Source organism: Lolium rigidum, chromosome 6, assembly GCF_022539505.1.
Source record: "Lolium rigidum isolate FL_2022 chromosome 6, APGP_CSIRO_Lrig_0.1, whole genome shotgun sequence".
Classification (NCBI taxonomy): Eukaryota; Viridiplantae; Streptophyta; class Magnoliopsida; order Poales; family Poaceae; genus Lolium; species Lolium rigidum.
Window position 1 is genome coordinate 114879031 of NC_061513.1, and position 70347 is coordinate 114949377.

General features: G+C 46.4%; 6 protein-coding genes across 7 annotated transcripts; 5 read left to right on the forward strand and 1 right to left on the reverse strand.

Moving 5' to 3' along the window:
* The first annotated feature begins 17122 nt into the window (after positions 1–17122).
* Positions 17123–17726, forward strand: LOC124663160 (mavicyanin-like). Its single transcript, XM_047200890.1, has 2 exons — positions 17123–17297; positions 17383–17726. The coding sequence occupies exons 1-2, from the start codon at positions 17123–17125 to the stop codon at positions 17724–17726; spliced, it is 519 nt and encodes a 172-aa protein (XP_047056846.1).
* Positions 17727–20053: 2327 nt separating this feature from the next.
* LOC124665160 (protein RETARDED ROOT GROWTH, mitochondrial-like) lies at positions 20054–22476 on the reverse strand. Its single transcript, XM_047202563.1, has 7 exons — positions 22175–22476; positions 21880–21991; positions 21586–21745; positions 21280–21428; positions 21039–21190; positions 20447–20561; positions 20054–20359 (listed from the first exon to the last, which is right to left on the reverse strand). Exons 1-7 carry the CDS (start codon positions 22474–22476, stop codon positions 20222–20224), a joined length of 1128 nt encoding a protein of 375 aa, XP_047058519.1. The 3' UTR covers positions 20054–20221.
* A 7050-nt stretch (positions 22477–29526) lies between these two features.
* On the forward strand, positions 29527–32615 carry LOC124660117 (glutathione S-transferase 1-like). Its single transcript, XM_047197908.1, has 3 exons — positions 29527–29737; positions 31379–31427; positions 31975–32615. The coding sequence occupies exons 1-3, from the start codon at positions 29588–29590 to the stop codon at positions 32412–32414; spliced, it is 639 nt and encodes a 212-aa protein (XP_047053864.1). The 5' UTR covers positions 29527–29587; the 3' UTR covers positions 32415–32615.
* A 696-nt stretch (positions 32616–33311) lies between these two features.
* LOC124660116 (glutathione S-transferase 1-like) lies at positions 33312–43348 on the forward strand. 2 transcript variants are annotated; one of them, XR_006989798.1, is made up of 4 exons: positions 33312–33488; positions 41169–41217; positions 42268–42802; positions 43264–43348. XR_006989798.1 is itself a non-coding variant. In XM_047197907.1 (3 exons), the coding sequence occupies exons 1-3, from the start codon at positions 33339–33341 to the stop codon at positions 42723–42725; spliced, it is 657 nt and encodes a 218-aa protein (XP_047053863.1). In that variant the 5' UTR covers positions 33312–33338; the 3' UTR covers positions 42726–42949. The 2 variants fall into 2 exon arrangements, 1 of the variants encoding a protein (XP_047053863.1); XM_047197907.1 differs by lacking the exon at positions 43264–43348 and having other exon boundaries at positions 42268–42949.
* A 520-nt stretch (positions 43349–43868) lies between these two features.
* LOC124667165 (PLASMODESMATA CALLOSE-BINDING PROTEIN 3-like) lies at positions 43869–44944 on the forward strand. Its single transcript, XM_047204484.1, has 2 exons — positions 43869–44331; positions 44426–44944. Exons 1-2 carry the CDS (start codon positions 44031–44033, stop codon positions 44716–44718), a joined length of 594 nt encoding a protein of 197 aa, XP_047060440.1. The 5' UTR covers positions 43869–44030; the 3' UTR covers positions 44719–44944.
* Positions 44945–65590: 20646 nt separating this feature from the next.
* Positions 65591–66988, forward strand: LOC124659617. Its single transcript, XM_047197449.1, has 3 exons — positions 65591–65893; positions 65999–66340; positions 66476–66988. Exons 1-3 carry the CDS (start codon positions 65591–65593, stop codon positions 66986–66988), a joined length of 1158 nt encoding a protein of 385 aa, XP_047053405.1.
* Positions 66989–70347: the final 3359 nt, after the last annotated feature.

Genomic DNA, 70347 nt, shown 5'->3' on the forward strand with positions numbered 1-70347 from the left:
AGGGAAGTGTTCCATACCTTTCTTGAGAGGAAATTGATATTTAATATTACCTTCCTTCATATCAATAGTAGCACCAACGGTTCGAAGAAAAGGTCTTCCCAATATAATGGGGCAAGATGCATTGCATTCAATATCCAAGACAACAAAATCAACGGGGACAAGGTTATTGTTAACCATAATATGAACATTATCAACTTTCCCCAAAGGTTTCTTTTTAGCATTATCAGCGAGATTAACATCCAAATAACAATTCTTCAATGGTGGCAAGTCAAGCATATCATAGACTTTTTTAGGCATAACGAAATACTTGCACCAAGATCACATAAGGCATTACAATCAAAGTCTTTGATTCTCATTTTAATGATGGGCTCCCAACCATCCTCTAGCTTTCTAGGAATAGAAGTTTCAAGTTTTAGTTTCTCTTCTCTAGCTTTTATGAGAGCATTTGTAATATGTTTTGTGAAAGCCAAATTTATAGCGCTAGCATTGGGACTCTTAGCAAGTTTTTGCAAGAACTTTATAACTTCAGAGATGTGGCAATCATCAAAATCTAAATCATTACAATCTAAAGCAATGGGATTATCATCCCCAAGGTTGGAAAAAATTTCAGCAGTTTTATCACAAGCAGTTTCAGCAATTTTAGCAGTTTCAGGTAATTTTGCGCGCTTTGCACTAGGAGTAGAAGCATTGCCAACACCAATTATTTTACCATTGATAGTAGGAGGTGCAGCAACATATGAGTCATTAGCATTGCTAGTGGTGGTAATCGTCCAAACTTTAGCTACATTTTCCTTTTTAGCTAGTTTTTCATTTTCTTCTCTATCCCACCTAGCACGCAGTTCAGCCATTAATCTTATATTCTCATTAATTCTAACTTGGATGGCATTTGCTGTAGTGACAATTTTATTTTCAATATCCCTATTAGGCATAACTTTCGATTTCAAAAGATCAACATCAGAGGCAAGACTATCAACTCTAGAAACAAGAATATCAATTTTATTGAGCTTTTCCTCAACAGATTTGTTAAAGGCGGTTTGTGTACTAATAAATTCTTTAAGCATGGCTTCAAGTCCAGGGGTGTATTCCTATTATTGTTGTAAGAATTCCCATAAGAATTAGCATAACCGTTACCATTATTATAAGGATATGGCCTATAGTTATTACTAGAATTGTTCAGATAAGCATTGTTGTTGAAATTATTATTTTTAATGAAGTTTACATCAACATGTTCTTCTTGGGCAACCAATGAAGCTAATGGAACATTATTAGGATCAACATTAGTCCTATCATTCGCAAGCATAGACATAATAGCATCAACTTTATCATTCAAGGAAGAGGATTCTTCGACGGAATTTACCTTCTTACCTTGTGGAGCTCTTTCCAGTGTGCCATTCAGAGTAATTAACCATCATATTATCAAGGAGCTTTGTTGCTTCACCAAGAGTGATGGACATAAAGGTACCTCCAGCAGCTGAATCCAATAAATTCCGCGAAGAAAAATTTAGTCCTGCATAGAAGGTTTGGATGATCATCCAAGTAGTCGATCCATGGGTTGGGCAATTTTTAACCGAGAGATTTCATTCTTTCCCAAGCTTGAGCAACATGTTCATTATCCAATTGCTTAAAATTCATTATGCTACTCCTCAAAGATATAATTTTAGCAGGGGGATAATATCTACCAATAAAAGCATCCTTGCATTTAGTCCATGAATCAATACTATTCTTAGGCGAGAGATAGCAACCAATCTTTAGCTCTTCCTCTTAATGAGAAAGGGAACAATTTTAATTTTATAATGTCACCATCTACATCTTTATACTTTTGCATTTCACATAGTTCAACAAAATTATTGAGATGGGCAGCGAGCATCATCGGAACTAACACTAGAAAATTGCTCTCGCATAACAAGATTAAGTAAAGCAGAGTTTAATTTCAAAGAATTCATCTGTAGTAGCAGGTGGAGCAATAGGTGTGCATAAGAAATCATTATTATTTGTGCTAGTGAAGTCACACAACTTAGTATTTTCAGGGTTGGCCATTTTAGCAGTAGTAAATAGAGCAAACTAGATAAAGTAAATGCAAGTAAACTAATTTTTTTGTGTTTTTGATATAGCAAACAAGACAGTAAATAAAGTAAATCTAGCAACTAATTTTTTTGTGTTTTGATATAATGCAGCAAACAAAGTAGTAAATAAAATAAAGCAAGACAAAAACAAAGTAAAGAGATTGAGAAGTGGAGACTCCCCTTGCAGCGTGTCTTGATCTCCACGGCAACGGCGCCGGAAAAAGAGCTTGATGGCGTGTATTTCACACGTTCGTTGGGCAACCCCAAGAGGAAGGTATGATGCGCACAGCGGCAAGTTTTCCCTCGAGAAAGAAACCAAGGTTTATCGAACCGGGAGGAGCCAAGAAGCACGTTGAAGGTTGATGGCGGCGGGATGTAGTGCGGCGCAACACCGGAGATTCGGCGCCAACGTGGAACTCGCACAACACAACCAAAGTACTTTGCCCCAACGAAACAGTGAGGTTGTCAATCTCACCGGCTTGCTGTAACAAAGGATTAACCGTATTGTGTGGAAGATGATTGTTTGCGAGAGAAAATAGTAAAAACAAGTATCGCGACAGATTTGTATTTCAGTATTAAAGAATGGACCGGGGTCCACAGTTCACTAGAGGTGTCTCTCCCATAAGATAAAAGCATGTTGGGTGAACAAATTACAGTCGGGCAATTGACAAATAGAGAGGGCATAACAATGCACATACATGACATGATAAGTATAGTGAGATTTAATTGGGCATTACGACAAAGTACATAGACCGCCATCCAACTGCATCTATGCCTAAAAAGTCCACCTTCGAGGTTATCATCCGAACCCCCTCCGGTATTAAGTTGCAAAGCAACGGACAATTGCATTAAGTATGGTGCGTAATGTAATCAGCAACTACATCCTCGGACATAGCGCCAATGTTTTATCCCTAGTGGCAACGAGCACAACACAACCTTAGAACTTTTCGTCATCGTCCCGGTGTCAATGCAGGCATGAACCCACTATCGAGCATAAGTACTCCCTCTTGGAGTTAAGAGTAAAAACTTGGCCGAGCCTCTACTAGTAACGGAGAGCATGCAAGATCATAAACAACACATGTGTAATAACTTGATAATTAACATGACATGGTATTCTCTATCCATCGGATCCCGACAAACACAACATATAGAATTACGGATAGATGATCTTGATCATGTTAGGCAGCTCACAAGATCCAACAATGAAGCACAATGAGGAGAAGACAACCATCTAGCTACTGCTATGGACCCATAGTCCAGGGGTGAACTACTCACTCATCACTCCGGAGGCGACCATGGCGGTGTAGAGTCCTCCGGGAGATGAATCCCCTGTCCGGTAGGGTGCCGGAGGAGATCTCCAGAATCCCCCGAGATGGGATCGGTGGCGGCGACGTCTCAGTAAGGTTTTCCGTATCGTGGTTTTTCGCCTCAGGGGTTTCGCGACGGAGGCTTTAAGTAGGCGGAAGGGCGAGTCGGGGGCCGGACGAGGGGGCCACACCATAGGGCGGCGCGGGCCCCCCGGGCCGCGCCGCCTTGTGGTGTCGCCACCTCGTGGCCCCACTTCGAATGTTCTCCGGTCTTCCGGAAGCTCCGTGGGAAAATAGGCCCACGGGTCTTCGTTTCGTCCAATTCCGAGAATATTTCGTTACTAGGATTTCGAAACCAAAAACAGCGAGAAAACAGAAGCGGCACTTCGGCATCTTGTTAATAGGTTAATTCCGAGAAAATGCACGAATATGACATAAAGTGTGCATAAAACATGTAGGTATCATCAATAATATGGCATAGAACATAAGAAATTATCGATACGTCGGAGACGTATCAGGCATCGTGGGCACCAACCAGGTGATCACCGCGGCTGAGATGAAGGCTTTCGACGACGTCTTCGCCGCTCCGATCCCGCTTGCCGTCCTCACGGCCATTGCCGCTCTGGTCGATAGGCAGCTTCCCGCTCCCCTGGGCTCCCCCATGCCGACCGATGCGCCGATCACGACTTAGTTGTGCTATGCATTCCCTGTCGATCTCGTCTTAATGGATTTAGGCCTTAAGATTGTTGTTTGGAATGTCCGTGGTCTCAACGCCCGCGCACGCAGAATCGCGATCCGCACACTCCTCGCCACCACCGATGCATCCATCGTGTGCTTCCAGGAGACGAAAATGGAGTTGATTCACAGGAAAATTGTACTCGAGAAGCTTGGCTCCGAGTTTGACGACTACGTCTACCTGCCAGCGGAGGGCACCCGTGGAGGTATCTTGCTCGCCTGGAGGAGTAGAGAGGTGACCGTCACCGATCCGGTGTTCACTGCGAACGCGCTGAGCGCCAAGGTCCGCACACCCACGACCATGGCCGCTCCCTGGTGGATCACCGTAGTATACGAACCACAGGACGATGCCGCCAAGATTGCATTCCTTCAGGAACTGCGTGACATCCGCGCCGAGTGCGCCGGGCCATGGATGCTCTGTGGGGACTTCAACCTCATCTACAAGGACGACGACAAGAGCAACGGGAACCTTGACAGGCGCATGATGGGGCGCTTTTGCCGGCTGCTGAACGATCTCGCTCTCAAAGAGGTTTACCTCAATGGGAGGAGATACACCTGGTCAAATGAGCAATCTCCGCCGACCCTTGTCCACCTCGACCGTGTGCTATGCACCGTCGACTGGGAGGAGCAGCACGGCCACTGCCACCTGTGTTGCATCGCATCCGTGGTCTCTGATTTTCAAAACTAAAACATATTCAAAACCGAACAATTTTCAAAATTTGAAGAGCTTTCAAATCTGAAAGAAAAAATGAAGATATAAGAGACAGAAAAGCAAGAAAAACAAAAACGGGTAAAAAATCGGAAAACTGAAGGAACCATAGAATCAAAGAAACCGCACTAGAAGCTTCTAAAAATGTCCCGAAAGCGGAAAAGAAAACCGACGATTCCTATTCGCCGCTTATTGCGGGAGCTAACTGGGGCTCCGCACAGGACGGTGAAGGTTGGGCCGGCCCATTAGCACATCACTCGGTTTTTGTTCAGATTTTTGGGTATGTTTTTGTCGGTTTTTTTTGGTTTTTTATTTCGTTTTTCGTTGGTTTTGCATGTCAAATTTTTTAAAAACTTTTTAAAGAAATTGAACATTTTTGAATTTAAACTTTTTTTCAAATTTGAACATTTTTTGTTTTGAACATTTTTTTGTACACGTTTGAATTTCAACATTTATTGAGTTTCAACTTTTTTGTTCAAAATTTGAACATTTTTAAATATGAAATTTGTCATTTTGGACCACTTTAAAAATTTTACATTTTTAGTACGAAATTTTTGAAATTTGAAATTTGTTCAATTTTGTAAATTGTTCATTTTTTAAAATCGTTCGATTTTGAAATTCATTCGGTTTAAATTCTGTTCTTGAGATTTGAAATTTTGAAAATTGTTTGTTTTTAAAAATCGGTTTAATTTTGAAATTTGTTCAGTTTGAATTTTGTTCCGTTTTCGGTTTTGTTTGGATTTTAAACCAAAGTATACTCATGCTGAGTTGTTGTCACTTGTTACGTAGACAAAGTAAATGGGCCTGGCCCACGGGAGGTTAGTTGGAGCAGAGCTCATGTTCGCTCCCGCGGTGAGTAGGAGCTGCCAAGAAAACGGGGAGTGCTGTACACCGACTTGGTCGGTGTGTACGGGCCACCGCACACCCCACCGATCAGGCCGGTTGGTTGGGTCACAGCTCATTAGTAGTAGGTACGTTTTTTTCTTTTTTTTTGCTGTTTCTTTTTTGTTAATATTTTTTTAATATCTAACTTTTAAAAAATATATTTCGGAGAACAAAATTTCAAAATCTGTTCAGATTCGAAATTTTGGAAATTTTAAAAATGTTCAGATTTTGATTTAATTTTTTTCGAAATTAAAATTTATGTTTTCCAAAAATTAACATTCTTAGTTATGAACATTTTTCGAATTCGAACATTTTTCCAAATTTGAACGCTTTATATATTTGAACGGATTTCAAATTTGAACGCTTTTATAATTTGAACATTTTTTGTATTTGAACATTTTTCAAATTTGAACGGATTTCAAATTTGAATAGTTTTTTGTATTTAAACGGTTTTAAAATTTGAACATTTTTAAATTTGAACATTTTTTAAATTTTGAACAGTTTTCAATTTTGAAAATTTTCTGAATTTGAAATATTTTCAAATTTAAACTAAAATAAAAAGAAACAAAAAAGAAACAAAACAAAAAAAAAGAAACAAAAAGGAACATAAAATAAAAAGGAAAGAAAAGAAAAAAGAAAAGAAAAGAAAGAGAAACGGAAAACAGGAAAAAGAGGCGAACTGGGCTGACCAGACCAGCCCATACCACGCGCGGGGGATGTGCGGCGCGCGGTAGCAACCGACCTGATCGGTGTATAGGATTTGCCCAAGAAAACCCCGCTGAAACCCAGCATACTGTTGATGTCGCTGAACGTTAAATAGGCCGGCCAGTAAGATTGCTGCGTGGGCGTGGGCGAGCGCGTTTCATGGACGTATTGAGTGATAAGGGCATCTCCAACCGGGCGACCCATCTCGCGCTCGCGCGTCCGGATGGGTCGAAACGGACAAAACCGTGTCCCAGCGCGCGGACCCATCCCTAAAACGGATGGCCGCAGCGTCCGGGACGACCCAAACCCGGTCCAAATCTTGGACGAGTTTGCGTGGCCGCGGACGCGAAAGGCTGGTCGCTCGCGTCCTCCCCTTGTCCGCCCCTGGCCCGCCTGTCTGCCTCCCAAAACACAAGCCCGTCGCACACATCTCCCCACCGCTCCGCCGCCACCTACGGACCGGCGATTTGGGAGCGCGTCGACGCCGGCCATCGTCGTCGAGACGCCGGCAAGCGGGGCGGAAGCATAGGTCAAGGTCCCGCGCTGCTTTCGCCGCGTCGTAGCAGAGTCGGAGGACGCCGCCGCCGGCGCTGTTGTCCTCTCACCGTCGTGACACCTCCCGTCGTTCGCAGCTGCGCCGTTTCCGCCGGAGGTGAGCTCTCCCGCACCGTGTTTCCGGACCGCAAGTCGGCTGAGACGGCCATGCCCGCAGGTCCCGCAGAAGCATTTGGATCGCGTCCGCTCGCGAGGTGTTCGTTCAAATGCTCGAACTAAAATGTGTCCCTTTTCAGATCATGGTGGACAGCGACGACGAATACTACTTCAAGAACTTCATCGACACGTCGTCAGAAGAGGAGTCCGACGACGATTTTTTCACGGATGCTGCGCTGCTCATCCACAAGCACATTGTCTCGCAAATCCCTGTGTACCGGGGGTCCTTGCCGGGGCGCGCGGCCGCCTTGGACCGTAAAAGAGAACGCGGCCACGACCAGCTCTACAACGACTACTTCCAACCCAATCCATTGTTCGTGTCGTCCTTGTTTCGCCGTCGTTTCCGGATGACCAGGCCGCTGTTCCGCCGGATAATGGATGGCGTCAAGATCTACGACGACTACTTCTGTGCGAAAGTGGATGCAATTGGCAAGGTAGGCCTCTCTTCGTACCAGAAATGCACGGCAGCGATTAGGAATCTCGCATATGGCGTTGCCGGTGATTTCGTAGATGAGTACACACGCATGAGTGAGTCAACCGGCTTGGAATCGATGTACGGGTTCTGCAGGAAGCGTTGAACGGTTCGTTCGGAGAACAAGCACCTCCGGCAACCTAATGCGGAGGACACGGCTCGTCCGTTGTCGATCAACGCTTCCGGGGATTTTCCTGGGATGCTTCGCAGCATAGACTCGCACGCACCGGGAGTAGAAGAACTGCCCCTTTGGTTGGCAGGGGCATACGGCGGCCATTCCGAGGGGTGCACAGTCATTCTTGAAGCTGTTGCTTCCCATGACACATGGATTTGGCACTCATTCTTCGGAATGGCTGGCTCGCACAATGACATCAATGTGCTGCAGCGCTCTCCGGTGTTTGATAGGCTAGCGTACGGTAAGTCCCCTGATGTGGATTTTGAGATCAATGGCCACCACTACACCAAGGGGTACTACCTTGCCGATGGTATCTATCCACCTTGGGCTACACTCGTGAAGACAATCCGAAACCCCAACTCAGAGCAGGAGGCAAGGTTTGCCAAAGAGCAGGAGGCAGCCCGGAAAGATGTCGAGCGGGCGTTTGGCATCCTCCAAGCTCGTTGGGCTATCGTCAGACACCCCGCGCGAGCCCGGGATGTGCAAACTCTATGGGAGGTGATGACCGCTTGTGTAATCATGCATAACATGATTGTTGAGGTAGAGCGGGATGATTCACTCTTTGATAATGACTCGGGAAGGCCAAGGAGAGTTGGTTACTCCTCAAGGTGCTCCAGCATCATTCCAGGATATTCTTCATGCGCACCATGAAATTCGAGATCTAGCTGTACACAACCAGCTTCAGGCTGATTTGGTCGAGCACATGTGGCATCATGTAGGCAACAATGCTGCAAACAACAATGAGGAAGGAAATCCTGAAGCCTAGAGCATTTGTATCGTTTTTTCATTTTATTTGAATAATACTTTATCCTTGATTACATGGACTATGTAATGTGTAATACATTTTGAGCATTTGAACTATTATATATATTTTATATAATATTTTTTTGCGCCTTTCTAGTGAATTTACAAGAAAAACATACCATAGGGCGCCGCGACCTAAATCTGCCGCGTTGGGCGCAGCGCGCGACCCAAACGGACGCGCGGACGCGGGGCTCCGTCCGCGCGTCCGCTCGGCCACGCAAACGGCCCAAAACGGACGGCCCAGCGCGTCCGTTTGGGTCGCCCGGTTGGAGATGCCCTACCTCAAGCTCGCGCGCCTCCATTCCCTTTCGCTGTCCTCCGCCGCCGCCCCTTGCCGCACTTGTGTTGGGCGGCCCCGTCTGCCACCGCCCGTGCGTGCCCAGCACGCGAAGACGTAGCCCGGGAGACGAGCGGCGAGCTGGAGCTCCACGGCCAGGGCGAGCTCCTCGAGCCGGAGCGCCGCACCGCACGTGCTGCAGCGTGCTGCTGAGGCGCGCGCCGGCGCGCAAGCCCGCGGCGGCGAGGCGTGGCGACCCTAGCGGCGAGGGGCGGCCGGTGCCCGCGCAGCCGGCGCGCGCACGGCGTGGAGCGACACGGCCGACGTGGTGTGGCAGCAGGAGCCCGTGCGCGCGTCGCCGGACTTGGCCGAGGCGGAGGACGCCCCACCGGCGCCGGAGGTCCTGTGCCCGGCCGTGGCCGACGCGGCTAGCTCCGGCCCCGCCCGTACGAGGGGTGCCCGCGGCGGCGTGGCTCGCGGCGGCCGGTGCTTGCAGCCGACGCCCGCGCGGCCCGGACGACCTTGCCCGCGCCCTTGGCCGTGGCTCCGCGGCCGGCGTGGCGAGTGGCCGGCGACCTTGCCCGCCCCTTGGACGTGCTCCGCCCTTGGCCGTGCTCGCGCCGGCGTGGCGAGCGGCCGTCGCCCTGCGCGTCGCCGTCGACGAGATTTGCCGCCGGAGCTCGTTTTGGCAGCGGCAACTTCCGGCATGGATGGAAAAAAGTGAGGAGTCGGCGACGGGGTGCGGCCGGCGTGGGCGACGGCGGCATGATCCCAGACCAGCCAAAATCCGGTGGCTATGCCGGTCATCTCCATGGGAAAAAGAAGACAGAGGAGTGATACGTCTCCGACGTATCGATAATTTCTTATGTTCCATGCTACATTATTGATAATATCTACATGTTTTATACACATTATATGTCGTATTTATGCATTTTCCGAAACTAACCTATTGATGAGATGCCGAAGGGCCAGTTCCTGTTTTCTGCTGTTTTTGGTTCCAGAAATCCTAGTAAGGAAATATTCTCGGAATCGGACGAAATCAAGGCCCAGCATCCTATTTTTCCACGAAGCTTCCAGAACACCCGAGAGTCGCCGGAGGGGGGCCACGAGCCCACCACACATGACCCTGGCGCGGCCAAGAGGGGCCCGCGCCCCTATTGTGTCGTCGCCTCGTTGACCTTCTGACGCCGCCTCTTCGCCTATATAAAGGTCCCCGACCTAAAACCTCGATACGGAAAAACCACGGTACGAGAAACCTTCCGCAGCCGCCGCCATCGCGAAGCCAAGATCCGGGGGACAGGAGTCTCCGTTCCGGCACGCCGCCGGGACGGGGAAGTGCCCCGGAAGGCTCCTCCATCGACACCACCGCCATCTTCATCAACGCTGTTGTCTCCCATGAAGAGGGAGTAGTTCTCCATCGAGGCTCGGGGCTGTACCGGTAGCTATGTGGTTCATCTCTCTCCTATGTACTTCAATACAATAATCTCATGAGCTGCCTTACATGATTGAGATTCATATGATGATGCTTGTAATCTAGATGTCATTATGCTAGTCAAGTGGGTTTTACTTATGTGATCTCCGGAGACTCCTTGTCCCACGTGTGTAAAGGTGACAAGTGTGTGCACCGTGTGGGTCTCTTAGGCTATATTTCACGGAATACTTATTCACCGTTATGAATGGCATAGTGAAGTGCTTATTTATATCCCTTTATGATTGCAATGTGTTTTGTATCACAATTTATCCATGTGCTACTCTAGTGATGTTATTAAAGTAGTTTATTCCTCCCGCACGGTGTAATGGTGACAGTGTGTGCATCCGTGTTAGTACTTGGCGTAGGCTATGATTATGATCTCTTGTAGATTATGAAGTTAACTATTGCTATGATGGTATTGATGTGATCTATTCCTCCTACATAGTGTGAAGGTGACAGTGTGCATGCTATGTTAGTACTTGGTTTAGTTGTGTTGATCTGTCATGCACTCTAAGGTTATTTAAATATGAACATTGAATATTGTGGAGCTTGTTAACTCCGGCATTGAGGGTTCGTGTAATCCTACGCAATTAGTGGTGTTCATCATCCAACAAGAGAGTGTAGAGTATGCATTTATCTATTCTCGTTATGTGATCAAAGTTGAGAGTGTCCACTAGTGAAAGTCTAATCCCTAGGCCTTGTTCCTAAATACTTGCTATAGCTGCTTGTTTACTTGTTTTATTGCGTTACTACTGCTGCGTTACTACGCTTGTTTACTGTCCCGGGCAAAGCACTTTTCCGAGTGCCGTTGCCACTGCTCATACTTATTTATACCACCTGTATTTCACTATCTCTTCGCCGAACTAGTGCACCTATTAGGTGTGTTGGGGACACAAGAGACTTTTTGCTTTGTGGTTGCAGGGTTGCATGAGAGGGATACCTTTGACCTCTTCCTCCCTGATTTCGATAAACCTTGGGTGATCCACTTAAGGGAAACTTGCTGTTGTTCTACAAACCTCTGCTCTTGGAGGCCCAACACTGTCTACAAGAATAGAAGCACCCGTAGACATCAAGCTATTTTCTGGCGCCGTTGCCGGGGAGGAAAGGTAAAAGGTACTCACACTCCGGATCTCGGCTACTAAGCACTTTTCCGGCACCGTTGTAAGTACTCGAAGCTATTTCCTTTAGATCCTGCAATTGCATATTTTTGTTTCTTGTTTACACTAGTTTGGCATAATGGACAACAATGAGCTTCTTATTCTATTTCCTGATTTAAGACATGGATGGTTTGATGCAAAAATTGAAAAACCCATGGAACATATTAGTATGAACACTTTGAATACCATTGTTGCTAATGATATAGAAAGTTCTAAGCTTGGGGAAGTCGGTTCGATGAGCATGATCTTTTTAGTCCCCCAAGCATTGAGGAGAAAATTTACTTTGATGATACTTTGCCTCCTATTTATGATGATTATAATGATATTGGTCTTTTAGTACTGCCTGTTATGGAGGATAAATTTGATTATGATTACAATATGCCTCCTATATTTGATGATGAGAATAATAATGATATCTACTTTGTTGAATTTGCTCCCACTACAACTAATAAAATTGATTATGCCTATGTGGAGAGTAATAATTTTATGCATGAGACTCATGATAAGAATGCTTTATGTGATAGTTATATTGTTGAGTTTGCTCATGTTTCTACTGAAAGTTATTATGAGAGAGGAAAATATGGTTGTATAAATTTTCATGTTACTAAAACACCTCTCTATGTACTGAAATTTTTGAAGCTACACTTGTTCTATCTTCCTATGCTTGTTACTTTTTTCTTCATGAACTTGTTTATTTACAAAACTCCTATGCATAGGAAGCATGTTAGACTTAAATTTGTTTTGAATTTGCCTCTTGATGCTCTCTTTTGCTTCAACTACTATTTCTTGCGAGTGCATCATTAAAACTGCTGAGCCCATCTTAATGGCTATAAAGAAAGCACTTCTTGGGAGATAACCCATGTGTTTATTTTGCTACAGTACCTCTATTTTATATTTGTGTCTTGGAAGTTGTTACTACTTTAGCAACCTCTCCTTATCTTAGTTTTGTTGCATTGTTGTGCCAAGTAAAGTCTTTGATAGTAAGGTTCATACTAGATTTGGATTACTGCGCAGAAACAGATTTCTTTCGTCGTCACGAATTTCGACCTGCCTCTCTGTAGGTAGCTCAGAAAAATATGCCAATTTACGTGCGTGATCCTCAGATATGTACGCAACTTTCATTCAATTCGGGAATTTTCATTTGAGCAAGTCTGGTGCCTCAATAAAATCCATCTTTACGGACTGTTCTGTTTTGATAGATTCTGCCTTTTATTTCGCATTGCCTCTTTTGCTATGTTGGATGAATTTCTTTGTTCCATTAATGTCCAGTAGCTTTGTGCAATGTCCAGAAGTGTTAAGAATGATTATGTCACCTCTGAACATATGAATTTTTATTGTACACTAACCCTCTAATGAGTTGTTTCGAGTTTGGTGTGGAGGAAGTTTTCAAGGGTCAAGAGAGGAGGATGATATACTATGATCAAGAAGAGTGAAAGCTCTAAGCTTGGGGATGCCCCGGTGGTTCACCCCTGCATATTTCAAGAAGACTCAAGCATCTAAGCTTGGGGATGCCCAAGGCATCCCCTTCTTCATCGACAACATTATCAGGTTCCTCCCCTGAAACTATATTTTTATTCCATCACATCTTATGTACTTTACTTGGAGCGTCTGTGTGTTTTTGTTTTTGTTTTTGTTTGAATAAATGCTTGTGTGGGAGAGAGACACGCTCCGCTGGTTCATATGAACACATGTGTTCTTAGCTTTTAATGTTCATGGCGAAGGTTGAAACTGCTTCGTTAATTGTTATATGGTTGGAAACGGGAAATGCTACATGTAGTAATTGATAAAATGTCTTGGATAATGTGATACTTGGAAATTGTTGTGCTCATGCTTAAGCTCTTGCATCATATACTTTGCACCTATTAATGAAGAAATACATAGAGCTTGCTAAAATTTGGTTTGCATATTTGGTCTCTCTAAAGTCTAGATAATTTCTAGTATTGAGTTTTGAACAACAAGGAAGACGGTGTAGAGTCTTATAATATTTTCAATATGTCTTTTATGTGAGTTTTGCTTGCACCGGTTCATCCTTGTGTTTGTTTCAAATAACCTTGCTAGCCTAAGCCTTGTATCGAGAGGGAATACTTCTCATGCATCCAAAATCCTTGAGCCAACCACTATGCCATTTGTGTCCACCATACCTACCTACAACATGGTATTTCTCCGCCATTCCAAAGTAAATTGCTTGAGTGCTACCTTTAAATAATTCAAAATTTATCACCTCTGATTTGTGTCAATGTTTTATATCTCATGAGGAAGTATGTGGTGTTTATCTTTCATTCTTGTTGGGCAACTTTCACCAATGGACTAGTGGCTTCATCCGCTTATCCAATAATTTTGCAAAAAGAGCTGGCAATGAGATTCCCAGTCCCAAATTAATTAACCTAAATAGACACTCCTCCATGGTATGTGATTGTTGGACGGCACCCGAAGGATTCGGTTAGCCATGGCTTGAGAAAGCAAAGGCGGGGAGGAGTGTCATCATAATAAAACTAAAATAAAAAGGCACTCCTTCATGGTATGAGATTGTTGGCAGTGCACCCGAGGATTCGGTTAGCCATGGTTTGTGAAAGAAAGGTTGGAAGGAGTGCCACCCAAAAATAAAAATAATTCATGGGAGCCGCTCTTTGAAGGTTTGTCCGGCAAGGGGGTTAGAGTGCCCACTACCATTCGTTGACAACAACAAACACCTCTCAAAATTTTACTTTTATGCTCTCTTTATGTTTTCAAAACCAAAGCTCTAGCACAAATATAGCAATCGATGCTTTCCTCTTTGAAGGACCTTTGTTTTAATTTTATGTTGAGTCAGTTCACCTATTTCTCTCCACCTCAAGAAGCAAACACTTGTGTGAACTGTGCATTGATTTCTACATACTTGCATATTGCACTTGTTATATTACTCTATGTTGACAATATCAATGAGATATACATGTTTTAAGTTGAAAGCAACCGCTGAAACTTAATCTTCCTTTGTGTTGCTTCAATACCTTTACTTTGATTTATAGCTTTATGAGTTAACTCTTGTGCAAGACTTATTGATGCTTGTCTTGAAAGTACTATTCATGAAAAGTCTTTGCTTTATGATTCATTTGTTTACTCATGTCATTACCATTGTTTTGATCGCTGCATTCATTACATATGCTTACAATAGTATGACCAAGGTTATGATGGCATGTCACTCAAGAAATTATCTTTGTTATCGTTTACTCGCTCGGGACGAGCGAGAACTAAGCTTAGGGATGCTGATACGTCTCCGACGTATCGATAATTTCTTATGTTCCATGCTACATTATTGATGATATCTACATGTTTTATACACATTATATGTCGTATTTATGCATTTTCCGAACTAACCTATTGACGAGATGCCGAAGGGCCGGTTCTGTTTTCTGTCTGTTTTTGGTTCCGAAATCCTAGTAAGGAAATATTCTCGAATCGGACGAAATCAAGGCCCAGCATCCTATTTTTCCACGAAGCTTCCAGAACACCCGAGAGTCGCCAGAGGGGGGCCACAGGCCCACCACACATGACCCTGGCGCGGCCAAGGGGGGCCCACGCCCCCCTATTGTGTCGTCGCCTCGTTGACCTTCTGACGCCGCCTCTTCGCCTATATAAAGGTCCCTGACCTAAAACCTCGATACGGAAAAGCCACGGTACGAGAAACCTTCCAGAGCCGCCGCCATCACGAAGCCAAGATCTGGGGACAGGAGTCTCTGTTCCGGCACGCCGCCGGGACGGGGAAGTGCTCCCGGAAGGCTCCTCCATCGACACCACCGCCATCTTCATCAACACTGCTGTCTCCCATGAAGAGGGAGTAGTTCTCCATCGAGGCTCGGGGCTGTACCCGGTAGCTATGTGGTTCATCTCTCTCCTATGTACTTCAATACAATAATCTCATGAGCTGCCTTACATGATTGAGATTCATATGATGATGCTTGTAATCTAGATGTCATTATGCTAGTCAAGTGGGTTTTACTTATGTGATCTCCGGAGACTCCTTGTCCCACGTGTGTAAAGGTGACAGTGTGTGCACCGTGTGGGTCTCTTAGGCTATATTTCACAGAATACTTATTCACTCGTTATGAATGGCATAGTGAAGTGCTTATTTATATCCCTTTATGATTGCAATGTGTTTTGTATCACAATTTATCCATGTGCTACTCTAGTGATGTTATTAAAGTAGTTTATTCCTCCGCACGGTGTAATGGTGATAGTGTGTGCATCCGTGTTAGTACTTGGCGTAGGCTATGATTATGATCTCTTGTAGATTATGAAGTTACCTATTGCTATGATGGTATTGATGTGATCTATTCCTCCTACATAGTGTGAAGGTGACAGTGTGCATGCTATGTTAGTACTTGGTTTAGTTGTGTTGATCTCGTCATGCACTCTAAGGTTATTTAAATATGAACATTGAATATTATGGAGCTTGTTAACTCCGGCATTGAGGGTTTGTGTAATCCTACGCAATTAGTGGTGTTCATCATCCAACAAGAGAGTGTAGAGTATGCATTTATCTATTCTGTTATGTGATCAAAGTTGAGAGTGTCCACTAGTGAAAGTCTAATCCCTAGGCCTTGTTCCTAAATACTGCTATAGCTGCTTGTTTACTGTTTTATCGCGTTAATACTCGCTGCGTTACTACTGCTTGTTTATCGTCCCGGGCAAAGCACTTTTCCGGTGCCGTTGCCACTCGCTCATACTTATTTATACCACCTGTATTTCACTATCTCTTCGCCGAACTAGTGCACCTATTAGGTGTGTTGGGGACACAAGAGACTTCTTGCTTTGTGGTTGCAGGGTTGCATGAGAGGGATACCTTTGACCTCTTTCTCCCTGAGTTCGATAAACCTTGGGTGATCCACTTAAGGGAAATTTGCTGCTGTTCTACAAACCTCTGCTCTTGGAGGCCCAACACTGTCTACAAGAATAGAAGCACCCGTAGACATCAAGGAGAGAGAAGCTGTGGGCCTGGGTGGATAAAGCGGACGTCCGGAGCCGTCCCGAGCTATTTGGACAGACGCAAAGTCCGCCAAAATTTGAGTCGGATTTGGGTCGCCCCGGACTTTATTGGCCGTCCGTTTTGCATTTGCGTCCGCGCGTTGGGACGCGTTTTTACCCAAAAGGAGGCACGCGGATGTTTTGCGTACCCGCGTTGGAGATGCCCTAAATAGGAATTTTACTCGCTGCACCGGGCAAATCGTGGCACGAACAAATCAGACGATCGATTCTGTCGGCCGAGACGCAACGCAAGAGAAAGTGAGCAACAGAAAATCCCAACACCAGCCGTCTGCTCAAAAACTACAAAAATGTAAACTCCAATGGCGGCAAACTAGATACCGTAGAAATTACCGGAAGTCGCCGGCCAGCAAAGCGCGGCCGATCCCATCAGGAACGGAAGTCACGCAAAATGCATTCTACTCTACCAGAAACGCTCCAGCAATGTCTCGGCTGCATACGGCCAGCTACCATGAGCTCTCACCGTGTGACCGCGTACCGCCTGGCACCAGCCGCCCACAACACACGCGGGCTAGCTAGTAGCTTGTTCGTATTCCCGGTCGCCGGTTCACCCATAAATACCCTCGCTCCCGGCTTCACGCGTTCCACCCCCTTCATCTCTCTCGTCCCCACCGATATCTCGGTCTCCAAGAATGGCAGCCGCGCGCAATCTCGTCCCCCTCCTGACGCTCCTCCTCTTCGCGGCGGCGGCGCCGGCCCCCTCAGCGGCGACCAAGTTCGTCGTCGGCGACAAGCAGAACTGGGCGCCCAACGTCAACTACACCGCCTGGCCCGACAAGTACCACTTCCATGTCGACGACTGGCTCCGTACGCATCTCACCTCGCTCACTCTCTCCCTGTCTCTCCTCCCCACTTTCCGACCTAATTGATCCGCGCTCGTGTACGTGCGCAGAGTTCAACTACGAGAAGGACATGTACGACGTGGTGCAGGTGGCCGACGAGGCGGCGTACCAGAAGTGCGACCCGAGCAACCCCGTCGTCAGCTACAACCGGGGCCGCAACTATGTCATCCAGCTCAACCGCACCGGCCGCTACTACTTCATCTGCAGCCGCGGCTACTGCTGGAACGGCATGAAGGTCACCGTGCTCGTCGAGCCGCGCCCAGCGCCGCCGCCGTCAGCCATAGCGCCGTCAGCCAGCGGCGCCGCCGTCTCCGCCGGGCTTTCGTCGTGGGCTCTCGCGGCTGCCGCCGCCTCGCTGTGCGCGGCGGTTTTCGGTTTGCCGTTTGCGGCGTGATGTCTCGGATTGCGATTTGTTCACGGTAGTATTGCGCCGTCCAGGCTCTTAACTCATTTGTCATGTGTGGCCATGTATGGAAAGTACTTACTGACTAAGGTAGCGTGCTTTGATGAATCGCGATTCCCGGTTTGACATTTGCGCGATTTCCGCGTTTAGCTTCCGGCATTTTGGTATGTACTGTACGTACTAGTATTGCATACACGCAATGACGCAAATGTAAAAGAAACAAAACAGCACATGCAAGTGTTGGAACAAAAATACTCCAGGTGGGTTAAATCATGAAGGGAAAAAAATAACGGATACAATATGCAAAGAAGATGATGAATGAAAACGATACACATTATTGTAGAGAATCCACTTAGGACTGAAATTCACAACTCGAGAGATGCAAAAACCTCCAGGTTTACCCTCACTCTTCCAAATTCTTAGTGTGGGATTTTGATCGATGGAAGGTATGAATTGTGTGTGTTCTTCATGCAATCTTGCATCACCACACGTCCACGCATATATACACACTCGTAAGTCATAACCAAGTTGCATGAGGATCCACTTATCTACTCTATGTATGTGGTAATTGCCATAATCTTAGTTTGCATCTCCTCTCCGGAGCCTGTCATTAGAGTCGGAGTTGCCAGCCTATGCGTGAGGTGTGTCACCTATTTGGCATAGGCCGACTTAAGCTTTACGATGCCGCTACGGCGAGGTCTTCGGTGGTCATTTCTTTCGGGAAATTAAAGTCGTTGCAGAGTGATGACGATGATGCTGGTGAGCAACCTCGACATCTCGCTTCAGTTCTGTGTGTGCAGCTTATGTGGGTAGCCAGGGTGGTTGTGTGTGGCGCCTTCGCGACGGTCGTGTTCCACGACGGCCGGTGAGGGTATTTGTACCCCTTTTGGCCGGTTTTTCGTGAATAAACCGGTCATCTATTCTTCTCTTTATTAATGAAAATGGCAAGTATTTTGCCTCATTTCAACCAAAAAAAATATCTTAGTTTGGGGTTGACCATGGGTGCTTTTGAACCTGAACACTCAACCCACACAACATGGACTCAAGGTTGATGTGGGCGACACTAGTGTCGAGGGTGTGTCTAGGCACCTACCACCACCGCTCGCGACCCTCTGGTTCTTATTCTTGGGCGGCACTGGCTGTTGACGCCTACATTTCATTAGGGTGACTAACACATGTGCCAATGACATGGCTAGTCCGCCAACCGATATTCTACGTGGTGTGAGTAACGTATTGCGTCCATTTCCAAGCACCCCTCTTGGGTCGGGTCAGCCTAAAGGCGCCGGACAAGTTATTGGGTCTCGCCGGACAAAACGAGTCGTACGGGATGGGCCGCAACTTGGTATGCTCTAACCCTTCACACAGAAGGGTATTCTGGACTTTTGCCTCATCCATGTAATGGTAATTTTGACATATTCTCTGAACGTAGTTTCTAGTTCCCACCCGATTTCCCAATCAAGGGCAAGTCATCATCTCCATAGTATTACACAACCGTTGTTGCTTCCTCTTTCCATGCATCATGTGTGCGTACGTGTGCAGAGATGCTTGGCTCCTTGGCCACCGGCGAGCCTCTCAATCATCCGCCGTATCAGTCCTTGGAAAGTTCGTGCAAAACGAAAACATTCATCACTTCACACCACCGACAGCGATGAAGCAGGAGTATTGTGTTCATTCTTAGGCATCTTGCAACTTTTTTCCTTTGAACTGTGATTGATGATTATACCGGCATCGCATTTATTTGCTTTTGTGTGCACCTACGGTATGTTGATTTTATTGGGTAGCCAAGTCGTCTGATAATGCATTGAGCAATTCTGACATACTGAGCACCTCAGGTGAGTATCTTGTCTTCTTGGACCTTGCGAGGGTCGGCCTCCCTTCACCTTCCATGCTCCATGTGGAGAGGGAGGCGGGCACATCAGCTACATGGATGGATAGGAAACTCGCAATCCAAGTTACATGTGTACATAAAAAATAAAAGATCTTGAATTGCAATCCATTTCAATGCATTCGTTTATTTGGCAATTGGCACTGGAGTCCAATTCAATGGCTGAATATAGACATCCAAACAAAGCCTAATAGTAACTGAACACTTGCAGCAGTGTTGTTGAGAACAGAGCACATAATATAAGAAAGTACTATCCATCAATCCATGAATGTTGTTGATCATTGGTGAATGGAGTAACTAATTTCTGACTTTGTCAGCTATAAAACTTAGTTGGAACAAAAGGGTGAACAAACCCAAAAAAATATGCATTCCTAGGAAATGCCAGAGCAGCCAAAAGAAAGTGCACTCCAAAAAACAAAAACAAAAAGAGCAATGAGGAAAGTGCTTCGAGGAACATAGCCCCAAGTCAACTTGCTTTCCACTGAGGTTAGAGATCAGTAGGGAACTGATACAGAAGGGGAAAGAGTCTGCATTACTACTCTAGTACACGATGCTATGGGCCAATGAGTATAACTGTAGATGATGACTGAGATCTGTGCTTTCAAGACATCATGCTGGAGTCCTTGATAATTTCATATAGTGAGATCACAATCTCAATAGTCAGTAGTATTATAACGCCCCACTCCAGCAAATCTGATCTTCTATTTTGGAGCACTTCTTGAAGAAAATGAATGTTGTGCTGTTACAACAATATTTATAAGTAAACGAGAACTTGAAAAGAACAAAAGAAATCAAATATTGCACTCAAGAAGAACAAGCACATTACCTCCACGAATTTCAGTTTGAAGTCCAGGCTTCCAAAACGTTGATTCAGTTCATATTCTTCCCGAAGATACTCCAAAATTTGTGCGTAATTCGAATTTTTCCAAGCAATTTCAGACCTGTCGAAAAGATATTACGATAGAAAACAAGGTGATGCTATCTGATGTAGTGCAATTCAGTGATTAACTTTAAAGTATCTTTTTTTTCATGTTTGTCCTGGCTAATCTCTGGCTAGTAAAACAGAGAATCATGGTGTATTATCAGGTTCTTTGAACCTCGATGTACCAGACAAGGCTAGTAAAACAGAGAACCATGGCACTTTGTCATTACTAGGTTTTGTGAACAAAAGCATCAAGCTTTATTGGAAGCAAGGGGAAAGGTTTTCAGTGAACAGCATAAATTAATGCTACTGGTTACTTTTTCCAAAAAAAGGTGACATGTGAGTATCACACTGGTCTACGGATATGATATACTCCTACCTGAGTAGCATCTCAAGTTACATGTTTTCTTATCTTTAGACAGAGTTACATGTGATGGTACATGTGACAGAATATGCAGAAGGAGGGAGTGTGACCCTTGGAGTATAGATGGCATACCTGTCGAAAAGGCCAAGTCTGATGATAACATCCGCAAGATTAGAGTTAGCCTTGCCCACAAGTTGAAAGAGCTTCTTCCTTTTCATTGTGAAGTCCCCAGTCTTCTCCATGACACGATTGATCTCAGTAAATTCCTCAACCATATCATCGACCTATAAAGTAGCATCTTAAACTATAAGAATAAAGTTGAAACCTTGCAACCACATGGTGATAGGTTGTCGCCTCTGCTAAATCTAAGTACCTGCCGTATGTAATGATCAAGTGCGATACTTTGACCGAGAACACTTGAAATGATGCGAATTCCATCAGTGTCTACACTTTTAAGAGCTATATAATCAAGCCCTCCTTTCATCCATGTTGTCAGGGATGGCTTCTCAACTACTGCATAATCTGTTCATTGTGAAATAAATGCCATCATGTGAGAATATAGTGCAGGTTCAGTGTTACAAAAGCGGATTAAGCGCTAAGATCTTTAGTAACCATATTCTGTCTGGATGTTTGCTCTCTTGGCAGCTACTAAAATAATAGGGCAGACAGTGAGACATACCATCTTTTCTCATCTCTGGAAGCCATCCCGAAGCATGATTCCTGATCATATCAAGATAGTGCTCAGCTTCATGATCAGCAATATTAAATAGCACGGCAGAACCATATTGGAAGACAACCACGTAGCGATAGCAAAATTTGTTATCCCTCACTCCAATGTCCTGCAAAAACGATGGGGAAAGGAGTCTGTCTTATCTCTTATGTACACTACAACAGCACGTTCAGCAAATGATCAAACATGAATACGATTCTTGGCCCTCAAAATATGCAGTGCTGCTAAGTTGGACCCACTAACCATGATCTCTGGAGGGAATTCAGAGTACCGCAGCGCAATGTAATTCAGCGATCGGGTCGACTGAGGTACCACGTCGCTGAAATGTTCGGCCTGCATGCTCTTCAGATCAATGCTGTCACAGAGGTGGAGCAACAAAATCAAACAATTGTTTCACTCCTCTGCACAATATCACCGTGGGAGTTCATGACAATGTTACATGAGAAAATGGATGAACACAGTAGCACGCTAACAAGCTTTTCCTTTGAGACAAACCATCAAACACCTAGTGTGCAAGAACTCGCGCGTTCAATCTCACCTGGTGGAGAGGAAGTAGGCTTTGACGGGGATGTAGCGCGAGAGGCCCTCCTCCTCCTCGTCCTGAGGAGGCGCGGGCGCCGGGGCCGCCTCCGCCGCCGCCCGGATCCAGGCCCAGTAGGCCGAGCTCCCGAGGCCAGAGTCGCGGCAGTCATGGGGCGCGGCGGCCGCGACCGCCACGGCGGATGAGAAGGGCGACGTGCGGGAAGAGAAGTGCGGCACGCGCGCCGGAGAGGGGCTCGATGGCGGCGGCCTCGTCTCGAGGAGGCGGCGGAGACGGAGGCACGCGCGCAGCCGCCCCATGGGTTCGAGCTACTTGGTGCCGCGCCACGACGCGAGCAGCCAAGCGAGCTCCGGTCGCCCCGTAAATCACTCGTTTTGTTCTTGCGGAGAAAGGAATGGACGGGCAGGCATGGGCTTTATAGCCTGGATTTGGGCCGTGACGAATTGCGTTAGGGCCACAACGCCTGAAGAGTTCTTGACAAAGCCCGCATCTGGCGCGGGCGCGGCCCGTTAACAGGACTAATCTTTTTATACCTGAAAATGAAAATCCTGCCAATCACGAGCTTTAGCGAGAAATAACTGTTTCCTGGTGATTTCAACTTGTATCAATGAACAAGTGGATCTTTCTATGTATTCAGCCTTAGTTTCATTTTGGCTAGATTCTTTCTTTTCTTCTTTGATTGTTTCACCGAGCTCATTGATATTCAAGTGAATTTCAGCATCTAGTACCCATGCCGGTGATTTCCAAAGCCACAAAATCGAGTTTGGCAAGATTTGACATAGAAAACTACAACATACAAAATGTGAAATATAAATCACATTAACAAGAACAAGAACATATTCAAATAAAGAGTGGTCAAATAACATCCCACCGTTGAAAAGAATATGATGTTCACAATAATCTTGAGATGGTCGTGATGGTCACATGTTATATAATATAATTACGAATTGAATGTCGGAAAATGCACATTACTGAGGTAGTGAGAAAAGAAGCTTGATCGTCTTATTCATGTTCTCCCAATGCGTACAAAGTCCTGAATATATATATCCATGAGAGAATTGACTATACAAGAGTTACAAGAATTCATGAAAGTGAGTTACACTATGATATAGGATATAGTTTTCATGACATAGAGGTTATGGAATTCCACATAAATAAGAATTTTATAATACACAATTCTTTAGCAAGAAAAATAATAAATAAGTGCACTGTTCATAGGACTATAGGAGGGCAAAGTGGTTGGGAGCTATAAATTCTCCTACCGCCTTTTCCATCATATAAAAATCGTCCAACATTAGGTCTTTCACAATACACCGGTTCTTAGCAAATGTTATCCTAGGTCAAATAGCATTTCCTAGGTCATATTAAAATACATTTTATGGTGACTTCGATGGTATTGATTTGAGATTCTAAATGTTGATATTTTTATCACAAATTTGCTAATGGGTGCCGGTGTGGGCACTTCGGTCTGAACCTCCATAGCCCTTTGGAAAGGAGTTTGGTGGCTACATTGGAGATCGTACTTCGGCATAATTTTGCAAGAACGATGCTCCATACAATCTTTCAATTAGATTCTTTTTGTTGACAATGTCTATGTTATAGTAGCTTGCTAGAGTACAGTTCTTTGGATTTTTTGAACTCAAAGTCATATTTATGAACTCGGTGTAGAAATTCCTCAGGAAAGTAACACTTCGTCGATAGAAAAAGAAACTCATGTCCGCAAAGAAATGAGATTTCTAAAAATTCTAATTATTTTTTCGAAAGAAGGCTGGGAAACCCTGGCATCTGCATCAAAATGATGCACACAACCCTCTTTATTAAAGTTGATGCAAAGCAAAGGCCAAAATCATCAACAAGTATAATACGTAACATAGACAACATCACATGATATGAATTTAACATCTAAGTCGACTTCTTATGCGTCAACACATTCAGAAAGGGAAGCATGTCCTCGCACCGCCATCGTCAACTCCGGTTCGAACAGCCAATACAAAGATTTTCATCCTAGATTCTGAAACCAACCATTGAACGCCAACACATCGATAAGGAAACGACACCTTCGACAAGGTAACAACGTCAATTCCTTAAAGGCTAGAACACAAGTTTCCACCCCCTATGTGAATCGGTGCTTGGTTCACCATCTTGATGTTGGAACATAGTCGCAATAGTCATTATACAATTTCTAAATACCCCTACTTATTTGAAATCGTCATTATACTCCGACATTTTTGCTGCGGAATGTCTTTACCTGCATCAACAACATACTTCATCTTTCAAGCCCCTATCATTCTAGCTGATCTGCTTATGCTTCAAGCATAAGTTCCCCTTACCTTTTTCCCACTCGGGAACATTATTTGTGTGTGCTTTCGGAGACATGCTCTAAAGCCATCCTACTTTTTTTTTGAACAAGCTAAAGCCATCCTACCTAAGCTACCTATATCCTGACTGTCGAATAACCTTGAGCCCACCAGGATAATGGTTCTACCAAAGGGAAAATCTTTGTGACCGAGCATTATTGTTTATAGAATCCGTGATAGGATGCAAATAAGAGGGATGCCCCACTTGAGAGAGAAAGCTGTTTCAGTAAATCCACAGATCTGAACCTTTGAGCTAGGAAAGTCAAACTGGTAAGCGACATTGTTTTTCACATGCAGTACCTGCACTGAAGTCATCGTTCCTACGGCGTGTATTTTCTCTGTTAGAGACGCTGATAAAAAATAGAAACATGTTTCGGTTTGGCGTGCACGACGCACAAACGCACATCCGTCCTGTTCGTGAAAAAGTTTCTTAGAGCATCTCCGGCGCAAAAGGTCGTTCGGCTATCGCCTACCTCTGCGCACGAAATAATAGCGATGCCACGCGTGTCGCGACCGTCGTCCGCCTCCAGCCTATATAAATAGGGGCGCGCGTATCTTATCTCCTCCCACACTAAATTCTAGCCGCCGCACAACCTCTACCGTAGCGCCGCTGTCGTTCAACCTCCACCTTTGCCACCATGAGCAGCGCCGGTCGCGGCCAGGCTGACCCAACATTTAGTCGTTTGCGTCATCCGATGTCCTGACATTGATCACTGCTGCCCACGACTTTCTTTCCTTTTCGCGAGTATTTTAGGAGATTATTTTTCTGAATCGTCAACTGAACTAAGTGTATTTTTCCCCGGAACATTTGACGCTGAGCTATCTTCTCTTGCCTGCTTGGCGAATCGCCATATCGTTGACAAGTGGATCCAACCAAATACACACTGGTCAGTGCTGACACACACATCGTTGCATCATTGCTGAGTGGATTATACGGGATCCTCTGCGCAAATCGCCTCTCAGTCTAACGAAGCAAAGCCATCATTTTCTGCGTATTACTGTTGGAATTATGTGTCCTGCAACTATATTTAAGATTACTTGGAATTATTTTATATTTGGAATACCTCATTGTGAAAATATGCATTACTTGACATGGAATTAAATATACTTGCTGGAAGATACTTAGTGCATGGTCATGCCTAAGGAAGCTGGTCGATTATCAATGGAATACACTATATTGTGTATATATTGGAAAGACTACTCACGTACATTGATAATTGGAAGAAACATGGTCGTGGATTAGGTTACAGCCCTAATAGCGACTTGCATGATTAATGGAATTTAGACATGATCATGGCGCATTGCTTACAGGTACGTGTTCCAGGGACGGAAAGGGTAGAATCTGTTAACAGACAAATTATATCGTGGTTGGTATTTTGATCTGGGCTCTAACCCGAAAACTAGTTTAAAGAACTAGGAATTTTATCTGTATAAGAGGTGTATTCTTTGGAAACACTATAAGAATGTCCCTACCCCTAGCCTCAAATATGCGAATTGTGAACGGCACCACGGATAAGCGCAGAGAAATAGGGAGTAGACTACAAAACCCTAACAATTATTGGTGCGGCTTCCTTGCGCTTGCGACGTTTCACCCATGAACTCCAACCCTCTTTTTCTTTATGTGGATCTCAGCTCGTTAATTCTTTTGACAAAGTAATATATATTAGTATCGTGAAGCAGCAACGGCAGTGGCCAAACGTCAATACGGATACACCTAGCAAAATAACAATTGCAAAAAAAAAATCTTCGCTACAACAATTTATTTTCAGCACACCAAACACCATCAAGACAACACCATCGTCTATCTTCTCCAAAAATGACGCTTCTAAGAAAGAAACATTGCACAAGAACCGTCATCGTCATGATCATAGATCATAGATTTTCACCATGGAAGAGGTCCACACTCTCAAAAATAAAAATCTTCTACAAGACCATTGCTAGACACAACCAATTAAGACTAGATCTTGAGGTTTCAACCTGAAGATTAGACACCTCGTTTATTGAAGCCAAGCCAGTATCCTCCACCCATCCGCGATCAACCTGCAAGAATGCCAATTTTATTAAGTAATTTTCATGAATAACATTGTTTTGCCTAGCAACGGTGGAGCAGTCCATACGGACCCTTCACTCCATTCACACGAAAACGTGTACACAAAACTTTAAAATTTATCATGCAAAAAAAGCATGGATAATACGCATCAGCTGAAACAATTAACGAGCAGAGTTACACAGGCTTGTGCATGGTCGGGAATCGACGGGTCCTCGTCTCCTCTGCTAGCCACTCCGACGGCGTGATGTGGTGGAGATCTCGGACCTGCGCTCGACACTGTAGAAAGTTCCCTAAAGTAAGAGTTTGGTTAACCGGCGTCGTCGTAATGGTGGCTATGGCGGTGTTATGCAGGACAAAAATATATACCCGCCTCCTTCCGTCCACCTCGTCAACGGTATTCTCGCCGGTGGCGTTCAGGAGGGCGGAGATCCGCTTCCCTGGAGTGGTGGATCTCGTCCAGTCTAAATCTGTTGTAGGTTTAGTGTTAGAAGATTTAGAACAATCCAATGGTTCAATGGCGACGACTTTGGTTCTGGGGCGTTGGTCCTTTGGGGCATGTGCACGAAGACTTCTGGACTATCATTGAAAACGTCAGGCCGACTCCAGTAAGAGATCAGCGACAACAGTGCGTCGACGGGGCTCACTCTGGCTGCATTAGTGGTTTTTAGGTGGTCCAATGATCTTGATGTAATTTTTATTATATTTGAGGTGCTTTGTACTTCTTGTGAACTCATGGAATATATTTAGATCTTTCCTGCAAAAAAAAGCTTAGGGTTTTAATAGCCGTTTTATTTTTGGCCTCCGCAACAATGAAGATACCATCGTTTGCAATAAGTGATATTTGGCCCTTCGTTCAACAACGAGATCTTCTTTCCGCCGTCAATGGTGGTGTTGGAAGATTAAATTTATTTTGCTATGGTACTTCAGATCTTTCTTTGCTAAATTAATTTTGGATTTTCTTGCATGGTTGCCGTCACAATATTTTCTCCCGCTATTATATCCTGGATAATGGTGATTCATACTCTTGACTCTCGAGCGACACCAACCAGGTTGCTCGTTGATTTTCCCCGAAATATTACTGTGTTGGTACTTTCGCCGATGTTGGTTACTTTATTGGTTGCGTCGTGTGCGTGTCTTGGCATTGCGGCTCAAAACTATGGGAGAAATCTCATTAGTATTTACAATTTCGTGGTTTGATATCTTTTGGTTGAACTAGCTAGAGTATGGAATTTCACATTATATTTGAGGGGTGCGTTGATGATGACAAGACGGAGAAAGCGCAAGAATTTAAATCGAGTCTCGATCGACCATTTCACTCCTGCTAGAACTGAGTCGGAATGTTAGGATATGCAATATGTATATGGATTTGAGGTAGGCTAGGACCTATTATACCTCTTTTATATATCACTATCATTGCAATACAACAATAAAAAAAAGTTTGGCTTTATCTATTTTGACATCTACTACTATCATATTTGTACGGTTGCCTTCGAGAAAGTGTCAAATCACGTATTGGAAGATGAATTTTTTTTCTTATTTTTTTAGATTTTTTCAGTTGTTGGAGATAGCTCATGTATCTTACTCGGTATTATTCGCTACTATAAGTATATTGACATTAATTACCAAAAAAAAGTGTGGGCAATTAATACTGTAAAGGATTGCCAAAAATGTAAAGAAATCGATGTACTCCTTCCGTCTCAGTTCATAGGGCTTGCGCGTATCCCTAGGTTACTAATTTAGCCAACAAACTATCATTTGTATAATATAAATATCATTAGAAATTAGAACATCTAATTTTTTTAATGATATATATTTTATAATATATATTTTATATTATTATCATCAAATTTACGATCTTTTTTTTTTTGAGATTTTCCTGGTCTTAGTACATCTTGTAGTATCTTAACTCACGCACTACACACTCCTCACACACACACACAACACCACACACACGCCACCCGTGCGCAAGCTAGACCTAACCAAACCTATACTAAGACATGAGCCTCCGCGAGCCTAGATCTTCGGGAAATCCCTCGCGGTGGTGGGCACACCACAATACCAGTTGTCGAACCGCGGTGGAAATTGGCTCCGTAGCTTGAACCGGGCCGGACCGATTTATGGGCTCGGTCTTCGCATATATGCAGCCCATAGGGCCCTCCAGAAATAGGCTACAGCGCCAACACTGGACACTGTGCAGGTGAGACACTCGGTAAATTCGCTCCCGGGGAGTCGAACTCACGAGCGGGCAGCCAGCTACTGCTGGGCTTTGCCAACGCACTACGCGCGTTCCTCATCAAATTTACGATCTAGGAATACGCGTAATCCCAGTGAACTGGGACGGAGGGAGTACTGATTACTAAGACTAGTCATAGTGGGGAATAACATAGAGTAGTAACATGGTGTATGTTACTACCCTATGTTACTACCTTCATAGTGGGTAGTTACATATATGTGGTGTCATGCATGCCATATTTATTAGATTGTAGACTCATCTTGTCTTGAGAAGTGTGATGTTATGGTAACATAGCTAGTTACCACCCCACTCTCTTTTTTCATTTATTGACATGCCATGTCACCAAAATGCTTTGGAGTATGTGATGTTACTACCTATGTTACTCCCACTATGAGCAGCCGGTGGTTGTGAAAGGAGATATGCGAATATCGATGCCTCGGTGGCGCACCAACCACACTGCGCGTCACTACCTGCGTCAGTAGCTGAATACTACCCCTAAGTTAGGGGCCCTAACGAAAAATCAAGTACTCGCCAAAATAGCTGTTGCAAAAGGAAAATGAGGGTACAAACGGAAGCATCGAGAAGCGCGGTGGGGCTACCATTGACCAACCGCACCGCACCCACCTGCCCCCCTTCCAATCCGTCGGCGTCGCCTGTTAAAAGGCGACCCAGATGGTCATCTTCTCCATCCCACCCGCATCGACTTTCTTGCCTAGCTAGAAGAGGAGAAGTGTGAAGGTTTTCGAGAGAGTTTGGGAAGAGATTTATCGATGGCTCCCGTGAAGCTGTACGGCGCGACCCTATCGTGGAACGTCACCAGGTGCGTGGCCGCGCTGGAGGAGGCCGGTGTCGACTACGAGATCGTGCCCATCAACTTCGGCACCGGCGAGCACAAGAGCCCCGAGCACCTCGCCAGGAACGTAAGTTCAACCTCCACCCGGCACCCACCCACGCGCGCGCCTGCCGCCGGATCTCCTCACATAGCTGTGTCAATTAGTCTCCACTCTGACGCCGTTTACCTCTAATTTCACGAAATGATATACTGTATTGATCTGTCGTTTTAGAGGGGTCCGGTCGCTTCCCTCCATGTCTCTACCACCGTTTAGTTTAGTTTAGTTCAGTTAGCCGGAGAGATGTTGCTGTCGTCCGTAATCTATCGTGATAAACACTCCTCCGCCCGCTGCTCTCCAATCTTTAGTTACTTGACTGGATTCAGCCTAGTTGCACTTTGGAGAAACAAGTGTTCCACAAAGCCACAACTTCCTGCACCCAGAACCCACGCCACCTACCCTATTGTTATTGTTATGTGCCTTCTTAATGAACAGACGATTTTTATTTTCTCTCTTTATTAAGCATTAAGGTGCTTCTGACAAAGTTAGTCACCCTTTTAGTTTTCTTTACCTTTTCTCTTAGTAAAATTATGCATTTTATTCAGCAGTTAAAATCATTCAGATTTGCTTGGTGATAGGAGAGGTGTGGTAATTAAAAGCTGGGTCTTAAGGTTTCTAAGAAGCATGTTCTCTTCCCAAAAAAAACAAAGGAAGCATGTTCTCTTCCCAAACAAAATAATCCTTTTGTTCAGGAAATAATCTTTCAACATACGCAGGAGCCCAAGCAGCCTGTTAATTTGTTAATTCCCAGAAAGTTGTCAGCAAAACATAAAACAAAACAAAATGTACCAACCATTCAGCTTAACACCTATTACTACCTCCCAGTGACATTTTTTGCCGCACAGCAGTCACGTCAGCATCTCAACACTGTTTTCGTCAGTTATCCTGGGCATAGGCATTGGCCTTGCTTGTACACCAGTCGACCGGCGATCATTCACACAATGCTTCACTCTGCAAGATAGAAGTACAAGTACCCAGCACAATTGACTGTTTGTTCTCCTCCTTGTGAAATCCTGACAATAATTTGATGATCTCAGTCCGAGACCTAATCAACATGTTATAGAAACAAGCCTGTTTCTAAGAGTCCAGAGTACGCAACAGCCAACTGCTAGACCAACTGCAAGAATGAATAAGACTGTTTTTCACACACATCCAATTTTTTGCAAAGGATGTGACTCTGCTACTAGCATTCTATGAAGCACGGACATCACAGCTTCTTCCCTGCTATTTTAGCCATTTCAAGATTGATACTATTCTATATTTTAGAACTAGCAAACATATTTGTAAGCATTTACCACCTGTCTAAGCACCTACTTTCCACGCCCTCTCTTTGTTCAGATCTACAGTAACTACAGATTTGTTGAATGTGCAATTAGTCATGCATTTTGTTGTCAAATTACGTATTTATACAATTGATATGCTATTAAAAGATACATTTAATGATATTTTCAACTGTTTTATTATGTATCAACTCGTCTGTTTGCTACCATGTATCTGTATCACTGTTTTTACACGAAAAGAATCATCTATAAATGAAGTCATTCCCATAGGATGTCATCTTATTGACATATGTATTTTGAGTAACCAATCTCAAATGTGAATTTCACAAGAACTGTGGCGTATGATTCATGTGATTGCTAAAACTCACTGTCTTCATATGGTCCTCTGCAGCCATTTGGTCAGGTGCCCGCTTTGCAGGATGGTGACCTGTACGTCTTTGGTACGATTCTACCTCTTTGAGATATTTTCTCTTCACCCCTTATAACTAAAACTATGAAAGCTTTTTACAGTACTGATGTTGTGATTCTATAATGGTACCTAAGTAGTGCAAGACCAGCTTCACTTGATTATTATCAAGCTTAAGAATTTCTTCTTAGGAGGACATCATGAAAAAACAAATTATGTGTAATTTTTAGCTGTCATCATATTAGAAAGATTATACTTTTCGGGTCTTGGTTGCCATGTGATTCAGTATTTCCACTAGACCAATAATGAGAGTTTTCTTGTTATACCATTTGTAGAAACTAAAGTAATTGGAAGGATCAAACCGTTGAGAAATACACTTGAATTTTTTTACAATTATTAGCAAACCTTCTCTCGAGCGGTGAAGTAATACAGTTACCAAACATAATGAAGTTTAGAATTGTGATGGGTTTTACTATTATTTTGCTAGGTTAAGTCCAATTTACATACTCCTTCAGAATCTTCGGGAAATTTGCCATCGTTGACCATAACTCTGGTTCTGTTTGTTGTTCTTTTCCTTTTAGAGTCCCGTGCTATTTGCAAGTATGCATGCCGCAAGAACAAACCAGAGCTGTTGAAGGAGGGCGACCTGAAGGAGTCAGCCATGGTTGATGTGTGGCTTGAAGTTGAGGCCAATCAGTACACCGCTGCACTGAGCCCCATTGTCTTCGAGTGCCTCGTCCACCCTATGCTTGGCGGAGCTACTGACCAGAAAGTCGTTGAGGAAAACCTTGGCAAGATTAAGAAGGTGCTGGAGGTGTACGAGGCACGCCTGACCAAGTACAAGTACCTGGCTGGAGACTACCTCAGCCTTGCGGACCTTAACCATGTGTCTGTCACCCTTTGCCTGGGAGCTACACCGCATGCATCTTTGTTCGACGCATACCCTCATGTGAAAGCCTGGTGGACTGGCTTGTTGGCGAGGCCGTCTGTCCAGAAGGTCGCTTCGCTGATGAAGCCATGATCTTAGAGTTGTTTTGAGTGCTGACCATGAATAAGCCGAGGTGTGCCCCAACGTATGTCTGTTCGAAGACTGTGTTGTTGTGATGTGGTCCTTGATGTTGAATGTTCAGGCTTCTGCTGGTGTGCTGCTTGTAATACTCCAATCTTGTACTGAAATGAGCATTCCCGTGCTCTGGCTTTTAATAAATTCTTCCTTCAGGTATCCCAGCTTTGATATTTTCTCATCTGTTGCTTAGATGTTCTATTCATTAGCAGAAAACTAACTCCACATATGGTTTGGGGTCTATGTCATATCTGGTGCTTCCATTCATCTTTGTTTGCTTTATTAAGAAACAGACAAGGGAGATTGTTCTGGAAGCCCTAGACACTGAGCATGAGTATATGCATAATGAAGGATGATATGCTGAATAGTTCCAACGAGCAGACAAATAGCATCCAGCATTGATATTTGTCGTTTACCATGTTGATGTTTAAGCATACTTGTCTGATAAAAAAGCCTGGGCTGCAAATATGCCAAGGCCTGCCGGTGTGAAGCCAACCCACTTAACCCAGCTCCTGGACTCTGACAATGCTCACCTACCGTTCTTACCGAGGTTGAAACAGATAATGACATCCTCTCATTTGCCGCAACCGTGCGCTGCTAAACCTCCTGAATACTAACATGGATGGATCTTTCAGTATTGATTCAGAGACTGCGTTGGCGATGTTCAGGGTGCCGGCATGGAGGAGCGGTGGGGGCCTTGCCCACTTGACCATTAGATTGGAAATAGACAGCCGAGATTCAAGAACTGTAGCACATACACCACAGATAGTCATGTAGCATATGTACTGTAGCCGACCCACTGTAAGCAGACGGCCTGTAGCTGGGTTGTAGGCACTGGATCTGAATCCTTTCTGGATAGTGAGAGTTCAGAAGAGATCAGCGATGGCTCCGGTGAAGCTGTACGGCATGACCATGTCGTGGAATGTGACGAGGTGCGTGGCCCCCCTGGAGGAGGCCGGCATCGAGTACGACATCGTACCCATCGACTTCGGCGCCGGCGAGCACAGGAGCCCCGAGCACCTCGCCAGGAACGTACGTATACTCTAACCGCCTCCACGCACGTCCCCTTTGATTGGTACGAAATTGCAGTTCGCTCTCGTGCTGCTGTAGTTCAGTGAACTCGCCCAGAGGGATGGTCGCTTGCCATGCCTCTGTCTCTGTATAGTTTACGGGAGAGATGCTGCTGTCGTCCGTAGTATCTCAGGATTTGAAGGGGATTACGATTCGGAAATTACTAGGGTTCAATTGGGGATTGAAATTTAGGAAGACCGAAACTTTCTGAAAAAAACATGAGAGTAAATCAAATCCCAAGCTCAGGGTGTACAATTGTGGATTTCGGTGCAGCTTGTCTCAGATTGGCGAACGATTTGGGCGTCGCCCGCGTGGTGACCTTAATTAAGTAAGTAATTAACACCTCCGTTGTTCTCCAATCTTTAGTCACTTGACTTTAGCCCAGTTGCACTTAAGATAAACATAATGTTCCCCACATCCACACTTCCTGCATCCAGCACCGACGGCTGCTACTTTTTACTAGTACATCTTCAGATCTTCTCCTAAACCTTGTGTTCACAAATATTTGGATACGGAAAACTCTACACATGCCTTTGGTGACCTGCTAGTTTAATGTCTGCAAATTGTTTGTTTTTCTATATGTAAGCCATATGTGCTCTCTAACCTATATTTTTACTTTTTTCTTTAACTACAACTATGTTCTAGCTTACATCTATTAATGTGCATTTTTTCGAAAAGGGGAATTTAACCCTGGCCTCTGCATCAAGCGATGCACACAGACTTTTTATTGTAAAATTTAGACATTCAAGTTACTACAAATCATGGATCATATAAGGTCGATACAAGGTCGATACACAGGTGCTTTTAAGTTAATAACCTATATTTTTATCTTTTTTCTTTCAGTTACAACTATGTATCTAGCTTATAGACCCATTACGTCCATTCGACAGATGTGGTAGGCCTTCTCAGTGTTCATTACGGGATAAACATTAGTAAAAACGTCAACATTCTAAATTGGAACCCCCGCGGACTAAACAGCAGAGTACGCCGCGACGCAGTACGCGATCTCGTCTGAGACACACACGCCTCCATCGTCTGTTTGCAGGAAACATAGCTTGACAACGTCGATAATGGCACTATCTCCTCCACCCTCGGTCAAAACTTCGTCGCTAACTACGCCTTTTTGCCCGCCACCGGCACGTCTGGAGGTATTATCCTTGCTGTGTCGGATGCATACTTCACCCTCTCGGATGTCCACACCTCCGAAAACACCCTTTCGACATCGATCACGATGTTAGATGAAGGAACCTCCTGGTTTATCACCTGTGTCTATGGCCCGCAGACTGAAGCCGACAAGCTTCTCTTCATCGACGAACTCAGGGCCTTGCAGACCGTCGTCCACGATGCTTGGCTCTTGTTGGGAGATTTCAACCTCATCACTAAGGCCTCGGACAAGAACAACCTTAATATCAACCGCCGTCTCATTAGCAAATTCCGGGCTGCCCGGGATTTCCTCGCCCTCAAAGATATGCGGATGGACGGGAGGCGCTTCACTTGGTCCAATGCCCGCATGGCACCGCGTACTCACCAAGATAGATCACGTTTTCTGCACCGCTGACTGGGACGCCCTATTCCCGGATGCCCATCTCCAAGCCATTACCTCTGCATGTTCTGACCACGCGCCCCTTTTCCTACAGGGGCTGTCTCCACTAACAGGAAGCCCTCCTTCAAGTTCGAAGAATTCTGGCTACGCGTGCAAGGGTTCAAGGAGACTGTTTCCGAAGCATGGACTAAAACCCTCTCGGCTAATGACCCGATCCGTCGCATCCACATCAAGCTCGCCCGAACGGCCAACGCCCTTAAATGCTGGCACAGAAAGAGCATCGGCGACCTTAGAATTCAGCTTGCTACCGCAAAAGAGATCATAATGCGCCTGGACCTCGCAGAGGAGGCTAGGCCGCTTTTCGATGAGGAGAGCGCCTTACGTCGACAGATAAAGAGCTCCTACTTGGGCCTTCTCTCCATCCAAAAGATTAAACTACGCCAACGCTCTCGCCTCACTTGGATACGGCTTGGCGACGCGAACATAAATTTTTTTCATGTGCGTGCCTGAAAGCCTGGGATGCCTCACCCTTGGTGGAAAGGGTGAGGCAGCCCAGGCTTTCAGGGAGAGGGTTATTAAGGAGGGCCCTTGGGAGGAAGGAGGTGATGCAAACATGATGTGGACGAGTATGGTGACCTGCTTGCGGAAGGTCGCTGTAGAGGAGTTTGGGGTGACTAAGGGAAGTAGAAGGGAAGCTAAGGATACCCGGTGGTGGAATGATGAGGTCCGAAGGTTATTAGGGAGAAGAAGGACTGTTTCGTATGCCTATATCCGGACAAGAGTGCGACTAACATGGAGAAGTACAAGGTGGCGAAGAAGGCCGCAAAGCGGGCGGTGAGTGAAGCAAGGGGTCGGGCGTATGAGGACCTCTACCAACATTTAAACACGAAGGAAGGCGAAAGGGACATCTATAAGATGGCCAAGTTTAGGGAGAGGAAGACGAGGGATGTCAACGAAGTCAAATGCATCAAGGACGGAGAGGATCAACTTCTTGTGAAGGATGAGGCGATCAAGTGTAGATGGCGGGAGTACTTTGACAACCTTTACAATGGAGAGGTTGAGAGCTCTACCATTGAGCTAGACGACTCCTTTGATGATACCAGCATGTGCTTTGTGCGACGTATCCAAGAGTCTAAGGTTAAGGATGCGTTAAGGAGGATGAAAGGAGGCAAGGCGATGGGTCCTGATTGTATCCCCATCGAGGCGTGGAGAGGCCTTGGAGACGTAGCGATAGTATGGCTAACTAAGCTTTTCAACCTCATTTTCGGTCAAACAAGATGCCCGAAGAATGAAGGCGGAGTATTTTAGTACCAATCTTCAAGAACAAGGGGGATGTTCAAAGTTGTACTAATTACCGTGGAATCAAGCTGATGAGCCATACTATGAAGCTATGGGAGAGAGTCATTGAGCACCGCTTAAGAAGGTTGACAAGCATGACCAAAAACCAATTTGGTTTCATGCCTGGGAGGTCTACCATAGAAGCCATCTTCTTGGTACGACAACTGATGGAGAGATACAGGGAGCAAAAGAAGGACCTTCATATGGTGTTCATTGATTTGGAGAAGGCCTATGATAAGATACCTCGGAATGTCATGTGGTGGGCCTTGGAGAAACACAAAGTCCCAATAAAGTACATTACCCTCATTAAGGATATGTATGATAATGTTGTGACAAGTGTTCGAACAAGTAATGACTTTCCAATTAGAATAGGGCTACACCAAGGGTCAGCTTTGAGCCCTTATCTTTTTGATTTGGTGATGGATGAGGTCACAAGGGATATACAAGGAGATATCCCATGGTGTATGCTCTTTGCGGATGATGTGGTGCTAGTCGATGATAGCCGAACGGGGGTTAATAGAAAGTTAGAGTTGTGGAGGCGAACTCTAGAATCGAAAGGTTTTAGGCTTAGTAGAACTAAAACTCGAATACATGAGGTGCGGTTTCAGCTCTACTAGGCACGAGGAGGGAGAGGTTAGCCTTGATGGGCAGGTGGTACCGGAGAGAGACACTTTTCGATATTTGGGGTCCATGTTGCAGAATGATGGCGATATCGATGAAGATGTGGGCCACCGAATCAAGGCTGGTTGGATGAAGTGGCGCCAAGCTTTTGGCGTCCTCTGTGACGAGAGTGCCACAAAAGCTAAAAGGCAGGTTTTATAGGACAGCTATTCGACCTGCGATGTTGTATGGCGCGCAGTGTTGGCCAACGAAGAGACGACATATCCAACAGTTAAGTGTAGCAGAGATGCGCATGTTGAGATGGATATGTGGCCACACAAGAAAGGATCGGGGACGGAATGACGATATACGGGAGAGAGTTGGGGTAGCACCGATTGAAGAGAAGCTGGTCCAACATCGTCTCGGATGGTTTGGACATATCCAACGGAGGCCTCCGAAGCGCCAGAGGCATAGCGGACGGATAAAGCGTGCTGAGAATGTTAAGAGGGGTCATGGTAGACCAAACTTGACATGGGAGGAGTCCGTTAAGAGAGACCTGAAGGTTTGGAATATTGACAACAAAGATTTAGCCATGGACACGGGTGCGTGGAAGTTAGCTATCCACGTCCCGGAACCATGACTTGGCTTTGAGATCTTATGGGTTTCAACTCTAGCCTACCCCAACTTGTTTGGGACTGAAAGGCTTGGTTGTTGTTGTTGTTCGTGCAAATGGGAGAAGAAGGAAGGTCCACATCCAGTCCCTTGCCTCTGATAGTGGATTGGCGATCACTTCCAAAGATAAAGAAGAAGTATTGCTGCATCACTTCAAACATCTTCTCGGCACCAAAGCACCTAGGCCTCTGAGCCTCGCTTGGGAGAGCATCGGATACGTGCCACATGACCTCTCCGATTTGGACGTCGCCTTTACAGACGATGAGATTAAAGAGGCCGTCTTCTCCCTACCCGCCATCAAGGCCCCTGGACCAGATGGATACATCGGCGTCTTTTTTAAGTCTTGTTGGGACATTATCAAGAACGACATTATCGCCGCCATCATGCACATGTCCCATCTTCGGGAGGGCTGCGCTAGCCTTGTCAACTCCGCCAACATCATCTTCATCCCCAAGAAAGCTGAGGCCACTTCAGTGGGAGACTACAGGCTGATTAGCCTCATCCATAGTCTTTCAAAGATTTTCTCCAAACTTCTGGCCAACCGCCTGGCTCCAATGCTCCCGGATATCGTCTCCAAGTGCCAAAGCTCCTTCATCAAGAAAAGAAGCATTCACGACAACTTCTTACATGTTCAGTACGGGAACTTCATGCTAACAAGACCCCGAGCCTATTCCTCAAGCTTGATATCTCCAAGGCCTTCGATTTCGTAGGATGGGCTTACCTTCTCGACGTCATGTCTGCGCTGGGGTTTGGCCAGGCTTGGAGGGACTGGGTTTGTCTTTCCCTTTCCTCGGCCACGTCCAGAGTGCTGCTAAATGGTGAACCTGGCACCCCTTTCTGCCACGCCCGCGGTCTCAGACAGGGAGACCCGCTATCACCCATGCTGTTCATCCTCGCCATCGACCCCCTACAACGCATCCTATCCTCGGCCACTCAATTGGGCATTCTGAGTCCCATAGGTTGTAGGACCAACCGCTGCCGCATCTCTCTATACGCGGACGATGCTGGAATCTTCGTAAACCCCAGTAAGGAGGACCTTTGTGCCATCTCTTCCATTCTCGACTGCTTCGGAAAGGCCAGCGGACTTGTCACGAACATGACCAAGACGGAAATTTTCCCTAGGGCGGCGCGGCCGACGTCAACCTTCGTGAAATTCTCAATGACTTCCCCGCGAAGCTTGCTCGCTTCCCCGGCAAATATTTAGGGCTCCTCTCGCATTTCCGCCGTCTTCGGAAGGTGGACCTACAGCCCCTAATCGACAAGATCGCCAGAAAGCTCCCGGGTTGGATCGGCAAGAACCTTGCTAGACCTGGAAGGGTCATCCTTGCGAAGACGGTGCTCATGGCCACTGGCATTTACCATGCCACTGCCATTCCTCTGCCAAAATGGGCTCGTGATAGGATCAACAAGATTGCCAGGACTTTCGTCTGGGCCGGTGAAGAGGGTGAACATGCCGCCCAGGGGAAAGCTCTTGTGAATTGGAAAACGGTCTGCAGGCCAAAGAAGCTGGGGGGTCTCGGCATTCCGGACATTGAGAGATCTGGACGTGCCCTGCGTTTACGCTGGCCTTGGCTCCAGTGGACTGACCCGGACCGCGCTTGGTCTGGTTCAGAGCTTCCATGCGATGACACCGACATGTCCCTTTTCAGAGACGCCACTAAAGTTACCATTGGAAACGGGGAGACGGCCAAATTCTGGCATGACAACTGGTATGCTCGGGGCCCTCTATCTCAATGGGCGCCCGACCTCTACAAAATTGCCTCGAGGAAGAATCGTACGGTCGCCAAAGAGCTATGTGAAAACAACTGGATCCGCTCTGTCACGTCCCTTAACTCGCCTCAACAGCTGGCGCAATATATCGACGCCTGGGAGGCCGTCCACTCCATCAACCTTGCCCCCGAGTTGCCGGACACCATCGACTGGACGCTTAATGCCAATTCAACCTACAGCGCTAGCTCCGCCTATGAGGCACAATTCCTTGGCTCCCAAGCCCGCTTCGATGCCATGAAGATTTGGTCGGCACATGCGGAGCCCAAATGCAAGTTGTTTGGTTGGCTAGCCCTTCATGGAAAGCTCCTTACCGCCGATATGCTTGCCATCCGAGGATGGCCTCACGACCCTCGATGCCCCTTGTGCCTCGGCCGAGCATGAGACAACGCGACCACCTTTGCAGAAACTACCCGTTCACGGCGGCTGTCTGGAACCTTATCAAATCTTGGGATGGCGACTCCTCCGATGACCCACGCCTCGACTTCCAAATTCCAATCCATATCTGACTGGTGGAACGACATGATAAAGGAAAAGTCACAGAAAGAAAAGAAACGCATCAGCGGCCGGTTCTTATATGTGCTCTGGAACGCATGGAAGGAACGAAACCGGCGCATTTTCACTGGACAACGTCTTACCTACCTTGAGGTCGCAAGCATCGCAAACGAGGATATCCTCCAAAGGGATCGTGCTATAAATGGCTTCGGCCCGGTCATCCCGGCCGAACCGGATTAGTTTTCTTTTTGGTAGCTCGTCCTTCATGGTGGGTTCTGGGCATTTTACCACCTTAATCTAAAAATGCCCTCTCTTGTACAGTTTGGACCGTTTTGTTCCCTCTTGCTTAATGAAAAGGCAGTGCTCCTGCCGGTTGCTCCAAAAAAACATTAGTTCAGTCAACCAATCTCACATCACTAACCCAGTAGCCCCAAGCAACTATTTTACTTTAATCTCTAAACAACTTGTTAATGCTCAGAAAGTTTCCAGTAAATCATAAGAGAAAACAAAATGCAGCTGGCATTCAGATTATCCACCACCTTTACTGCCCAAATGCATCTTTTTGCTGCACGGCAGTTACAGCAGCCTCTCATGGAGGCAGTGTGGTTGGCGCCCCATCTGTTTCCACCAACCATCCTATATCCTGATAAGATGTGTTGCCATTGCCTCATGTTCACCAGTCATCTGGGAAGCACCTGAAACGCTTGCCTGATTGTTGTCCTGCCTAAAATTTCAGAAACGAGCACATGCAACTTATGACCTCGGCAGGAGAAGTAATCAACTTGTCATCAAAACAAGTCCTGTTTCCAGGGATCCAAAGGGCTCAGGCGATTGCTATACTAATTGCATGAAGAAACTAGCTATTATGACTTAGGAGTACTGCCTTTTTTGCCACCACCAGCCACCAAGAACCTGACCAACTATGAAGTATCACTATACAAACTAGCATACTACGCATTTAACAACCTTTTCCATGCTATTTTAAGTATCCATTTTAAGATTGATAGTATTCTAAATTTCCGACCTGGCAAAACATATTTCTGAGTGTTTATTGTCTGTTTGAGCAGATATTTGCATGTTCTCTGCTTTATCCAGCTGTATGGTACCTACAATTTTGCTTGAAAAAAAGTTCTTAGTGTGATAGTAACTGTGACATGTAATTCCTATGTTTTAGAGGTGTGACATCTGATTGCCGAAACTTAGTGTCCTTTTATCGTTGTCTGCAGCCCTTTGGTCAGATGCCAGCTTTGCAGGATGATGACTTCTATGTCTGGGGTATGAACATGATGCTAACTCCTGGAGTCGTTTCTCTTTTCCTCCCCTCATGAATAAAGCAAATAGGTCATGATGCTCTTATGCTATTGTTGCTGTGTTTGTTTCTTATGATGTTGATGTTGTTGGCTGCCTTCTCAATATATAAGAAGCTAGATTTTCAGATGGTCTAAAATGGTACATACACTTAAACTGGAAGTGCAGGATCAGCTTCACTTTGATTAATTTTTAATCTTTATCTACAGATCAGTTTGTGATGACATGATAAAAAAGCAATTACGTGTAATTGTTAGCCTGTTTTTCGATTTTGTTGTTTCAGTGTTCTCAGTGATGATGTAGTCTCTTCGGCAAGAAATGGCAGCTCTCCTCTCGTTTCATCAAAAACAAATTAGGAGTATAAATTTTGGACTTGGTTTCTATGTGAATAAATACTTCCAGTAGTTCAATGATTGTCTTCAGAAACTTCCAGTGAGAAATCTTGGATATTGACCAACCACATACCTAGTAATGCAATCAGTGAATCAGTAAAAACACTCCTTCATAATTCCCCGGTTTGAAGGATACAACCTAGATTGTATGAAAACATACGTATGTGTCATGTAATCATTTCTATGAAAGTGGTGTGGCTGTTCTTGGCCAAAACATGACCGGAAATAGTAATAAATATCAAAGCACTAGATTATCAGAATGAAATGTCGTTGTCAAACATGACACATGCCAAGATGTATCAAATTTTGATCAACCTGTTCTCGTATGCTTGATTTCAGAACAATGAAATAATATAGTAAGTAAACATCAACTTAGTTGGAGAAAGAAGGAAAAGGCTCGAGTTTATATATGGTTATGTAGGAAAATACATATACGATATGTTTGTTATTTGAATTTTCATCATACATAGTTTTCATGTGAATCTAATCAATTTAATAAATGTTATGTGATTTGTTATTATTTTGCTAGTTGTAGAACAATTTATTGAAATATGTTAAAACAGTTCCATACTGATGCTGTTGATTATCATAACTCTGGTTCTGCTTGTTTTCCTTTTTCTTTGAGAATCACGTGCTATTTGCAAGTATGTGTGCCGCAAGAGCAAACCGGAGCTGTTGAAGGAGGACAACCTCAAGGAGTCAGCAATGGTGGATGTGTGGCTTGAGGTGGAGGCTAACCAGTACACGGCTGCACTGGAGCCTATTATCCTTGAGTACCTCGTCCGTCCAATGTTCGGGAGAGCCACTGACCAGAAAATCGTCGAGGATAACCTTGTGAAGCTGAAGAAGGTGTTGGAGGTCTACGAGGCGCGCCTGACCGAGTGCAAGTACCTGGCTGGAGACTTCTTCAGTCTTGCAGACCTTACCCATGTGTCTTCCACTGCATGCTTGGCGGCTACACCCCAGGCGGCTTTGTTCGACGCATATCCGCATGTGAAAGCATGGTGGTCTAGCCTGATGGCGAGGCCGTCCGTTCAGAAGGTCGCTGCACTGAAGAAGCCATATTTTCAAAGTAGTGCCTAGCACAGTTTCTCCATGAACCATGATCCACGAAATAAGAGCAGTTTGTGTGACTTGTGTCTCGATGGTTGCTTGTCCAGGTATGAGTTGTTGTGACATGTCCTGGATGTTTACTCTTGTGTAGTTACGATGCTTGTGATCCTGTCTAATCTTGCACTAAAACGAGCATCCCTGTGCTCTAGTTTATAATAAACTCTTCCCTCAGATATGTAAGCTTTAGTGTTTACTCATTTGTTGCTTCCATGATCATATAAAAATTAGTGCAATTCATGGTCTAAGCTGTGGAGATACTGGTTTAAGAAAGAAAAAAAAGTTATGTATGCAGTTAAGAAGAAAAAATCAATGCAATTCGTCGTCCAATTTGTAGTACACCCTCCGTCTCATGAAACTTATCTATGATTTGTTTAAATTTGGGTATATCTAGACACTAAATTGTATCGAGATACATTCAATTTTTGACAACTCCGACAAGTTTCATGGAACGGAGGGGACATTGTTTCGTCATAGCGTGCTGAACTGCTGGTTACTTGTTATGTTTCAGAAGAATCTGTAAGTGGCCCTTTCTTAATGAAGGTGATCTCAAGTTCGTTTTCTGTTCTTGAACCCATCAACAACGGGAGTAGGGAGGAGAGGAAAGAGGTTTGCTCTCGGTATCTGATCAAAATTTCGGATGTGCTCCCTGTGAAAAAGAAAGAAGAAAAGAAAACTTCGAATGTGTTAAAGAGCTGAACAATGAACTCGACACGTAAGCACCGTGAAGCGTCACCCCTTTTCTTTTCTGCACAAAAGTATGTATCTGGTATCTACCACCAGTCTACCTTATCATCATATGATTGATGTAGCTTTGCCTTTTCTTTGCTCCAAAAGAAAAGAGCAAGCACTAGCTCTAGGAAGAAGAGCGCAGCACATGCCAAAGAGCTCACAAACACCTTTGCAACCTCGGCGCCTTTAGTTTGACGACCGTGGTTTGGGCTAGAACAGCCCGAAGAAACTTACAGGTGTCCCGTGTGGCATTGTGACATGGTTCGTGAACTCAAAACTTCGCGCCTAAGAAACATGTCAGCTCCGCCCAAAGGCGATGGACACCATGCGGAAAGGAAGGAAGAGGAAAGAGACGGCCGGCTGCCGATATAAAGCAGAGCCAAAGGAAAGCTCACGCCGCACTACTTCAATCACCGGCAGCTAACGTCGAGCTCGAGCACTCAAGCCAAGCCGACTAGAGGAAAGGGAGCGCTAGCGCGATCGATCCGTGCCCAGACTCAGAAAGAATTCTGCAAACACTTCCAGCGTGACGCGCGCACGATCGATATGATGGCGAGTCCGGCGTTCTTGCTGCTCCTGCTGGCGGCGTCAATCAGGGGCTCCGCCGCGGCGTGGTGCGTGTGCAGGGCGGACGCGAACGAGACGGCGCTGCAGGAGACGCTGGACTACGCGTGCGGGCAGGGCGCCGACTGCACCCCGGTGGCCACCGGCGGGAGCTGCCACAGCCCCGACTCCGTGGTGGCGCACTGCTCCTACGCCGCCAACAGCTACTACCAGCGGAGCAGCCAGACCAAGGGCGCCACCTGCGACTTCGGCGGCACCGCCACCCTCACCACCACCGACCCCAGTACGTACCCACCTACCTACTCATCAGTTTCAGTGACCCTTCTCCATCCATCATCGATCTCCTCCACCTCACGGTGCATCTGTAACTTCTGCAGGCACCGGCACCTGCAAGTACCCTGCATCTGCAAGCTCTGCAGGGACGAGCACCGGGAACGGCACGGCTCCAGGCGCTGGCGTGGGCACCAACCCTTCTTCCCCGGGAGGAGCGACGAACCCAGCCACGCCCGGCATGGGAGGGACCTTCACTACTCCAATCGGCGGCGCGTCCGGCCCCTCGGCGAGCATCATAGGCCCCGAGAGCAGCGACGCTCCAGCTGCTACCGCTGCATCCATTGGCCTCCGTGTTTTGCTCGGCTTTGCCTCCGTCCTTGCTTTCTTTGTGCAGTGATCTGAGCGTAAAGCAGAATCACGTACGTAGTGCATTTGCTAGGGATATCATTTCTGATCCACTCAGCGCTTTGTTGTTTTGGTGGAGACGTGGCTGTCCTTCTGGATTCACGTTTATCTTTGTGCACGTCTTTCATCTTCTTTATTATATTTAGCCTATGTATGTAGTTTGATTTCTTTGCCTCAAGATCCCGAATTCCAGTCTCCGGTGCTTTTCAGATGCTGTACTGGTAGTGTCCAGAATCATTCATGCGATGCTATGCTACTATACTACTCCCTCGTCCCTAAATAGGTGGTGTATAAACTTAGATAAGAATTCAATGCTTTTAAAGTTTAACCAAGAATATATACCAAAATATGAAGATCTGTAATACCAAATCAATACCAATACATTCACCATATAAGATATGTTTTCATAATATACTTATTTAATGTTATAGTTGTTCATGTTTTTTCTAATATATTTGATCAAAGTTTGTAAACCTTGACTTTTTTGTTAAGTTTATACATCACCTCCTATGTGACAGAGGGAGTAGCTAAAACCCGTCGATTGTCGTGCACTTTCCAATCTTTGACCAAACTAAAACACAAAGGAACTCCATGAAACTTGCCGAAATAGTGTGGCCAGAATCTTAAAGAATAAAATCGATGGTACAAACATATATGGGACCTCCCCTGCACGGGATAAAAGCATTTCTCTTCTTGCATGTTTTATAGAACTTGTGTGAGGTATCTTCTGTATCTTCCACACTTAAGTAGATCCCAAAATTTAGACTTGCGTATCCTTTGATCCAGAAGTCTAATTTGTTAACCGTTTCAATGTTTTGGTATCTAGTAAAGAGAGCTTCAAAAGAAGCCTGCTACTAAATATATTTCGACAATAGTTAAAATCCAATTTATGAATCTTGGTGAAATTTGAAAAAGTTCTTGAAACCGGGGGAAATTTTTTTATGAAACAATGTCTCAAACCTTTTTCATCATAGATAGAAAATAATTAGCAATCGATTAGAGTTTAGACCATAAAATATATTCATGAAAACAAGAGAAACAACATCAAGTTTGGAGTTCAAATCCTAAGAGAAACACATAATGATTTCACTAAAACCATAGTGAACACAACTCCGATACACAATATTTTCTATCTAGTTTTATACATGTTTTTGGTGCATCATCATGTTTGAATGTGTTTCACCAAATTTCAAACTTGTATTAGACACATTCGATAAATTTATCAGATAGCGGATGTTGTTGTGTATTCGACGGTACTCCGGTGAAGGGTACCTCACGGAGGGGGAGAGAGGGGGAGTCATAGGGTGATGAATCACCGGGATGGGGACAGACGATTTACCCAGCTTCGAAAAACTCATGACGGTGACGAGCCCTACTCCTACTTGTCTGAAATTATCAGGCAACTAGTGCGAGATTACAATGAGTTATGTTCTGCCCCAAGGATCTCTGGATCCAGCTTATAAAGGCGCACCAATAGGGTTACCTGGCAGAGATCCACCCGGATACGGAAATTATAAACTATGTTACATTATATTGTCTTGCATGTCAAGGATCCAACCTACCATCTATGTTGGTATGGATCCGACCTATTGGTTCCGAGATGGACTCGTCTATCTTGATTCTCCAGCAACTGCGTCGACCAGTTGGGCCATAGGCCCTACCACCATCTGTGGGCTACCCGGGTTTGCCGGAATTGTGACCATGTTGTGGTATACCTAGTTAGCATATCCACAATAGCGGAAGCATTTAAATTTTGTATCTAATTTAATGTTGTTTAGTTGGGCTTCACAATCCATCATGACATTTCATTGTGTTTCAAAATTTAGATATCAAATTTTGTTAAAACAAAATCTATTTTGAGCTTGTTAAGAAGATATCATCGCCAATAAATACACAGATTCAAACGGATTCTTAAACTGATACTTATTCCAACATATATAGAACTTTTAAATCTAAAAGTGAAAATTAAATCGATGTTCTAATGAGTGGGAGCGAGTGCTAGGTGTGTGCAGAGATTCTTGCATGTTAATTTGGTTTCACTATACGTCATAATGTTTCATTGTGTTTCGAAGTTTAGATTTTGAATTTTGTCAAAATAAAATATTTTTTGGACATATTTAAAATATATCGTAGAAATAAATACACATTTTCAAATGGATTGATAATCTGACACTGCCTCTATTCCTAAATATAAATGTTTTCATGGCGTAAAATAGCATCCAAAACGTCTTATATTTTGGCCCTTTCAAATATAAGATTGAAAAATAAATCGGTGTTCTAATGAGTGTGAGAGAGTGCTAGGTGTGTGTTCTTACATGAGTCAGACCATGGAACCTAAAATAAGAATATGTTAGTGAGGACACAATTTTAGAGAGAATGCTTAACCAAATCTCAAACACAGTGCGTTGTTTTCCCATGCACGGGACATCACATGCGGGGGGGATATCATTTCTTCATGGAAATCATGGAGCACGTTCTTGTTCTATGGTGTTGGTGGAGAATATTCTGAAAGCCAAGATCTATGGATTAGCAATGGTGGTTCTGTTATCACCAGAATTTGACCAAATCAGAGGTGGGCCGCGATCAAGATGGTCTGAAGATATATATATATGGAAGGATGCGTGGATCGGCCTTTTATACCAAGTTGGGCTTAATTGCCCGTGTATCTGTAACATATTAGATCATATTTTAGTTTAGAGATAGAATCTTACTCGTGCACGGTTTAGTGCACGTCCACATTAGAAAGTCCCCTGGACTATAAATATGTACCTAGGGTTTATGGAATAAACAACAACTCACGTTCAACCCCAAAAACAAACCAATCTCGGCGCATCGCCAACTCCTTCGTCTCGAGGGTTTCTATCGGTAAGCGACATGCTGCCTAGATCGCATCTTGCGATCTAGGCAGCACAAGCCCCACGTTGTTCATGCGTTGCTCGTATCGAAGCGTTTTTGATGGCGAGCAACGTAGTTATCATTAGATGTGTTAGGGTTAGCATTGTTCTTCGTTTAAGCATGCTTACGTAGTGCAACCCTTGCATATCTAGCCGCCCTCACGCCTATCTCAGGTGTGGGGGCGGCACCCCGCTTGATCATTATTTAGTAGATCTGATCCGTTACGATTGCTCCTTGTTCCACAAGGATTAGTTTAATATCTGCAATAGTTAGGCCTTACAAAGGGGGAGGATCCAGATGGCACGTAGGGTGGCGTTCGCAAGTCCTAAACGGGATGTTCCTAGGATCAACTTCATGTTGGTTTTTTGGCCTTGTTTAGGATCGGCTTACGAGCACCGTGCGTGGCCGCAAGGCCCAACCTCGGAGTAGGATGATCCGATTATGCGGTGAAAACCCTAAATCGTCGTAGATCTCATTAGCTTCATCTTGATCAAGCAGGACCACCAAGTATTCGTGCACCCCGTACGGATCATGGGTGGATCGGCTCTTTGAGCCGATTCACGAGATAACCCGAGAGCCGATCGAGGCTCGTATTTAACGTTTACATGTATGCCCCGCAGAAACTAAGCGAGGCATCTTCATCACCTTCCCGACCAGGTATAGGTCAGGTGGCACGCCCTTGCACTTCGCAACGCCGCGTGTGACCGGAAGAGCATTGCGGGCCGTCGCTCGGAGGGGTCTCAGCCAGCCGCAGCTCTAGGCTCTTCCCGGCTCTACGGTGTTGACAAGGCCGTTGCCCGCCGGTGGGTTTTGGCAGTCAACACATTCTGGCACGCCCAAAGGGGACCCCGGCTGATGCGCAAAACAAACAAGCAGAGGAAAGCCGATGGCGAGACTTCGGCTGATGCGAACGCATTACTCGTCCTCCCGACGGAGCCTAGTGCCCCAGATTTACACGAGGGGAACTACGATACCTTCATGAGAGGGCTTTGATCCAGCGAGCCGGCTAAGGTTATGTTCACCACATGGTTTGCTTGGGTCCAGCGGCGATCTAACGAACAGCGACCACGTCGACTACACGAATCCCAACGGGGCTGACTTGCGAGTACAGCGCCTTGGCGTAACGCAAAGCCGATATCTGTAGTTACCAGACAGATTCGGCTCGAGGGAGGCATATGGTCACCACACCAGACAGATGGTAAATGATAGCCGGTGGAAAATCGGCCAGTAAAAAAAAAAACAAGAAGGAGAGAAGCAAAACGTTGCAAACGTAGCGATTAACACATCAAGGCCCTACCGAGAAGCAGAATCATTTGTCTATGAAAGCCCTACTGAAGAAACACACCGAGGGCGATGATAGCATCAACACGGATGCGTTCCGCCTCAGCCGATCTCAGCCTCGTCATCCGCGTCTTTGCCCGTCACCAGCCTGATTGCTCAGGGAACGGATTTCAGCCAGTGTCGGTCTTCGGATCGGCCGTGAGACCTTTTGCTTCTTCTTCGGAGCGGGCAACAAGGGCCTCCTTGTCTTGGATGAGCTGTTTGGTCACCCTTACCCTCTCTTCAAGGTCCTCCAACTCCTTGTGCAAGGTCTCGAGTTCGGTACGGGTGGCGTAAGTATCCGTCTTGGCGTCCGGAGCAGCCTTCTTCTCATTGAGCCGTCGGCACTTCTCGGCAATGTCGGCTCTCGGCGGAAGTTGGGAGTGGCGAAGAGTAATCCTTTGGCGAGCTGATTGAATCCGTGACTTAAAGACCGACAGTGGTGACGGCGGGCCAAAGCTTCACTTGCAGTGGTCATAGGGAGATGAGAATGGATAGCCGCGAGGATGCCTTTGACTTCTTCGGAATTCTCAATCGAGCCTCAATAGAGGTAGAGAGCAAGTCCTTGAGGCGCCGGAGCTGGCCACGGACCGTGCCGATATCCGGCTCCCCACTTGCCTTGGAAGGGATGGGATCGATGGATGCTGGGTCGAACGTAAGCAAGCTCGAGAGATCACAACTCTGATAAGGCAAACACAGTGAGTTTAGCAGGTGACGAGGAACTGATAGAGCCAAAAGGGAGAGATATACCTCTCCCAAGGGGGAAGGAGCAGCCGACGCAGTAACGATCGGCTTTTCTGGGGACTCGGTTGGATCAACCACTCGTGCAGCCGCTGGCGTCGGGGCAGCTAGATCCAGGGTAGCGGACGACCTCTGTACCTCTTCAACATCCCCGCTAGAAGTTTCGGCGGCCTACAAGAGGGAGTGTTTAGCCGATCCAAGTGATAACGGGACAGCATGAAAGCATGACCACGGAGATAATTACATTTGAGACCTCCTGGCTTGATGGAGAGGTTGGTGGGTTCTTGCGAGCCCTTTTGACACAGCGGTGCTTCGTACGTAACCCTGATCTGGTCGGGGCCTGAGAAGCAGGGGTTCCGGTGATCGACCTTTTCTTGGAAGCCGGCGCTGGCGAAGCCGTCTGACTCCGGGTAGTGGACCTCTCGGAGTCACTTGAGCTCGATTCTCCCTGGCTGGTTTCTTCGGCTCCGCTGGAGGATCCTTCAGTGGAGGCCTGTAGGAAAGGATACAAGCGCGTCATGAACAAATACTTTGAGAAAAACGGACGAGCGCCTGCAGGGTCTGAACCAACTTACACGCAGGCTTTCCTGGGCCGGAGCTTTACGCTTCAGGGTTTTCCTGGCCGCTACCTTCCTCACCGCCGTCCTCGCCTGAGTCGAGGCTCGGGGGGCAACGGGCCCCGGAGACGCTTTACTTTGGAAGCCGATTTCGGTGAAATCGGCTGACTCTGCATTATAACTTTCTTCAGGGGAGGCGAGCTCTGGCAGAAGAGAACCACTGGTGCCGGAGGAAGAAAGACGAAAGGAGAGCCGTCGGTTTGCGTAGGGGCTGGGCCATCTTGTTGCCGCCAAGAGAAGAGAGTCGGCTCACGGACAATCACCATAAGGCGCTTACAAGAAATATTTAAGTGACGGTACCTCGGTCGGCAGGGGGATCATATTCGGCGTCAAGCTCCTTCAGACTGCGGTCCTAGTGCCCTCCCGAAGACATGGGTCTTCCACATAGACCACCAAGTTTCAAAACCGTCGGTGGTGAAGGAGAAACGGAGGTCGTGGGGAATTGGTATGGCCAAAGCGTCAAAGAAGGTATAGCACCTTTGGGCGGTGAGGATGTCGTGCAGCTCAGCTCTACTTGCCGTCGGTGGTGTAGGAAGAAGTGTGGGGGCACCTGTCCTAGACCCGAGCTGCCGAGCCGCTACTATCGGTTGATAACACTCATAACCGGGCTTGATGATCCGGTTCGAGGTGCTCATGCCAACAGGGAGAAAGCAAGGACGAATCATGAGGGAGTACAAGTGCTGTGTGCCGGCGTCATCGGCAAAGTCGTCCAATCGGAAAGAGACGGGGTTTTCAAAATGAGCCGATTCAGTATAAGGGTGGAACAGGGGGTTGTCTAAACCCTGGAAGAAAATCTTAAACCACCCTCGTCGCTTCCTTGGGGATCAATCTGCTACCCGGGAGACCATACAGGGCTTGGCCGTAGCTGGTGCATCGAATTTCCTTGCCATTTTCATCCGGAAAGGTACAGTTGGTCAGCGATGGGAAGTCTGGAATTTGGCTTTGGAAGTATAGTTGGGCCCACAGTTGAATGAACCACCGAGGGCCGCCAGCTTTAACTCGTCTTGCGAGTGAACAGTTTGGACGGACATCGGTTGAAGGGATCGATAAATCTCTCCAAGGAATAGCTTGCCTAGACCAAGTTGGGTGCCTTTAGCGAGTTCATAGGCCAGGGAGAGGTAATTCTTGGTAGGAGCAAGTGACGGACCACAGAATATGAAGTGCTCCAACCAGAAGTTCAAGAAGGCCGTGTGCTCCCTCTCTGTCACTGGGCCTTTGGTTTTCATATAACGATTGAGATAGGCACCCCAGCTGGTACACTCTTTTTTAGAGGAGAGAGTGAAAGGGACCTTTGGCAGCCTTGAATGCGTAAGGGCCGGGAGATGCAATGTCTAGCCCCGTGATCATGGCCACATCCAACAGGTTGGAGTCATAGGACCATGACCAAACATGAAACAGCTTCAAGTGCGTCGACCGAAGTAGCCGATGGTTTTCAAGATGTTCTCATTCTTCTCAAGAGGAGACAGCGATAATGACGAGGCATCGGCTATTCCTATGGTTTCCCAAGTGGCATAGTGAGATTTTGATACCCTACCGTACCATGCCACCCAACCTTCAGTGGGGATTGGGCCAGGCTCGCGAGCAGTCGGCCCGAGAAGTCGGATCTAGGGTTTGGCTCACAAAGGGGATTCCGTTAGCTTCGCATGAGATTAACGAGGCAGTGGCTTTCGGAAGAACGAGGACCGAGGCACATCGAATTTGCGAGAGAAGGATGTGGCAGAAGAATGTCTGAAACCTAAATTAGTGGCGAAGCGAGGCATTAATTCAGGTGTTTGCATTAATCCCGTGTCAAAGTCAAACGGCGAGAGGAGGTTAAGGATTACCTTCAGTCCGGAAACCGTGGTATCGGTGTTAGCTGATTCCGCCATGAGATGCGTTGAAGAAAATTGGAAGCCGCGCGGTCGAGATCTGTGTAGGGGGTGGTGGATTGGAAATGCTCAGGCGGCGATTTGGGGATCTGACTCTGTCTTTGCAGATGGAGGTCGCGAGTTACCGTTTGGGAGGATGGCTAGCTCAACGTTACCCGGTGTGTTTATGAGAGAGACTGATGCGGCGCCATCGGTTTCCTTTTTTTAAAAAAAAGATCGTGTGATTTCGACTATCGGCAAAACAAGCTTGGCTGGGAACGCTTCTTCGCATTAAAAGAGGGTTTTTAATAAAGAGCCGATTGCTCAAGAAGAGCCGATTGTTTGCATACCGCCGATGCTATGTTACTAATCTTCGCTGCCTTCATTATCGGCATCATGGCTCCTCACCGCAAAGTATGAAGAGACAAGAGGTACCGCAACGGTGATGCCACGACATGGCCCGACGAGAGAAGAGCATGATGATTTTGGAAATGATATTTCCAAAACCAGGGGGCATGTGTTATCACCGGAATTTGACCAAATCGGAGGTGGGCCGCGATCAAGATGGTCTCGAAGATATATATATATATGGAAGGATGCGTGGATCGGCCTTTTATACCAAGTTGGGCTTAATTGCCCGTGTATCTGTAACATATTAGATCATATTTTAGTTTAGAGATAGAATCTTACTCGTGCACGGTTTAGTGCACGTCCACATTAGAAAGTCCCCCGGACTATAAATATGTACCTAGGGTTTATGGAATAAACAACAACTCACGTTCAACCCCAAAAACAAACCAATCTCGGCGCATCGCCAACTCCTTCGTCTCGAGGGTTTCTATCGGGTAGCGACATGCTGCCTAGATCGCATCTTGCGATCTAGGCAGCACAAGCCCCACGTTGTTCATGCGTTGCTCGTATCGAAGCGTTTTTGATGGCGAGCAACGTAGTTATCATTAGATGTGTTAGGGTTAGCATTGTTCTTCGTTTAAGCATGCTTACGTAGTGCAACCCTTGCATATCTAGCCGCCCTCACGCCTATCTCAGGTGTGGGGGCGGCACCCCGCTTGATCATTATTTAGTAGATCTGATCCGTTACGATTGCTCCTTGTTCCACAAGGATTAGTTTAATATCTGCAATAGTTAGGCCTTACAAAGGGGGGGAGGATCCAGTGGCACGTAGGGTGGCGTTCGCAAGTCCTAAACGGGATGTTCCTAGGATCAACTTCATGTTGGTTTTTTGGCCTTGTTTAGGATCGGCTTACGAGCACCGTGCGTGGCCGCAAGGCCCAACCTCGGAGTAGGATGATCCGATTATGCGGTGAAAACCCTAAATCGTCGTAGATCTCATTAGCTTCATCTTGATCAAGCAGGACCACCAAGTATTCGTGCACCCCGTACGGATCATGGGTGGATCGGCTCTTTGAGCCGATTCACGAGATAACCCGAGAGCCGATCGAGGCTCGTATTTAACGTTTACATGTATGCCCCGCAGAAACTAAGCGAGGCATCTTCATCACCTTCCCGACCAGGTATAGGTCAGGTGGCACGCCCTTGCACTTCGCAACGCCGCGTGTGACCAGAAGAGCATTGCGGGCCGTCGCTCGGAGGGGTCTCAGCCAGCCGCAGCTCTAGGCTCTTCCCGGCTCTACGGTGTTGACAAGGCCGTTGCCCGCCGGTGGGTTTTGGCAGTCAACACATTCTGGCACGCCCAGTGGGACCCCGGCTGATGCGCAAAACAAACAAGCAGAGGAAAGCCGATGGCGAGACTTCGGCTGATGCGAACGCATTACTCGTCCTCCCGACGGAGCCTAGTGCCCCAGATTTACACGAGGGGAACTACGATACCTTCATGAGAGGGCTTTGATCCAGCGAGCCGGCTAAGGTTATGTTCACCACATGGTTTGCTTGGGTCCAGCGGCGATCTAACGAACAGCGACCACGTCGACTACACGAATCCCAACGGGGCTGACTTGCGAGTACAGCGCCTTGGCGTAACGCAAAGCCGATATCTGTAGTTACCAGACAGATTCGGCTCGAGGGAGGCATATGGTCACCACACCAGACAGATGGTAAATGATAGCCGGTGGAAAATCGGCCAGTAAAAAAAAAAAACAAGAAGGAGAGAAGCAAAACGTTGCAAACGTAGCGATTAACACATCAAGGCCCTACCGAGAAGCAGAATCATTTGTCTATGAAAGCCCTACTGAAGAAACACACCGAGGGCGATGATAGCATCAACACGGATGCGTTCCGCCTCGGCGATCTCAGCCTCGTCATCCGCGTCTTTGCCCGTCACCAGCTGATTGCTCGGGGAACGGATTTCAGCCAGTGTCGGTCTTCGGATCGGCCGTGAGACCTTTTGCTTCTTCTTCGGAGCGGGCAACAAGGGCCTCCTTGTCTTGGATGAGCTGTTTGGTCACCCTTACCCTCTCTTCAAGGTCCTCCAACTCCTTGTGCAAGGTCTCGAGTTCGGTACGGGTGGCGAAGTATCCGTCTTGGCGTCCAGAGCAGCCTTCTTCTCATTGAGCCGTCGGCACTTCTCGGCAATGTCGGCTCTCAGCGGAAGTTGGGAGTGGCGAAGAGTAATCCTTTGGCGAGCTGATTGAATCCGTGACTTAAAGACCGACAGGGTGACGGCGGGCCAAAGCTTCACTTGCAGGGTCATAGGGAGATGAGAATGGATAGCCGCGAGGATGCCTTTGACTTCTTCGGAATTCTCAATCGAGCCTCAATAGAGGTAGAGAGCAAGTCCTTGAGGCGCCGGAGCCGGCCACGGACCGTGCTGATATCCGGCTCCCCACTTGCCTTGGAAGGGATGGGATCGATGGATGCTCGGGTCGAACGTAAGCAAGCTCGAGAGATCACAACTCCGATAAGGCAAACACAGAGTGAGTTTAGCGAGTGACGAGGAACTGATAGAGCCAAAAGGGAGAGATATACCTCTCCCAAGGGGGAAGGAGCAGCCGACGCAGTAACGATCGGCTTTTCTGGGGACTCGGTTGGATCAACCACTCGTGCAGCCGCTGGCGTCGGGGCAGCTAGATCCAGGGTAGCGGACGGCCTCTGTACCTCTTCAACATCCCCGCTAGAAGTTTCGGCGGCCTACAAGAGGGAGTGTTTAGCCGATCCAAGTGATAACGGGACAGCATGAAAGCATGACCACGGAGATAATTACATTTGAGACCTCCTGGCTTGATGGAGAGGTTGGTGGGTTCTTGCGAGCCCTTTTGACACAGCGGTGCTTCGTACGTAACCCTGATCTGGTCGGGGCACTGAGAAGCGGGGGTTCCGGTGATCGACCTTTTCTTGGAAGCCGGCGCCGGCGAAGCCGTCCGACTCCGGGTAGTGGACCTCTCGGAGTCACTTGAGCTCGATTCTCCCTGGCTGGTTTCTTCGGCTCCGCCGGAGGATCCTTCGAGTGGAGGCCCGTAGGAAAGGATACAAGCGCGTCATGAACAAATACTTTGAGAAAAACGGACGAGCGCCGCGAGGGTCCGAACCAACTTACACGCAAGCTTTCCTGGGCCGGAGCTTTACGCTTCAGGGTTTTCCTGGCCGCTACCTTCCTCACCGCCGTCCTCGCCTGAGTCGAGGCTCGGGGGGCAACGGGCCCCGGAGACGCTTTACTCTTGGAAGCCGATTTCGGTGAAATCGGCTGACTCTGCATTATAACTTTCTTCAGGGGAGGCGAGCTCTGGCAGAAGAGAACCACTGGTGCCGGAGGAAGAAAGACGAAAGGAGAGCCGTCGGTTTGCGTAGGGGCTGGGCCATCTTGTTGCTGCCAAGAGAAGAGAGTCAGTTCACGGACAATCACCATAAGGCAGTTACAAGAAATACTTAAGTGACGGTACCTGGTCGGCAGGGGGATCATATTCGGCGTCAAGCTCCTTCAGCTTGCGGTCCTAGTGCCCTCCTCGAAGACATGGGTCTTCCACATAGACCACCAAGTTTCAAAACCGTCGGTGGTGAAGGAGAAACGGAGGTCGTGGGGAATTGGTATGGCCAAAGCGTCAAAGAAGGTATAGCACCTTTGGGCGGTGAGGATGTCAGGCAGTTCAGCTCTACTTGCTGTCAGGTGGTGTAGGAAGAAGTGTGGGGGCACCTGTCCTAGACCCAGCTGCCGAGCCGCTACTACTGGTTGATAACACTCATAACCGGGCTTGATGATCCGGTTCGAGGTGCTCATGCCAACAGGGAGAAAGCAAGGACGAATCATGAGGGAGTACAAGTGCTGTGTGCCGGCGTCATCGGCAAAGTCGTCCAATCGGAAAGAGACGGGGTTTTCAAAATGAGCCGATTCGAGTATAAGGGTGGAACAGGGGGTTGTCTAAACCCCGGAAGAAAATCTTAAACCACCCTCGCTCGCTTCCTTGGGGATCAATCGCTACCCGGGAGACCATACGAGGCTTGGCCGTAGCCGGTGCATCGAATTTCCTTGCCATTTTCATCCGGAAAGGTACGGTTGGTCAGCGATGGGAAGTACTGGAATTTGGCTTTGGAAGTATAGTTGGGCCCACGGTTGAATGAACCACCGGGGGCCGCCGGTTTTAAGCTGTCTTGCGAGTGAACAGTTTGACGGACATCGGTTGAAGGGATCGATAAATCTCTCCAAGGAATAGCTTGCCTAGACCAAGTTGGGTGCCTTTAGCGAGTTCATAGGCCGAGGAGAGGTAATTCTTGGTAGGAGCAAGTGACGGACCACGAGAATATGAAGTGCTCCAACCAGAAATTCAAGAAGGCTGTGTGCTCCCTCTCGTCACGGGGCCTTTGGTTTTCATATAACGATTGAGATAGGCACCCCGAATCTGGTACACTCTTTTTAGAGGAGAGAGTGAAAGGGACCTTTGGCAGCTTGAATGCGGAAGGGCTCGGGAGATGCAATGTCTAGCCCTGTGATCATGGCCACATCCGAGCGAGGTTGGAGTCATAGGACCATGACCAAACATGAAACGAGTTCGGTGCGTCAGACCAGAAGTAGCCGATGGTTTTCAAGATGTTCTCATTCTTCTCAAGAGGAGACAGCGATAATGACAGGGCATCGGCTATTCCTATGGTTTCCCAAGTGGCATAGTGAGATTTTGATACCCTACTGTACCATGCCACCCAACCTTCGGGGGATTGGGCCGGGCTCGCGAGCGGTCGGCCCGGAAGTCGGATCTAGGGTTTGGCTCACAAAGGGGATTCCGTTAGCTTCGCATGAGATTAACGGGCGGGGCTTTCGGAAGAACGAGGACCGAGGCACATCGAATTTGCGAGAGAAGGATGTGGCGGAAGAATGTCTGAAACCTAAATTAGTGGCGAAGCGAGGCATTAATTCAGGTGTTTGCATTAATCCCGTGTCAAAGTCAAACGGCGAGAGGAGGTTAAGGATTACCTTCAGTCCGGAAACCGTGGTATCGGTGTTAGCTGATTCCGCCATGAGATGCGTTGAAGAAAATTGGAAGCCGCGCGGTCGAGATCTGTGTAGGGGGTGGTGGATTGGAAATGCTCGGGCGGCGATTTGGGGATCTGACTCTGTATTTGCAGATGGAGGTCGCGAGTTACCGTTTGGGAGGATGGCTAGCTCAACGTTACCCGGTGTGTTTATGAGAGAGACTGATGCGGCGCCATCGGTTTCCTTTTTTAAAAAAAAAAGATCGTGTGATTTCGACTATCGGCAAAACAGTTGGCTGGGAACGCTTCTTCAGTATTAAAAGAGGGTTTTTAATAAAGAGCCGATTGCTCAAGAAGAGCCGATTGTTTGCATACCGCTGATGCTATGTTACTAATCTTCGCTGCCTTCATTATCGGCATCATGGCTCCTCACTGCAAAGTATGAAGAGACAAGAGGTACTGCAACGGTGATGCCACGACATGGCCCGACGAGAGAAGAGCATGATGATTTTGGAAATGATATTTCCAAAACCAGGGGGGCATGTGTTATCACCAGAATTTGACCAAATCAGAGGTGGGCCGCGATCAAGATGGTCTGAAGATATATATATATATGGAAGGATGCGTGGATCGGCCTTTTATACCAAGTTGGGCTTAATTGCCCGTGTATCTGTAACATATTAGATCATATTTTAGTTTAGAGATAGAATCTTACTCGTGCACGGTTTAGTGCACGTCCACATTAGAAAGTCCCCTGGACTATAAATATGTACCTAGGGTTTATGGAATAAACAACAACTCACGTTCAACCCCAAAAACAAACCAATCTCGGCGCATCGCCAACTCCTTCGTCTCGAGGGTTTCTATCGGGTAAGCGACATGTCTGCCTAGATCGCATCTTGCGATCTAGGCAGCACAAGCCCCACGTTGTTCATGCGTTGCTCGTATCGAAGCGTTTTTGATGGCGAGCAACGTAGTTATCATTAGATGTGTTAGGGTTAGCATTGTTCTTCGTTTAAGCATGCTTACGTAGTGCAACCCTTGCATATCTAGCCGCCCTCACGCCTATCTCAGGTGTGGGGGCGGCACCCCGCTTGATCATTATTTAGTAGATCCGATCCGTTACGATTGCTCCTTGTTCCACAAGGATTAGTTTAATATCTCGCAATAGTTAGGCCTTACAAAGGGGGAGGATCCAAGTGGCACGTAGGGTGGCGTTCGCAAGTCCTAAACGGGATGTTCCTAGGATCAACTTCATGTTGGTTTTTTGGCCTTGTTTAGGATCGGCTTACGAGCACCGTGCGTGGCCGCAAGGCCCAACTCCGGAGTAGGATGATCCGATTATGCGGTGAAAACCCTAAATCGTCGTAGATCTCATTAGCTTCATCTTGATCAAGCAGGACCACCAAGTATTCGTGCACCCCGTACGGATCATGGGTGGATCGGCTCTTTGAGCCGATTCACGGGATAACCCGAGAGCCGATCGAGGCTCGTATTTAACGTTTACATGTATGCCCTGCAGGAAACTAAGCGAGGCATCTTCATCACCTTCCCGACCAGGTATAGGTCGGGTGGCACGCCCTGCACTTCGCAACGCCGCGTGTGACCAGAAGAGCATTGCGGGCCGTCGCTCGGAGGGGTCTCAGCCAGCCGCAGCTCTAGGCTCTTCCCGGCTCTACGGTGTTGACAAGGCCGTTGCCCGCCGGTGGGTTTTGGCAGTCAACAAGTTCGAGTCATGGTAGTGATGTGGAGTTGGCTCGGTGATTGGTGACTTGAAGTAGCAACATGCAAGTGGCCGACGATTACATATAAAAAGTTCATAGTCTTACCTTTCAATGCTGAAAATGCAAGGTCCAGCCTTAATTGATTGTGTCTGGAAATGGTCTTGTTGAAGGCATTGTTTTTAGAGCGAGGACTTTCTTCAGGGTAAAAGCTTAAGATCTATGACTGGGCGTCAATGACGCTTGTGCACTGTTTTTCTTCTTTGAGGCGTCGCTTATGGAGAAGCTGGACTTCTGGTATTGTCTTGGTGGTGTTAGTGATCCTATTTCATGGAATAAATCACTGGAGCGGGACTTTTATTTTTGTATTTCTTCTTTATTTTTTAGCTGTGTGCATCTTAATGCCGCTAGGGCAATGCGTTGTTGCAGAGCTTGTGTGTAATTGTTATCTCTGCGATATTAATATATAGTCTTTGTAAAAAAATTGAGATGCACCCTCAAACACGATGATTCTATCATGCATGAGCACGACCGGCCCATAGGGTGCGGCGTCCTTGGCCCAGGAGCTAGGGCCCTAGCCTAAAATTTGTGTGTATACCTTTATTAGGACAACATGTACTTTTGAGACTGAACAATCAAGATATGGCCCATGTTGTGGCCTATCATGACTCTACAGAAAGACTTCAATATTTCTGAATAACACTAGTAGGAAAACCCTTATAGGCGAAGCTTAGTTCTGTGGCGCACTGTTTTGAGTGCGCCACAGAAACTTATTTTGTGGCGCACGAGACTGTGTGCGCCACAAAACTAGCTTATTTTTGTGGCGCATTGCTGAACCCTCGCGCCACGTAAACTATGTGGGGGCCCACATCCCGGCACTCCCAATTATTAGCGTAGGTATTTCCGTGGCGCACACGGCTCGCTCGCGCCACGTAAATAACTATTTCGTGGCGCACACGGCATGTCGCGCCACGTAAATAACTATTTCCGTGGCGCACTTGCTCCGGTGCGCCACGTGAGTTGTTGATTTTGTGGCGCACTTGAGCTGGTGCGCCACAGAAATAGGGGAACTTATATTATCCCCGTACCCCTCCCCGCGCCCTCATCCCCTCTACCGCCGCGCCGCCTCTCTCCCTTCTCCCCCTCCGATCCATACCCAGGCGCGCCGCCATGGTCGTCGCCGTCGCCATCGCCGTCGCCGCCGCCTTCCTCCGCGAGGGGCGCATGCCCCCACGCTCCACCCATCCCCGCCACCAGCAGCACATGCCGCTGCGGCGTGGAGGAGGAGGGGCCAAGGCGTGCCGGAGGAGGGTCCGGCGCCGCCGCATCAAGGAGGAGGCCGAGCCGCCGCGTCCTCCACCTCCTCCACCCTCGCCATCGTCGTCAAACTCCTCCTCCACCCCTGTTTTCGGTGAGCTCCACCTCTGCCCTCCCTCCCTCTTCCTCTCCGCGCGAGCACAAGGTGCTCGATGAAATGCTCTGGATGTTGTTTCTGCGTGCGTTGAGGGAAGGTGCTTGAGCGGCCGGCGTAGTGCTGAGAGAGCTATCTCCATGGATTTATCCGGTACTCCTCCTCTGGGAGTCTGGCTGGTAAAAAAAAATCGACTTTTTCAGCCAACATTGGGAAGAAGAGTCGGAGTGGAATTGGGCATAGCGCATACCTATTCCTCGGATGGCGACTAGAGTTGACAGGGGACAAGGGAGTGCAGCCTCGAGCTGCGCCGAAGAAGGGTGTTGCCGTGGAATGCATTGTTGTTGTCTTGGTGCTGCTTGTGATGTTGTTGTTTTGGTGCTTCTTCACATCCGGCCATGCATCCTCTCGTTTCTTCAACGGATAACCGAAGCCTACAAAATTGAACAATAATTAGCCATCAAGCTGTCAACTTTATACACCCAGTAGCTAGTCCATTCAGTGAAACTGAATCACATATGTTGACAGCATAACCAGGCAATCTTTTCAAACAGGATCATCATAAATTGGTGCTATGTTTGTCACTTCTTATTAAAAATACACAGCTATAGTTGATTAATTGGTGCTATGTTTGTTACTGATGCTGCTATATTGCTTGATTAATTGGTGCTATGCTTGTCACTTCTTATTAATGAACCATGTGTTGGTGATGATTCAGTTAAACTAAATGGATTTGATTTGTTTTCCAACCTTTGTTGGAAACAAATCCAAAGTTTGAACCTGTATAAGGTGATGAGGACTTGTTTACTTGGTGTGGATTGCTTATGTTATCCAAATAGAGATATTCACAGTAGGGAATCATGTAAATGAATGCCACTATGGTATCCTTTGAAGAAAATGGGAAGTTTCGATGGTTTAAAAGACTAGCTAGGTGATGCTAGGTTATTCGACTTGGTTGTCAAGGTTGGTTTTATATGGTTAACATGGATTGGCTATGTGCTCTTGCTTACTTATGCATATCTATCTCTACTGGATTGACTAGCTCAGGCTTGGCCTCTCTCTTGCCAGCATCACTTTGTTACTACCAAGTGATGAGTAATCCCTTATGGACCCTAGCTTTGTTTTGAACTCAACCGAGTAATGATATATTTCTTTTTCTTGTTGGCTTTGATGAAATTAGAGATATCCACCGTAGGGGATCATGTAAATGAATGCCACCGTGGTATCCTTTGAAGAAAAAGGACTGTTTCGATGGTTTTAAAATGCTAGGTGGTGCTAGGTGATTCGGTTGGTTGTCAAGGTTGGTTTTATCTCGGTTAACTTGGATAGGCTATGTGTTCTTGCTTACTTATGCATATCCATCTCTACTGGATTGACTAGCTCAGGCTTGGCCTCTCTCTTGCCAGCATCACTTGGTTACTACCAAGTGATGAATAATCCCTTTGGAGCATCTGCTCCATGCATGCTATGTGTGTTTGAGCATCTTGACTTATGTCACCATGGTTGCTCGGTTTGGTGGTGTTTTTGTACTTGTCGATGATTAGATGGTTGGTTAATCACTCGTACACTCCGGGGTGTCGCTAGTGAGCCCGGTGTGATGGCACAAATATCAATCTCTTGTGCATCCTACCCGGCCTCACTAACGCCATCCCGGGATGTTCATATTTGTTTCGACCAACAAAGTATGAGGCATTCCATTTAGTTCATACTAGCTACTTCTTAATTGCATTGGCCTTTCTTCCATTTTAGTGCCGATGATTAGAATGTTTGGTCACCTATACGCCGCAATATACTTTGTAGACGAGCCCCCTTTCCCTGGCCGCCGTTCCGTGAACGAGTCCTTGATGAGACAACAACGCCGACATGCCTCTCCGGCGCAGCACCACTTTTCTTCTCTCGCCGTCCAGTACGTGAACGAGTCCTTAATGCCAAGACGGTGCCAGCCTCCCTAGCATCATGCCGACCCTTGTTGTCGCGCTTCAGGCCGTATCGATCACGCGCCCTGCACTCTTCACCTTTGCCCGGTGAACGAATAGACTAATCGTTGGAATAAGGAAGCCGATGACGGCCGATCGCAATTTAATCTTGCGACCGGCTATCATCGGTTTCCTTATTCCAACGATCAGCCTATTGGTTCACCGGGCAAGAAGGCGAACAGTGCAAGGCGCGGGACACACGGCTTGAAGCGCGGCAACACGGCCCGGCATAATGTCTGGGCAGGCCGGCACGGTCTTTGCATCAAGGACTCGTTCACCTGGACAGCCGAGGGACCGGCGTGGTTCTCGCGCCGGAGATGCAGATCGGCGTTGTTGTGTCGTCAAGCACCCGTTGACGGAACGCCGACCGGGGAAAGGGGGCCCTTCTGCAAAGTATACGGCGGTGTATACTGCAACTATGGTTTCTGATCATAGTATTTGTGTTGACCAACAATGTATGAGGCACATATTCTATTTTGACATTCCATTTGCTTTGAGATTTTCAAAATGCCGATGATTAAAATGTTTGGTCACCGTACACTCGGGGGTGGCGTAAGTGAGCCTGGTAAGATAGCACAAATATCAATCTCTTGTGCATCCTACCTGGCCTCGCTTACACCATCCCTAAATGTTAATATTTGTGTTGACCAACAATGTATGAGGCACTTATTCCATTTTGTCATTCCATTTGCTTTGAGATTTTCAAAATGCCGATGATTAAAATGTTTGGTCACCGTACACTTGGGGGTGGCGTAAGTGAGCCTGGTAAGATAGCACAAATATCAATCTCTTGTGCATCGGACTTAGTCTCACTTACGCCATCCCTGAATGTTAATATTTGTGTTGACCAACAATGTATGAGGCACTTATTCCATTTTGTCATTCCATTTGCTTTGAGATTTTCAAAATACCGATGATTAAAATGTTTGGTCACCGTACACTCGGGGGCGGCGTAAGTGAGCCTGGTAAGATAGCACAAATATCAATCTCTTGTGCATCGGACTTGGTCTCACTTACACCGTCCCTGAATGTTAATATTTGTGTTGACCAACAATGTATGAGGCATTTATTCCATTTCTCTTGTGCATCGGACTTGTTGGTCTCACTTTCTTCCATTTTCATCATAGTAGGAACTGGATGAAGGACCCCGATGCAAGCGAGCCTGGTGGGTAGAGATGACGGAGCAAAGGAGGAACCGGATGAAGACTACTTTGTATCTCGAAATTGTGAATTTTGTATGAATTAAGAGTTGTATGCAAAACATTTGACACTTGCCACTATATATGTATCTCGATCGGGCTCTAAGTAATGTGATGATGATGTCTATGTTATATCTGTGCAATGTACATGATATTTATATTATATCTGAATGTTGCTGTATATAACCTGTGTATCTGTGTATCTGTATTGCTGTCTATAAACTGCATGTGTATAGCAGGCAGCACAAAATCGTGTATAATACAAGCAAATTCTGTGGCGCACTAAAAACCAATTCTGTGGCGCACGCTTTTCTGTGGCGCACCTAAGAACAAGTGCGCCACAGAAACCTTAATTCTGTGGCGCATGAGCAGGTGCGCCACAGAAACCTTATTTTTGTGGCGACGTTTCTGTGGCGCACCTCCCATGCGCCACAGAATCCATTTTTCATGCGCCACTGATGAGGCTTTTCCTACTAGTGTAACTTGGATGTCACGATTATGTCTAGCCTTTCCAAATGTGCAAAACAATATGGACCTTCATCTTTCGGACATTGTGATTATTCATTAGTGGAGACTAATGGCAGAATCACGTAACTATATTGTCCGCCAGCAGCTCTCCTCTAACTCCGCAACCGTTATACTTGTCTTCATCATACATTTATATGTTTAAGAGACTGTATATTCCATCCTTTTATTAATTAGGTACCAAATATGTCTATCCTTCTACTCACCTTTTGCAATGGAATATGAATCAGTTACTCCCACATGTTTATGAAGGATCTATTGTTAGAAACAAGTATCATGGTATATAGTTCGCTCGATCAGTAAAAATAGGTAGTTTTAAATATATTCACCGAGATTTCAAAGACCATGGGTCGATTAAATGTACTTACTATTGGATTTTCTATTTCATTATATTAATATTGTTCATGAAAAATGTTATATATTTTAAGTCTTTTGTGTGTGACCAAATGATGGATGGTGCTTGATAGTGATTGTTTAGGGGGCCAGGTGCTGAAACTTTCAGTAATTTTTAAATTTTAGCATAAATATTATAAATATTTTTTGGATTTTTATTGATTGTGTGTGGTGGTGGGGGGAAGCTCGGTAAACGAGGGCACTACCATGTACATGGGACCTCTTGTGCGCTGTTTTATTAGGTGTCATTGCGTTCCACTGTGTCTAACTAAACTGAAACACAATGAATCTCGATGAACTTGGTGAAACGGTGTGGCATAAATTTTAAAGCAGGGAATTGACGATACAAACACTTCGTGCACGTAATAGAAGCATTTCTCATGTACCCTCATTGTCTAGCCGTGAAATTCCAAGTGTTGTTTGAAAAAAAAAATCGAAGTGTTTCAACGCTTGCAAAACATTCAAACCCTGCGTCCTAGGATAGTTGTCTTAGCTTTATTAAAATTTAGATGTGTCTAGATAAATTTAGTGTGTAGATGCATCTAAATTTAAATAATCTAAGACAATTTTTATGGGACTCAGGGAGTACATATCAGCACGGATGTCACCTCTATTTCGTTACTAGGACTACATTGGTATATGCATGCAGCTCTCGACCTCTCCTGCCAACCTCCGGGCTCCGCGGGATCCACCAATTCCTCGGTTCCAATGCATGGGGTCTGCTCCTACATGTCCCCGACCTTCTTCACCTCTCGTTCCTTCCCCTGTTTCTCTCTTTCCCTTCTCCTCCTCTCCGTCTCTCCGGCAGAACACGTAGGGTGGCGTATCGGCGTTGATGGTGTGATGAGGAAGCTGTGCCCGAGCGCGGACCGCGACGACACCCTCGACACGGTGCTGGAGGTGCCCATTCCCGATGAGATGCTCATCAACGTCACCGGCAACGACAAGCGCCGCGGCGCCGCCGGCGCCAACATGCGTGCCTGGCTCAAGACCCAGGCCTTCGACCACGCCACCGTCGACGGCCCCGCCGCCGCCGCCGCCAACGCCGAGCTCCAGCTCTTCCTCAACGTCGTCGGCTCGCCGCTCATCCCCTGCCCCGTCCCCCACGACCGCGCCTTCAGCCGCTCCATCCGCGACTCCTCCATCGTACGTCTTGCCATCTTTGCCAATGCCATGCCATGCACGCGCGTACGCAGCAGCAGAATGATTGATCGATTTGGTTGTGTGTGATGCGACATGAATGGAATGAAGCAAGCGTCGACGGCCAAGTACATCATGCAGCAGTATATCGCGGCGACGGGCGGGCAGGCGGCGCTGCAGGGCGTGCAGAGCATGTACGCGGTGGGGAAGGTGCGGATGTGCGCGTCAGAGTTCCACCTGGGCGACCAGAACGTGACCGCCGCCCAGGGCCGCGCCGAGGTGGGCGGCTTCGTGCTCTGGCAGAAGTGCCCCGAGGTCTGGTACTTCGAGCTCATCATGGCCGGCCACAAGATGAGCGCCGGCAGCGACGGCAAGGTCGCCTGGCGCCAGTCCGCCGCCGAGAACTCCCACGTCTCACGCGGTCCTCCCCGTCCACTCCGCCGCTCCCTCCAGGTACACATCCATCACCCATGCAATTTCCATGGACATGAAGTCGTACTACACTACTAATCAATCCTATCCATAATTCCATACCCATGAATGTATGATCGATGAAGCCTTGCTGATGCATGTCGTACGTACGTGCAGGGCCTTGACCCGCGGTCGATCGCGAACCTCTTCTCGGATGCGGTGTGCATCGGGGAGAAGGTCATCAACGGCGAGGAGTGCTTCATCCTGAAGCTGGAGGCGAGCGCCGCCACGCTGCGGGCTCGGAGCTCCGCGGCTTTCGACATTATCCACCACACGGTGTGGGGCTACTTCAGCCAGCGCACGGGCCTGCTGATCCAGCTGGAGGACTCGCACCTGCTCCGCATGAAGTCCGGCAAGGGCGCGCGCCGCAGCGAGAACATCTTCTGGGAGACCGGCATGGAGTCCGTCATCTCCGACTACCGCCACATCGACGGCGTCAACATCGCGCACGGCGGCAAGACCACCGTCACGCTCTTCCGCTACGGCGAGGGCTCCGTCAACCACAAGAGGAAGCTGGAGGAGACGTGGACGGTGGAGGAGGCCGACTTCAATGTGCACGGCCTCACCTCCGACTACTTCCTGCCGCCGTCGGACCTCAAGAAGGAAGGCGATGACCAGCACGCCGGATGAGTGGCCACCGCCTTTAATTAAGTGCTCGCGGTAGTGCTAATTTGATCGAATGTTTGATCCAATGACATCAAGATTCATTCAGGCTAATTTTATTTTGTTTTTTTCTCTAGAGGTGGCCACAGCTGTACGTGTGTGTTGATTCTGTTTTGAACGAATTGCAAAGTACTCCCTCATCCAGGAATAGAAGTTCAGAACCACTTAAAGTTTTCTCCTTCTCTCGCAAAAAATCAGTTTTCTCCTTAAAAAAAAGACCTGCTAAATGAAATGTAACGTGTCATCCAACCTTCTCACGAAGATGGGCAATTGCAAAATCTTACGAGGACAAAAGTGGAGCAGTAGCTTTATTTGAAGCTGGGAGATTCACACTTTAGAGCATTGCGTCGAAGAAACATGACTTTCACTTTGGATTTTTCTTAAGGATGCGGCTAATTCCCGGTCAACCTAGTTTCATGTGTAATTTACGTGTAACTAGGGCAAAGGATATGCAATTGCACATGCATGTGCAATTACGCATGTGTAATTCTCGTATGCAGGAATAACGATGTAAATCTAACGGTCGTCGAGTTGATCAAGCTCTAACTTAGTTCCCGGTTGGGGATCCAGTTTTATTAGAAACTAAGAGTCACTCAGAACATTTACATGGTTCAAGGAACTAACTTCAAAGTGAAAACCAGTACAAAACCTCCTATCTATTCAACTTGAAACTAAAAACAGGTCAGAAGAAAGCCTAACCATCCAAGCAACAAACCAGAGACTAGGTAGTACTTGAACCAAAATTACAGGTTTTCAGGCTACACACCACTATAGATCGAGAAAGATAGCTAAGACAAACGATGATAGATGATGATGTTGCAGCTTTGTCTTCAGGAAGTTTTTGCAGAAACCAAACTAGGTGGTAATACTCCTCCTCACAGGATTCCATCTGTGATTCTGCCCGAAGACCTCCAGCGCCACATGCGCCATCTTTAACTTTCACAAGCCGTTTTTCTGCAATTTCGACCAAGTGTTAATGAAATGACAAACAAGAGTAATAACACTTGTGGGGTCTCCAGGGCGAATTTTGTGAAAACAAGATTTGTTTCTTGTTTTCCAAATAGCCCATACAACCGCCGGAACCTACAATTACAACCTTCCTATCTCGGCCCGAATGCGTGTTGAACCAATCTCTATATAGATCAACAAAGCATTCGGGTATCTTACTAATCTTCAAAGAAACACTAACCACATTCCAAATATACTTCGCTAGAGGGCACAAGAAGAACATGTGTTCCTGAGTTTCGTAATCATCACAAAACTCACACAGTTCTACTTTCTTCCACCCTTTCTTCTTAAGGTTGTCTTTAGTTAGGATTCGAATCTTAATTACCAACCAACAAAAGACTTTGATCCACAAAGGAAGCTTGAGGGTCCACATAGTTTTATAGTTTTGCTACTAAAAAGGAATACATTGATTTGACAAAAAAAGTACCAAATTTTGTTACCAGCCACGAAACTCGGTCAGGTTCATCTTTTAACTGAACTTGACTACAGACGTCCAAAAGCTTACACCACATGGCTTAGGTTTCCTCTCTCAGGAATCTTCTAAACTTTAACATATCAAAACCTTTGCTAAAAACAATATGAACAGTAATAAAAACCTTTGCTAAAAATAATATGAACTGTAATAAAATGACTATAACAGAGATTATAGAGTCACAGAAAACTTCGACAGAGTGGTTGGTGTCCAACCCAACTGTCTTCCCAGAAAAAGGGTTTTCCTACCATTCCCAAGAACTCTCTTACAACATCTATAAAATATGTCTTTTATCACCACTAGACCTGACAAGAAAAGGGAATGAGATGGACTAGGCTTACAGTGAGAAAAGGTACATTTTTTTAAGATACTTTGCTTTAATTAGGTCTTGCCACAGACCCTCTTCATTTTCGAAACGTCAAATCCATTTAAACAGTAGGCTGACATTCTTGAAATGCAAGTCTTTCACCCCAAGGCTCCCTTGATCTTTCGGTTGACAAACATCAGACCATTTGACCAAATGATATTTCTTAACATTTACTTTTTCCTGCCACAACATGCGAGCCCGAAATAAATCACATCTTTTCAATACCCCTTTAGGCATAGTAAAGAAATATATCATATAACCAGTAATGCTACTCAAAGAAGCTTCTAACAAAATGAGTCTAGATCCAATCGAGGTAATGTTGCCTTTCCAGCAAGCATTCTTCTTTTCAATCCTATCTTCAACATCCTTTCAGTCACTATTCAGCAAACGCTTAAAATGCATGGGGATCCCCAGATACGTAAAAGGGAAATCTCCTTTTTAACAAGTAAAAATATGAGTGTACATCTCTTGCTTATCTAAGGTAGCACCGAAGAAAGACACTTCGCTTTTGTGAAAATTAATTTTTAGACCAGTGAGTTGTTTAAAAATACATAGGATAATCTTTAGATTACGAGCACTTTTCAAGCTCAAACATAAAAAATGGTGTCATCTGCATACTTTAGATTAAGAGCGGCTTGAAGATATGTTTATGAGAGAACCCATCTCTTTGTAATGCCCCTATCCCAAATGGCTGATCTACAGGTGGACAAGACCACCCTGAGGTTTCCACATAGCCTATTAAGAGACAGTAAAATTGAACTAGGTAGAACCCCTCACAGCGTTTTGAGGCTGACAGCCGTCGGATCCTATATACGAACGGAGCAGATCGCTCGTAGTCCACTGCACGAACAAGCGCTATTTTCGTCCACTAGCCCACTTGTCACCGCTGGTCCAGCATCTCCGGGCCGCTATTCCGGAGACCGATTTGGATGCGCTCTCGTTCATTGGGCTCGAAAGTAAACTAGGCCTCCATTCTCAGCCGGACTGATTCTTGGTCTTCTAGACCGACACCGTGTGGTTCGTCTCTCTTCAGTTTCCGTTATTACAATCCCTCAGTTCATGGTCCTTCATAAATCCTCCCCGTTTCTTTCCTCTAAATACTCCTTCCATTAGATGTCGATCTCTATTTTTCGAGGATACCATCTACATTCCCTTCTCCCACAACTAATGGTTCTATTTGGTCCAGATTCATTCGGATTGATGTTGTTTTCTCTCGCAATTTTTTGTAGGCATGTCGAAGTTCTGGAGGCTAAATTTATTCGGTTGATCTAGAGAATACTTCACCATAGGATTTTTTTCGCGAAAATGCAAAAACCTTGCGTTTCGATGCATTGATAGAAAAGAAGGTTATATGTACAAGCCCCCAGAAGGGCACACCCCGTCATACAACTCAACCCAAGAAAAGGAAACTAGTCTAGGGGAGGAGCTGGCGGACACCCCGGGCCCCCGCGTCCGCCCAAAGCCACGCGTCAGACCTAA

Coding starts and splice junctions, on each gene's coding strand:
- LOC124663160 (XM_047200890.1), top strand. CDS start 17,123: ATGGCAGCCGCGCGCAATCTCGTCCCCCTCCTGACGCTCCTCCTCTTC. Junction 17,298..17,382: donor CCATGTCGACGACTGGCTCC/GTACGCATCTCA, acceptor GTACGTGCGCAG/AGTTCAACTACGAGAAGGAC.
- LOC124665160 (XM_047202563.1), bottom strand. CDS start 22,476: ATGGGGCGGCTGCGCGCGTGCCTCCGTCTCCGCCGCCTCCTCGAGACG. Junction 21,992..22,174: donor GCCTACTTCCTCTCCACCAG/GTGAGATTGAAC, acceptor CCTCTGTGACAG/CATTGATCTGAAGAGCATGC. Junction 21,746..21,879: donor AATTCCCTCCAGAGATCATG/GTTAGTGGGTCC, acceptor TCGTTTTTGCAG/GACATTGGAGTGAGGGATAA.
- LOC124660117 (XM_047197908.1), top strand. CDS start 29,588: ATGGCTCCCGTGAAGCTGTACGGCGCGACCCTATCGTGGAACGTCACC. Junction 29,738..31,378: donor CCGAGCACCTCGCCAGGAAC/GTAAGTTCAACC, acceptor GGTCCTCTGCAG/CCATTTGGTCAGGTGCCCGC. Junction 31,428..31,974: donor TGGTGACCTGTACGTCTTTG/GTACGATTCTAC, acceptor TTTTCCTTTTAG/AGTCCCGTGCTATTTGCAAG.
- LOC124660116 (XM_047197907.1), top strand. CDS start 33,339: ATGGCTCCGGTGAAGCTGTACGGCATGACCATGTCGTGGAATGTGACG. Junction 33,489..41,168: donor CCGAGCACCTCGCCAGGAAC/GTACGTATACTC, acceptor CGTTGTCTGCAG/CCCTTTGGTCAGATGCCAGC. Junction 41,218..42,267: donor TGATGACTTCTATGTCTGGG/GTATGAACATGA, acceptor TTTTTCTTTGAG/AATCACGTGCTATTTGCAAG.
- LOC124667165 (XM_047204484.1), top strand. CDS start 44,031: ATGATGGCGAGTCCGGCGTTCTTGCTGCTCCTGCTGGCGGCGTCAATC. Junction 44,332..44,425: donor CCTCACCACCACCGACCCCA/GTACGTACCCAC, acceptor TAACTTCTGCAG/GCACCGGCACCTGCAAGTAC.
- LOC124659617 (XM_047197449.1), top strand. CDS start 65,591: ATGAGGAAGCTGTGCCCGAGCGCGGACCGCGACGACACCCTCGACACG. Junction 65,894..65,998: donor CCATCCGCGACTCCTCCATC/GTACGTCTTGCC, acceptor AATGGAATGAAG/CAAGCGTCGACGGCCAAGTA. Junction 66,341..66,475: donor CACTCCGCCGCTCCCTCCAG/GTACACATCCAT, acceptor ACGTACGTGCAG/GGCCTTGACCCGCGGTCGAT.